The 72,089-nt window shown below is 45.4% G+C and overlaps 2 protein-coding genes across 2 annotated transcripts; one reads left to right on the top strand and one right to left on the bottom strand.

The window, feature by feature from the left end:
* Nucleotides 1-16,416: 16,416 nt before the first annotated feature.
* On the bottom strand, nucleotides 16,417-17,524 carry LOC136473737 (brassinosteroid-responsive RING protein 1-like). Its single transcript, XM_066471381.1, has one exon. The coding sequence runs from the start codon at nucleotides 17,400-17,402 to the stop codon at nucleotides 16,767-16,769; it is 636 nt and encodes a 211-aa protein (XP_066327478.1). The 5' UTR covers nucleotides 17,403-17,524; the 3' UTR covers nucleotides 16,417-16,766.
* Nucleotides 17,525-40,949: 23,425 nt separating this feature from the next.
* LOC136470026 (uncharacterized) lies at nucleotides 40,950-41,713 on the top strand. Its single transcript, XM_066468003.1, has 2 exons — nucleotides 40,950-41,042; nucleotides 41,234-41,713. Exons 1-2 carry the CDS (start codon nucleotides 40,950-40,952, stop codon nucleotides 41,711-41,713), a joined length of 573 nt encoding a protein of 190 aa, XP_066324100.1.
* Nucleotides 41,714-72,089: the final 30,376 nt, after the last annotated feature.

Raw genomic sequence — 72,089 nt, 5'->3', positions numbered from 1 at the left:
TGATAAATCCTAAACTGATGTAATACTTACATCATTTTGGTTTTCCTTTTAAAAATAATAAATGCTAGGGCTTATACGTGCTATATATGTTTTGAATATATACTCTCACTTGTTATTATATCTTTGTAAGTCAAAAATTTAATTTGCATAAATGATATCAAAATAACTATAATTAAGATATGAATAGTTTATCTTAGTTTTCTAAATCTAATGACTCAAGTATAAAATGACTTAACTCAATTTTAGATATTCACCTGAGATATCTTATACATGTTTTATGATCATTAAAATACATAAAGCATATAGTTTTCTTTCCAACGCAAATCCTTCGATAGATGTTTCTGTTTTACCATAGCTCCGATTAGTGTGCCTTTCGCGTGTGTGTGATCATAGCAATGCGTAGATTAGATTTCGAATCTTTTCATTGATTGGTGTATTGTTCTAATCTAGTATGTTTGCTATGCATGCTTGTTCGGATGCTTGTGTGGTGCTTTTCGGTCTTGTCCAGTCGGTGGGTTTTGCGTTGGTGATCTATAAGAAGTTGGAGATCAAGAAGAAGAAGAAAACGTTGAAGATTAAAGCTTACCGAAGGATCGGTGTTTAAGGCAAGTATAGTTTGGGTTTTCTTTCTGTGACCATGATCTTGAAGCTTGATTAATGAATATGCTATAAACACAAGAGATGACTTGTTAGCAACAACAGGAGGGTTAAATTCCCTCTCCATAAGGTCTCATTTGTAAGTGATCATCCGGGACTTACAGTACAACTGTGAGGGCTATATGGCTCTGGCTCTAGTTCCTTGGGAGACCTTTTCTAGCAGGCTTAGAGGATACTGCGAGTTGGGTATAGGACAGCCTCTGTCCTGTTGTGCCTTGCTATGGAAGCGGCCTTTTAATGGAAGGGGGGTTCCTATATCCGATGACCCTGCGGCCCTTCCCGGTTAGACGAACTTCTGAGTAGCTTTATATGATTTCCGGTGTTTGGACCTTGCAAACCCGTACATTTGGAAATCATGACTCACAGTGAAAGTGTACACCTCTGCGCAGAGTTTAATAAACTGATATATCAGCCGTGCTCACGGTCACGAGCGACCAAGGGATTCTTACGCCAAAGATGAGCACTTGTTAAATCATGCTTAACTGAGTTATTTTGAGCTATTTATTATTCAATTATACTTGATCATGTGGCTATGGAATGCACTACCTTGTTGCTATATTTGCTGAGTTCGACATGGACTCACCCTTGCAATTTCCCCCACACCTCAGGCTGGATGATAGTCTGTCAGAGGCTTGAGAAGTTGGGCTTGTGGTCAACCAGTCAGTTGGATCCTGTGGAGTGAAGTATGCACCCGGAGATCAGAGTTGTCTATCCGTTGATTGCTTTCTAAGGTTATCTCTTTTGCTAAGTTCGCTATATATTAAGCATTGTGAATTGATACTGCCCCTTCATTTGTAGCTATATGTGAGGTTTGATTACCAGGGCTCACATATAGTGTGCATTCGGCTTTGTCCTTAAAACTGGGTGTTACATCTACCTCACCCGTTGTTCTCCTGAGTTAACTGGTTTACACTATCTTAGTGATCTATCCCCTAAGTGTCATTATGCTTAACTCTTATCATTACATTTATCCCCTACTCTAGCTCTGTTGGTATATTAATAGATACTCCTTTGTTACCCAATAAATCTTTACTCTATTGTTTCCCTATGGTAAAATATAAATAATGATACCTGGAATACTTTGGGTAAAATGCTACAATGGTATTCTGTGCGCTTGCAGAATCTTTCATATTCTATTTGTGTTAGTAAATACCAACACACCCCCATCGACTAACATCTTGGTCATCGGCTTTCCATCGACAAACCCTTTCATGTATAAAGCCTTCAAGTGCTGATGCTGAGATGGCTTATCAAATGTAGCTCATTGGGGTTGGAGGGCCAACTGAGCTATTGCTTCTTCCAATTCTTCTTCATCACACTCCTCTCCATCAGATTCTCCTTGTTCATACTTGGAGGGAGCTCTGAATTCTGTAGGTAGGATGAAGACCATATCAATATTAGCCAATGGTTTGCCCTTGTCAGCTGTTTGTTTGACGCATCATGTCTAAGGTCTGCTATACTTCTGAGCTTCTAATTCTCTATTTCTCAGGCGCTGAACTCTTCTTTTCTGGCTCCTTGTTAGACCTCTTGAACACTATTGGCCCTCTTACCAAACATACTCTTTATCTTCATCATGACCAGCCCAATTCTGATCATATGTACGCTTGCCTAGCTGATCATGAACTCCTTTATTTTTTATGCGCCGATCTATGTTGTCAGATTGAAAACTCAAATGTTCATGGATGGACCGGCGGTTGGCTTGAGACTGCCTAAACTCTAAATATTGATTACTGCACTCTAGATAGTTATGTCATATAGACAAGTTCAAACCTTCGTTCTAGCAGTGTCGAAAGAAATGATACTTCCAATGTAGCTCTGCTTGTTCCCTTTTGTACCTTTCTTTTTTTGCATCGATGCTCATATTCTTCTTCTTTGAGCCGACGTGATAGTCCTTCTCCTTCTGGTGTTGCCACTTGTTCAACAAGATCCTAGAAGTCACACAAGGATGCATAGCACTAGCTCTAGATGTTTCACCTTACTCATATTGACTCTTTTACTGATTGTGTTGCTTCTTGGCTTCTTCATACTCATTAGCCGATATTTGAACCTTGGGGTCAACCGACCCATCTCCTCTAGCCTTAGCCGATGTCAAGACCTTCATCTTCCCTTTAGCAAACTAGAACTCTACCATATGCACCCCTGGGAAAGGATGCTTATCTATGTCCATCGTTGGTTTCTTAGTTGGCCCAAACTTGATCTTCCCTTGCTCGATGGCCTTCTGAATGTGGAAGCAGAAGATTCTGCACTCATTGGTACTATGGTTGGTAGCATTGTGGAACTTGCAGTACTTCTTCCCTTTTAATTGTTCAGCTGAAGGGATCACATGGTTTCTAGGTAATCTCAACTGCTTCTTCTCCAGTAGCAAGTCGAAGATCATGTTGGCTTTCTTAACATCGAAGTCGTAGGTGTTTTTTGACTCCTTCACCCATGGACAAGATACAAGAGCCTTGCTCTAGGTCCATTCGGTGATTGTGGCTTCTGTATCATCTCCATTAGAGTCTGCATCATAGGGATCAATCACAGCAGCAGCACCTTTCAAATACTTCTCTTTGCATTGGGCCTGATTCTGGCTCTCAAAGGTAGACACTCTCTGAACTAAATGGGCCAAGCTTTCAAACTCTTGGCCATCAAATTTCTCTCTAATTAATGGAGACATCCCTTGAAGGGCCAATTCAACCAATTGGCTATCAGACAGATTCAATGAGTAGCAATGGCTCCTTACTTCTCTAAATCTTTGGACGAACTCAGAGTCTAACTCATTATTCTTCTGCCTCATGCTCATCATGTTTGTAATCTTCTTCTCACCCATCCCACTATAGAAATATGCATGGAACTTGTTCTCCAGATCAGCCCACCTAGTGATTGAGTTTGGTTCTAGCGATAAAAACCAACTTAAGGCCGGTCTAGTTAGGGACAAGGGGAAGAATCTAACTTTATGTGCCTCCTCAACAGATGCTTCTCCAAGCTGAATGAGATAGCGGCTGATATGCTCCATGGTTGTCATGTCATCTATCCTAGTGAATTTAGAGAAATCTGGGACTCTATAGCGTGGTGGGAGTTGCGCAATATCATACTAGGCTAGGTATGTGCGCTGGTAAGAGCCAACCTATCCTTTAGGTTTCAGACCAAACTGGCTCTACATCATAATAGTTATTTGGTTGACAAACTCTTTAGCATCCATGCTGAGAACTTCTTGTCTCGGCTGCCCTTGAGTCTAAGCTTGAGATCCTTGAACTTGGACTTGTTAACTCCGAGCCAGAGACTGCTAGAGTTGCTATGCATTATAACTATAAGGATTCTGATATCTAGGATGTGGCTTGGGTTTGTACATGCTAGCATCAGAAACTAGGTGATATCCCTCTGGATAGTTGATCTGAGCGTTGTGAGTTGCATATCCTTCCAATCGACTATTGAAGTAGTTGGGATGAATGTTCTTGATAATACTCTACACTGATGGAGCAATTTTATTGGCTGATTGAGGCGTTTGATAGGAAGTACTGAATCTTCCCTAAGTCAGCCATTGTGCGACCTATTGAGTAGCTAGAGAGGTTGACTGCTGGACTAAATAAACTTAGTTTTGTCTAGTAGGCTGTTGATTTGTCTGTGTGACAGGGACACTTGGTGACTGTTGTGCTGGTGGTTGCCCCCGTGTCATCTGAGCTTGCCCCCCTATCATTGGTAGGACTTGACCTTGCCCTCCTCCTATTTCTAGGGTCTAATCTTAAGCATGTCCTCCTAGAAGCTGCTGTATTGGTGGCTGTTAGAACTACCCACCATTTGGCTACTGACTAGAACCAAGTACATTATTTCCCATAGTCGAAGGATCAAAGCCATTAGATTATGCTGGCCCAACTTGGTCAACTGGCGCTCCAAAGAAGATTTCCTTCAAAACATTGCCAATCGTGTTGGCCAACACATTATTGTGTTTTGTAAAGGCTTCATGAACAGTCTTGTGGACCAAATGAGCAGTAGTCCTTGCTTCAACATCTTCACTTTAACCATGTAGGAGGACGCTTGGCAGGGGAGTCTTCTAGACGACTAAATCATGCGTCCTGTTGTAAAACAACAGGCACTTTTCTCTGAATTCCTCTGCTGCTAGATCAATGAGTGCCTTCTGGTCATTAGGTAGGTCTTCAAGGTTGACCTTGAGGATCACTTCATTGTTCATGTTGATGATTGTGGTCCCACCAGGCGTGCCAAGAATGTGTCGATGGTAGAAAGCAGCGGGTAGCCATCAGCACACATAGCAAGCCAAGAGAAACCATGCGGAGCAGATCCTAAGCTCTCTCTGGACTTAGGAAGGGTGTCAGACCGGATGGTCGTGACCGAGGGGGTGCCAGTCAATTTTACCCTACAATTGACAAGGAGAGAAAGTTGATCAGTAATTTAAGGTGGAACATATCGGTGTTTGTCCAGACAGTTCCAAATATACGGCCAAGTGGCCAGCACGATAAGGCTATCGACTAGAGAGTCGATATCCATCATGTTCATGATGTGATGTAAACAAAATAGGCATATCGACAATTATTAAATACTTAGTTATATAGTTGTAACTTAGTCGATGATCATGAAAACATGTGAAAGATGTAAGGGTAGACATGTAAGCATATGTTTGAGAGACATACTAGCTTCTAACTAGGACAAAAACAAGTAAAAGCATATAATAGCCAGTACATCCTCAACAAAGTAGGCTATCAGCTAAACAGCCAATTCTAGTGATCGTGTCGCACGGCATACGATCGCTCATCCATCGGATACAAATAAATCTATAGACAACTAGATCTAATATATTGTACCATCAATAGGTTGAGTCGTCTGATGCAGCATTGATAGTAGGACCCTAGATTAGAGACCAGCAGTAGATAGATTTACTTATATCACAAAGGAATCATGAAAGCATGTTATGCGCATGGAGGCTCAAGCCATTGGCTAAATAGCTGATGGAGACATAGTGGGTGGTTGATGACATGCTCTTCTTAATAGATAGATCTATTAACCGACAACGTCCAATCTGACACGCTATCAATAGGTCGAGTTAGCTGATGCAGCATTGATAGCGGAGTCATACCGGATACTGATGATCGATGAATCTATCCCTTAATAGAACAAGACTTCTAACACCCACCATGTACAATCAAGATTCAAATAGATTAGTCATCAAAATAGGATCTAACATCAAGAATCGAATTCAACTATGATAGTAATTAGCAGATGGTAGATCAAATAGATAAGACCAATGAATCTCAATCTAGATCGGATAATTAGTGATATTGTATCAAACAGTAAACTATTTAACACAATATCGATAACTTTGATTAATACCAACATTTACAAGAGATCAGTCATCTGTTGCAGCCTTGTAAAGGTTGATATGAATTCATAACTAATCTATACCATGATTTGTAAGAGATCAGTCGTCTATTGTAGCCCTACAAATAACAATATAGATCGATAACTAACTTATACTGTGACTCACAAGAGATCAGTCATCCATTGTAGCCTTGCAAGTAACAATATAAGTCATGATGAATACTCACAAACAAGCCAGAGGTCAAGTCGTCTGATGTAGCCCTATTTGCCCAAAGAACTCATCGAAATCTACTTTATTCCTACTCCTAAGGGGGTGGCCTGAGCCGAAAAGTAAAGGTACTTGATTTGGTTGATCGACGAGAGATGTCTATTACAATAGTCAGGGTCCGATATTTATACCCGAGGCTTGACTATGAGTCTTGGTCGAATAAGATGAAAGGTCCTAATATGGCTAGAGGGGGGTAAATAGCCTATTTAAAAATCTATAAGATCACTAGAGCAATTTGATTAGTATGACAAATGATGAAATGCAAACTTGCCCTAGCTCTACAAGGGTTGCAAGCCACCTATCCAATAATTCTAGTTGCTATGATCACTAGACACACAAGAGGCTAAGTTACTACTGACTAAGAGCTCTCACACTTGCTACATTAAAGAGCTCCACTAGATGAACTTAAACTACAAAGCAAGCGCTCAATTCTAGCTACATAAAGAGCTTGCTACAACTTGTTTGCGAGAATGTAAATGAGTGAGTAGAGTGATTATACTACCGCGTAGAGGAGTGAACCAATCACAAGATGAATACCAATTCAATCACAGGGAGAATACCAAAGGGCAAGAGACAATCATTTTTTCTCCCGAGGTTCACGTGCTTGCTGGCACGCTAGTCCCCGTTGTGTCAACCAACACTTGGTGGTTCGGTAGCTAAGAGGTGTTGCACGAGCCTCGTCCACATAATTGGACACTGCAAGAACCTACCCACAAGTGAGGTAACTCAATGACACGAGCAATCCACTAGAGTTACCTTTCGACTCTCCACCGGGGAAGGCATAAGGCCCCTCACAATCACCAACTCGTGCCAATCCTCCTTCGCTGCTCCAAACCATCTAGGTGATGGCAACCACCAAGAGAAACAAGAAGAGCCATAGCCAACATGATCCCAACTACCACTAGATGCTCAAACACAATGCAAATGCACTTGGATCACTCCCAATCTCACTTTGGATGATCAAATCACAAGCTAGATGAGTGGAAGGCGTGGGACTATGCTCACAAGGTGTATCAACAAGTTAGAGAGCCAACAGAGAGAGCAAGAACCAGCCACCATGCTTTTATAGAGACCCAACAACTCAACTAGCCGTTATACCCCTTCACTAAGCCTGCTGTGAACTGACCGAATGCATCTGGTATGGTGACCGTACGCGTCCGATCGCTGCGTCCGGTCACCACTGAGCAACCACGTGTCCTGTTTAAATCAGTATAGCCATTGGCGCCCAATGGCTCTTTTCTGTGCACGCTGTCAGACACGATCGGACGCGCAGCTGGAAAATGATCGAACGTGCACGGATCAGTGTGAGGTCAACTCTAGAGAGCTCCCAGAGCCACCCTAGAGTGACCGGACATGTTCGGTATCATCGACCAGATGCGCCCCAGCGTCAAGTGCTCACTACCACACAATTTGCCTCCTCTGACCGGACACGACGCTCAGCGTCAGGTCACATTGCACAGAGCGTTCGATCAACCTGTGTTTGCTTCTCATGCTTGGATCAAATACTAGATGCATTCGGTATCAATACTAGACATTTCTAGGATCGTCTGAAAAACTGATGTCGAGTCCAATACCGGACGTGTCCAGTACCTGTATCGGATGGGTCCGGTCTCCCCGAGACCAGCACTTTCAACACGTTTCTTAATACCCTTACTTCTATGTGCCAACACCAAAGTGTCTCACCACTTGTGCACGTGTGTTAGCATTTTTCACAAGCATTTTCAAGGGCTAATTATTAGCACACTAGGTCCTAATGCATATGCATGGAATTTAATCACCAAGTGGCACTTGACAACTGTATTAACCATGAGAATTCCCCTCTTAATAGTATGGCTATCGATCCTAAATCACTCACACCATCTATGGTGTCTTGAGTGCAAACCAAAAATGGCTCCTATCAAAAATACCTTTGCCTTGAGCCCATTTTTGTTTTTCTCTTTCATCTTTTCCAAATGTGAAGCACTTGATCCATCTTTTTTGGCCATCACCTTCACTGTGACCATCTTCTAGATCCACTACTTGGATTGGACTACCTCATCTAATTCACATACTTGGATCAAAGGTTAGTCCTAGGTTTCATCAATTATCCAAAACCAAACTAGGGCTTTCAATCTCCCCCTTTTTGGTAATTGATGACAACCTATTTACAAAGATATGTGCTAAGAGTTTCATCAACCCAAATTGGTAGTATTAGCTCCCCTTACATATGTGCTAAGAGTTTGGATTTGAAAGCTTGCACATATGTATGGATTTGAAGTTTGGGAGAGTAATAGCTACCAAATGATGCTAAGGTGTAAAGAATGGACCTTCGAAGCGTGATACCAATCGGAGTTGCCAATATACACCATCCTTAGCACCATTAGTAACTAGACATTCACAAAAACTAGAAAACCCTGTGAGATCAACATTATATGAAAGGGTCTAGTTTTTACATGATAAGCACAAGTCTAGTTACTCTTCCTATGCATGCTAGTGCTTCATTCATCATTCAAGTTACTACTAGTATACACCACAAAAGCATGGATATAGAATTTAAAAAAAACTTGTGCCATGCAAGCAAACATATGTAATGCACATACAAATGTAACATACAAGTTTATGAGCTTGCTCCCCTACTTGTGTGCTTCAAATTTTAATTGATCCCCTTATAATGTCATTTCATTTCTTTGCCCCCTATCATCTTTGTAAATTTCTCTCCCCCTTTGTCAACAATTAACACAAAAGGTGAGCTCAAATTTTTGATAGGTTGAGGTGAAACCATGTGAAATGAGGATCATTTTCTGAATTTGGTTTAATCTAGATTACTTGCAAAAGATATTTAACTCGGTTTGATCCAAGGGCAAGCTTCTTCACACCTTCAAATAAGGGTTATCATGCATCATGTTGAGTTAAACACTTATAGCTCATTTTCTAGATCAAACACTAGGTTAACAAGCCCACAAACATGTGAAATGCTACCACTAGATCATTTCAAGCATACAAGCAATTGTGGTACCATACAAGCATCAAATTAATTTGATTTCCATGAAAGATCCTAAGATATGCGAGGAATGACTAGATGCACTAATCAAGTCCTTAGCAATGGATGAATGACATGTCAATCAACTTTACCTTGCTTTGCTCGAAGGACAGGCATGTCATATAGTTGGGGTGCATCAACACATATTTGAGAAGTTAAGTATGTTCAATTCATTCCTTAGCTTGCAAAACCTCTTCTCATCAAGTGGCTTAGTGCAGATATCAGCAAGTTAATTATCGGTGCCCACACTCTCAATGTAAATATTCCCTTTTTGTTGGTGATCCCTAATAAAATAGTGGTAGACATCTATATGCTTTGTCCTTGCATGTTGAACCGGATTGTTGGTGAGCTTGATAGCACTCTCATTGTCATATAGCAATGGCACTTTCTTGAACTAGATTCCAAAGCCATTCAAGGTGGCCTTCATCCAAAGTAATTGAGCACAACAACTATTGGCCGAAATGTATTCCGCTTTGGCAGTTGAAAGTGCTATAGTATTTTGCTTCTTTGATGACCAAAACACAAGTGATCTTCCCAATAGTTGACATGTGCCCGATGTGCTCTTTCTTTCAACTTTGCATCCTACATAATCAGAGTCCAAATATCCAATCAACTCAAATCTAGCTCCTTTGGGATACTACAATCCAACATTTTATGTATGCTTCAAGTACCTCAATATTCTCTTGGTTGCCTTCAAATGACTCTCTCTAGGTGAGGCTTTAAATCTTGCACACATGCATACACTAAACATCACATCCGGCCTTGATGTGGTCACATAGAGTAGGCTTCCAATCATAGACTGATACATCTTTTGATCCACCATGTTGCCACTAGCATCACTACCCAAGTTTCCATTTGTCTCCATTGGTGTACTAATAGCTTTAGCATCATCCATTCCAAACTTCTTGAGCATGTCTTTGATGTACTTGCCTTGACTCACAAATGTGCCATTCTTCATTTTCTTAATTTGAAGACCAAGAAAATAACTAAGCTCTCCAATCATGGACATCTCAAACTCACTTGCCATCATCTTTCCAAACTCCTCACAAAAATCTTGATTGGTTGATACAAATATGATATCATCAACATAGATTTACAACACAAACAAGTCATTGCCTAGCATCTTGGTGAAGAGAGTGGTGTCAACCTTTCCCATCTTAAATCCCTTAGAGAGTAGGAAATCCCTCAATCTCTCATACCATGCTCTTGGTGCTTGTTTCAATCCATACAAAGCCTTTCTCAACTTGTAGACATGGCTGAGTTTATTTTCATGTTTAAAACTGGGAGGTTGCTCAACATGCATAAGCTCATTGATGTATCCATTGAGAAATGCACTTTTCACATCCATTTGGTACAACTTGATGTTATGGGCACAAGCATAGGCTAACAAGATTCTAATTGCTTCCAATCTTGCAACCAGGGCATATGTTTCTCCAAAGTCAAGACCTTCAACTTGAGTGTAACCTTGAGCCACTAATCTAGCTTTGTTCCTTACAACTATCCCGTCTTGATCTTGCTTGTTGCGAAAGACCCACTTGGTTCCAATCACATTATGATCCTTAGGCCTCTCAACTAACTATCATACTTGGTTTCTTATGAAATTGTTTAGCTCTTCATACATAGCATTTACCCTATCAACATCCTTCAAAGCTTTATCTATCTTCTTAGGTTTTATGGATAATACAAATGAGAAATGTTCATAAAATGATGCTAATCTTGATCTTGTTTGCACACCTCTTGAAATATCACCAATTATAGAATCCAATGGATGATCTCTTGCAATATTTGTTGGTTGGAGCACTTGCACTTGATTGCTTGTATTTGATTGATCACTTGGTTGAGATGATGAACTAGCCACTTGTTGATCTTGCATTTTGTCTTCACTTGTACTAGCTTGATTTTGATCATGAGAACTACTAGCTTGCACATTTGAGTTAGAGAGCACTTGATTTTTGTCATCTTCAACATCAATCATCTCTCTAGACCTTATATCACCAACATCTTCAACATGATCGGACGCGTGCTGATTAGCGTCCGGTATCGCCGATCAGACGTGCCCCTGTGTCAGGTGCTCACTACCGCGTGATTTGCCTCCTCTGACCGGACGTGACACTTAGCGTTAGGTCACATTGCATAGAGCATCTGGTCAACCCTGTGTTTGCTTCTCACATCAGGGTCAAATACCGAACGCGTCCGGTATCAATACCAGATGTGTCCGGTCTCGTCTGAAAAACCAACGCCGAGTCCAATACCGGATGCGTCCGGTACCTGTACGAACGCGTCCGATCTCCCCGAGACCAACACTTTCAACACGTTTCTCAACACCCTTGCTTCTATGTGCCAACACCAAAGTGTCTCACCACTTGTGCACGTGTGTTAGCATTTTTCACAAGCATTTTCAAGGGTTAATTGTTAGCACACTAGGTCCTAATGCATATGCATGGAATTCAATCAACTAGTGGCACTTGACAACCGTATTAACCATGAGAATTCCCCTCTTAATAGTACGGCTATCGATCCTAAATCACTCATACCCTCTATGGTGTCTAAAAATGGCTCCTATCAAAATACCTTTGCCTTGAGCCTATTTTTGTTTCTCTTTCTTCTTTTCCAAATGTGAAGCACTTGATCCATCTTTTTGTGGCCATCACCTTCACCGTGACCATCTTCTAGCTCCACTACTTGGATTGGACTATCTCATCTAATTCACATACTTAGATCAAAGGTTAGTCCTAGGTTTCATCAATTATCCAAAACCAAACTAGGGCTTTCAATCTCCCCCTTTTTGGTAATTGATGACAACCTATTTACAAAGATATTCAATTGAAATCTTTTTTGATTCATGTTGCTTGCCCAAGCATATTACCATGTGTAAAGGTTATGGACAAGTTTCATCAACCCTAATTGGTAGTATTAGCTCCCCCTACATATGTGTTAAGAGTTTGGATTTGAAAGCTTGCACATATGCATGGATTTGAAGTTTGGGAGAGTAATAGCTACCAAATGATGCTAAGGTGTAAAGAATGGACCTTTAAAGCGTGATACCAATCGGAGTTGCCAATATACACCATTCTTAGCTTTATTAGTAACTAGACATTCACAAAAACTAGAAAACCCTGTGAGATCAACATTATATGAAAGGGTCTAGTTTTTACATGATAAGCACAAGTCTAGTTACTCTTCCTATGCATGCTAGTGCTTCATTCATCATTCAAGTTACTACTAGCATACACCACACAAGCATGGATATGGAATTTTAAAAAAAACTTGTGCCATGGAAGCAAACCTATGTAATGCACATACAAATGCAACATACAAGTTTATGAGCTTGCTCTCCTCGCTTGATCTGCACGCCCTGCCCCTAGATCCATCAGAGAAGGAGGCCACGTGCCTTCGAGGCCATCGGGGGAGGAGGCCACTGTTGGAGGAGGAGGGGCAATGCATCCATGTCGGAGGAGGAGGAGGCTATGTAGCTTGGGAGGGAGGGAGGGAGGGAGGCGTGGCCCTCGTTGCCTATGCCGCTCGCTCAGTCGAAGGGAGAGGACGTTGGGAGGGTTGGAGGGAGGGAGAATGTGAGGAAGGGGAAGCTGTGTGGAGTCGGCTATGTGGAGAGGAATGACTGAGAAGAAACCCTAAGTCCTTGATTATATATGAGCCCGGTATAATGGATTTTGTTTGGGCCTAAGCTGGGCTTGATTTACCGAGGCAGATGCATTACAGTGACCGCCTCGGTTAATGATTTACCGAGGCGGTTATGTTACAATGCCCGCCTCGGATAATGATTTATCGAGGTGGTTATGTTACAATGCCCGCCTGGTTAATACTTATTAACCTAGGCGGTTATTTTACAATGCCCACCTCGGTTAATGTATTAACCGAGGCGATTGCTGGCCCAGCTACCATGCCTCGAATAACCGAGGCAGGCAACCGGGCCGCCCGCCTCCGAGGCCATTTTAGAAACACCGCGCAAAAGATTTTATGTAGTAGTGCATGTTGTTCCATGCTAGTATAGACAATCTAGTAATCAGGTTCCATCACATTAGAGATAATAAATCTAACGATAATGCTTTGATGAGGACATCCGTCTAGGCTTGTCCATCCGGACGCTCCCATTCCTGGGCTTGTGCATCATTGGGCCCGACAAACAACACACCGTTCTTCCACTCCTAAACATTTTCCCCACTCGCGACTGCTACCGCTTTCATCGCGTCGTCCGCCTATAGCGGCCACGACCACTGCACCATCCGCCTGCAGCAGTGTGATGCGCCGTCCGTTGGCCTACTTTGCCTCTCCGCCGGGCCCCATCCCGTGCCATGCCCGCTCTAATCTCGCGTCGTGTCGTACCCCATCCTACGCCTCACAGGGCGTCCACCGCCGTGACCCATCCACCTCGCTCGTCGCTGCCATGGCATCCAAAAAGCCACGCCACCACCTTGGCGCCAGCAGGAGGAGGTCATCGACCGTTGCTCTCAATGTCCTCTTAAACTCGAGTTTGCTGGCTACGGTAGTCCCCCATAGGTAGGCCATGGCCGCCGGCGATGTCATGTTTCAAGTATTTTAGGCGTTTCAGACTTATATTTCAAGTGTTTCATCTGGATGTTGCAAAAATAGATCTAGGATGTTTCATATGTTGCAATGACAATATGCACATGTTTCAAGCCTATGTTCAGAGTGTTTCAGTTGTTTTAGACGTATGTTTCAAGTGTTTTCATCTGGATGTTGCATATGTTGCTATGGCTGCACACGCATGTTTCAAGTGTTTGCTTTCATGTTTTTCAAACTTGTGTTGTAAAAGTGGATCTGGATGTTGCATATGTTGCTATGGCTATATACGATGTTTCAATAGCATGTTTCAAATGTATCATCTGTTTTAGCTGTATGTTGCAAATATTCCATCTTTATGTTTCAAAAGTAGATCGGGCGTTGCACATGTTGCAATGCGCGCTGGTGGCCGGCAGACAGTGGCCTGCAGCAGCCGCCTGGTGCTGCTGCCTTGGCGCCGTCGTGGTTCACGTGCGGGTGCGGGATGTGCGTGGCATGCCTGGTGCTGCTGCTGGGGCGCCACCGTGGTTCACGTGCGAGCGTGGGGCGCGGTTCCAGATTCTGGCACTCGATGCGGGCGGGCGTCGGGTGCAGGAGCTGAGCTCCATCTGGACGGACGCTACTTTCGGAGCGAGATTTGGCGCGGGGGCGAAGGGAGTTGCGTGCATCGGGCGCGGGTGTGGGAGCTATGTCCGGACGCGCTGCTGGGGCTAGACGTCTAGGCGCCAATGCCTTCCTAAATCTAATCATGAGATATTTTGACTACTTTCCAAAAGAAAAAAATAAGGGTTTGCTCCAATACTTATTTTTTCAAAATTGCACAAATTTCAAAGCAATCTACCTAATTATTAAGTACTGTTCCTGGCTGAATTTTACTGTTCATGAATGGTTCCTCTCATAAATTCTTTCAGATTCCTTCTAAATTCCTCTAAGCGAACGGGGCCATTGTAAAAAAGTGTCTAGATCAACGGTACATGGTCACTTGAGAGTAGAACAGCAGTTTTTTTTTTTTTTTTGAAATAACTCAAGGTAGTTTGTTTAGGAACGTCCTCGTTCGTTCCAGAAACGAGGTAATGTTCGGTGTTCCACACGTTCCACGCTGCTGAGAGCCTGAGAAGCGTACTCGTCCCTTCGGATTCTGTTGTCTGTCTTGTTGCAAACTGAGAAATCCAACCGTGAAATAGACCGCGATGTTGACAGGCGCAGAGTGCTTTGGGTGGGTATGTTGTCGTTTCAGGTAGGCAAATCTCTCCTTTTCTCCTTGCCGTGAGGGTGCGGGACTCTCGCTGAGATCGTCTTCGTGTTCTGCATAACGAGGGAGAACTCACGAAGTGACAAGTGTTGGGGTGCTATACGAGGGAGAACTCACGAGTCAGGAGGAAGAGTGAAGTTACTGTTACCATGCTGCTGTTCAACATAAGTCCGTCGTCAAAGGGCGGCTCATCATCATCAGTCATCAGGCAGATATTTCTCTTTCGCAGCTGGAACGACCCAGCCAAGCAGCAGCAAAACCAATCACAAGTGCAGGTGCAGTGGACGTACTGTGCTAAACTGGTGTGATGATAGGAAGAGTACGTTCGTCTGTCCTCGAAACAAAGCCGAGAGGATATTCGTCCATTTCCATGCTGAGTGAGTGAGGCACCACGACCACGAGAGGAATTCCAAAACTCGGTAGGCCACCCGTTTTCCGGCACGTCGAAAGCGTGGTGGCCTGCTGGGCACCCAAAAAGCCCGTCGTCCCATGCACGATGTTGAAAGCCCCGTGGGATCTGGCCATCTGGGACTGGGACCTATGCTCACCGTCGTCCTCCTATGCCCATCACCAATTATGCCTTGCGAATCCGTCCAGTTTCGTCTCCCTCGGACGATGAGACGAAAGAGGTCACTCGTCTAAGAATGAATGCCAACAATGATCAGTTCACTCTTTTCATATCCGTTTACTGCTCACCAAAGAACTATCTTTACCAAACCAAACCACTATCGGCCTGTGCTCGGAACCTGCTCTGAGACCTGAGATCTAGAAACCGGAGGACTAGAAGTTTCTGCGTTATTACAACGAGCTGAGCCGAGTGAGCAGCAGCCAGCAGGAAGGATGGAGGTAGCTTCTACTGCTAGAGCTTACTAGCCTCTCGCTTTGTTTATCTTTATCGTCGTCCTACATGGCAATTGGCAACAGGCCAGGTGAATCGTATCGCCCATGCATCTTCTCCAAACGCCAAACGAATGTTCGCCGCAGCTACTTGGGAACAGGGATTAATGCACGGAAATTTTAGAATAGTGCCCGCCCGCGGCTGACGCCTGCCATGTGCCAGTCTGTCGACCGCTACGCTACGCATTGACCCGATTCGTCCGCGTATTTTACGGGTGCGCCTTGCCTCTCCTCTCAGGCAGGTCACGACGTCACGCCAGGCCAAGTGGCCAAGTGGATCAGATGTGAGACAGTGAGAGCAGATCACCGGTTAATCTTGTTCGCTTATATAAACTGTTAGTAATTGTTAAAGCAGGTGGAAACCATAGATATCGAGTTAGATTTGTCTTAGCTGGACAGGGTCGAGTGATCCATCGATGCGGAATGGCGCAACACAGATGGGAAGGAGCCAGACTGCACGGGATCTAGAGCTCTTGTTAACAGATTTTAGTTTATAATAATAATCTGCAAAAGGAGGATTCACAACTCCACAGGTTTGGAAGACGGAATCGGCCTACACATCAACCAAACTGGCTAGTTTCCTAGTGCCTATCTGTTGGGAGCCGCTGTAAAAACCGGGGCGCTCTCCTCTGCCGTTGGTTTCGCCTTTCACCAACGGAGACACGACCGAAGACGAGGCAACTGCAGTGACGGTCGAGCAGGTGTGGCGGCACCGGGCGGGGTGGGCCGCACATGAGGACAGGACGCGGTTTGCCTTGCCACGGATCGGATTCGCGTGGCCTGCCCAACTGCCAGCCACGCACACGCAGGCACGCAGCAGCTCACTGGAAGCCGCCCAGGCCGGTGAGCAGCAGCTCGTGAGGCCGCAGCAGCGTCGGGGTGGGCAACGCCAGCAGCGGCGTGGACGGCAGGGAAGACGGGTAGGACATGTCGTAGTCGCCCGCGGCGGCCCAGGGATCCGCGGCGGCGCCGGGGATGAGCGGCGCGCGGCAGAGCGGGCAGGTGCGCTGGTCGTGCGCCATCCAGCGGTCGAGGCAAGCGCGGTGGAAGGCGTGGCGGCAGTTGCTGAGCCGCCGCACCTCGTCGGCGCCGCCGATGCCGCTGAGGCACACCGCGCAGTCGCCGTCCCCGCACGCGGTCCCGCCCAGCTCGTCGAACCGCACCACGGGGAGCGCCTCGTCGATGAGCAACGCCGGGACGGGCCTGAACTCCGGCCGCCGGTGCTGCAGCGGCGCGGCCGCGTCGTCGCGCCCCTGGTGCTGGTGCTCCTGCGCCGCCGTTGTGGAGGCGGAGGGCGGCGGGGGGTAGTTGAAGTTGCAGCCGAGGTCGATCAGGTCGCCGAGCCCCACGGCGTAGAAGGCCCAGAGGAGGAAGCGGTGGAGGTGGCCGAGGAGGAGGAGCACCTGCAGCAGCACGCGCGGGAGCAGCATCTCCGAGTACCCCACGGGGAAGCCCATCGTGGCGTCAATCTTGGAGCGGCGGAGCTCAGTGGCGGGCGGGCGTGGTGGTCTGCCGAGCAAAGCGCGCGCTCGTGCGTGCGTGGAAGAGGCCAGAGGGAGGACTGACCGACTGAACCGGCAGCAGGTCGCATATATAAACGGCAGCGGCGAGCGGAGCAGGAGTGCGGGAGTAACGCGGAAACATCGGCGACGGGCGACGGCCGCGGCAAGTTGTTGGTTTCCGTGTGCCGGCGCGTCGTTTGGTCTCGGCCTCTTTCCTGGGATTGGACCAGCGGTGGTCTGGTGGACTCGGACTCGTGTTGGACCTCGGCGACCCACCCACACTGTTTCGGAGGAATTTTCGTAGGCCCACCCGCCTCGGCGTGCTTGCGTAATTGCGTTTGCCTCTACTCTCCTCTGTCTAGGAAAAAAAACACAGTGAGCATATAGCTGTAGTAGTACGGAGTACTTACCAGGCAAACTCATCAAAGTTTTTACATTCCTGTACCGTAATTCACATTGGGCAATGCAGTGTAGCCGCGTGTGTAGAGCCTATTCTTTTCTCCAAATCGGGTGAGCTCAAGGTTGTGAGCTGTGGGCTGTCCGGTCGGGAATTAAAAGGGTTGGACGGATGCTTGCAGGAAGGTTCTCTGTATTCTTTGTCGCGCTTTGTTAGAGCGGGAACAGAGGTCGAGACTCGAGCGGGGAGGTTGGTCCCGTTTTGTCACCTCTCCGCTCGCAGCTGGTGCTTCCCAAGCGGCCAAGCCTCGTCTGCTACAACTTGCATTGGGCCGGCTAGCTACTACTTGCCGATTGCCGCCAATTGTACAAGGAGAGATGCCGTCTTTCAATTATTTGACCAAGAGGCAAACTCTGGCTCTACAATTCCACGTACGACTGTTCAACGAGGAAAAAAAGTATGTGGTTTTGACTCGAGTTCTTCTCGTTCATGCACACCACAGTAGATGTAAACATGTAATGGTCATAGGCGGCATCTAATTTCTTGGACTAGCTAGTTGAGGACACAAACGACGAGTTTCCTATACGTTAGCGGCACGCTAACCACCAAAGCGATTATAACCATGCATGAGGTCCTTCGACAAAACAGCGATACGTTGATTAGCACTAGGCCCCTAATTAGCACCAATTAAACCACTTTCTTAGAGGTTGGCGAGAGTCTGGAGACGTACGTTAAGGTGCCGGCAGGAGACAGAGATGGCATCTCTCGGAGATCTGCTTGCAGCCCAGCGCTTGGACCGGCTAACCAATCGTCTGATCGGCTTGCTGTCCCAACTTAAATAAACTACTACTCCTTCGATCCATACTATTACACGGCTGGTAATTTTTGGAGAAAAGTCTTTATCCTCATAGCACGGTTCATGAGAATTTATAAATATCAATATACAAAAAATGCATCGCTTCATCCAGAAAGCTAAACAAGCTCCGTTCGGTAAGTACGAGTAATATATATAGCTTCTTGCACTCAACAAATTGGACCATCTTGTTTGATATGCATAACGAAAACGATAGTGATTATTGTTCAAATTTCATCACAAAAAAAACCTAACTCCTTTCGTATAGATCGAGAGATGCGGTACATTTTCTTGACTTGTTCCATACTAGGAAGCTCTCCTTTCACGTCATGGTACTATTACTGGTTAGAGACTAAAAGAGTCTTCGTGATAATTCTCATAAGACGATCGACATGCTAGAGAGAAAAAAAATCTAGAAAACATCACAATAATCAGAAACACCTAACCTTCACTTCGGTAGACTCTATTCATCATGAGCAATAATAGTCATTTTTTTAAGAAAAATGGACCCTAGGCCCATTTGCTTTGGATTTTGGTGTTTGATGACCAACACAATCAAATTGGACTAATAAATTTACAAGTAATTATTTTGTAGTTCAATATGGTATAATACGTGACTTGGACGAAGGCGACATGATGATCCCACGATCAACACCATAAGCAAGACCCTAGAAGCACAAGAGAAGATCCAAGATATCAAGCAAAGTCCAAGTACGAATATGGGAACCAAGCCGGACGCAAGATCGCGAAGAAACGAGCCCAGCAAATGTGACTGGTCGCGGCCCTATGAGTGACCAGACGCGTCTGATCAGTTGCTTGGCAATACAAGACGTCGACAGCTGTTACCGGACGCTGAGCGAAGCAGTGACCGGATGCACCGGTAACACTGTTCATCGTCATGGCAGTGTTTTCAGTGTGACCGGACGCAGCAGACTGGACGACAGGATGCACGAAGTGCAGCGTCCGATCAAGTCCAGAGCGGCGCCAGCGCGACCAGACACATCTGGTCGATGATGGCCGGACTCTGAGCCGAGTCCGATCAACGCACGCGCTCCAACGGTCGGGACGACCGGACGCGTCCGGTCAGGATGTGATCAGCGTTCGGTTAGTAGCAGAAAGCTGGGTTTCGTCCCCAACGGCTACTTTCTCAGTCGGGCTTATAAATAGACCCCCCAACCGACCATTTGAGTATAGTGGAGCTGAGAAAACATACCAAGGATGTTGATACACTATTTTAGTGATCTCCACTTGCATAGTGCTTAGTGATTCATAAGGTGATTAGCGTAGGTGCTTTGCGAAGTGCTTAGGTTGATTAGACCACCGTTTATGCGCTTGCTCTAGATTTAGGCCTAGTGTTTAGTGAGGTTTGCATACCTCTTACTACTCGGTACTTGCGCGCACCATTGTTGTACATCGAATGGGCTTGTAGTCTTGTGAGATCACACCAACCGCGTTTTTGGTGTGGCCGCCACCGTGTACTGGAGGGAACAAGGCCCGCGGCGTTTTGACCGGAAGCTTGATAGTGAAGATGGCGAGGAGCAGTCCAGGAGAGGCTTGCCGAAAGGCACACCAAAAACCCACTTGCGCGTGGGGAAGGCCCAGGGCTATCCACGGAGTTATCCGACCGGGAGCTTGGCCCTTGCGAGGGATTCCTTGCAAGGGGCTCCAACGAGAACTAGGAGGAAGCTTGCATGCCTCTCGATACCTCGGTAAAAATACCGGAGTCGTCGATGGGAGTTTGCAAATCTCTATCTTACTCTTTAGCATCCGTAATTTACATTGTTTGAACAACTCCTTTTACGGTAGAGATAGCAACACACTAGCAAAAACCATAGTTGTACATTTAGATAGTTTATCTTTTACATAGGTTTTACTAAGGTTAGAAAAAGAGGTCATAGTTTAGAGTTAAATTTTTAAGTTGCCAAATTCACCCCCATCTTAGGCGTCACGGTCCCCTTTCAATTTTATTTATTTTATTTCATGGAATTTTACCCACATGTGCCATTATGAAAAATACATAAAGTCATCCCTAGTTTTGTATCTAAATTACTCACCTTCTCCCATTATAAAATATAATTTGAAATGACTCCCTAAAGTTGCATGTAAGTGTGGCAGAACCGCCTAATCTAATGCCTCCCAGAAGTGCTTGTCTTCCATAAGACACTAAGCACTCAAAGGAGAACACTAAATTTTTCGGTTCCATCGGGCACACCCTAGGGGAGAACCCGAAAATCCATATTTTTCCATCAGGATCATAAATGAGAGAATAAAGCTTACAACATTCTTAACCATTTCTTACATCACTTTTGATACAACATCAGAGTATAATATTTATTATTATAACAGCAGAATGTAATCATATTATCAGAGTTATGAACAATTTAATGTAACAGCAGAATATAAACATGTGATCAGAATTACAGCGGAAATAGTTATCTATTCATGGTATGATGAAGCATTGATATGTGAACAAGGACAACCGATTATAAAACTTTCATTTATAAAAACATTTAGTAAGAGTTATAAATAAAACTACGATCACAGCGTAAAGGAAAAATCTTCTCTGAGCCCACCAGAAGGAATCCACACACAAAGGTCAGCTCTAGCATCCACCTGTCACCTGCAACAGGGGGAATAAAACTCTGAGTACTCAATTATACTCAGCAAGACTTACCCGATAGGAGAAAAGAAAAGACTCCAAGGATATACAAGGTTATCTGGCTTGTGGGTTCATTGCATCTGCAGGAGCATTACTATAAGTGTGTCCTTATATTCGATTTTTATTAACAGCCGCATTAGTTCATTAACTAACCATTCTATGTAAGCACCTGTGCTATTTTCAAGCAGGTGGGAAGCAATCAGATTTTCTTTTTCCATTCCATCTTTCATCTTCCAGTTCTTACTACGGTGCTAGGCCTTCGACAAGCCGTACCGGATCGCCCGATGATTCGTGAATCAATGCCCCCAGTTGGGTACCCCAAAAACACACGCCCCGCTTATACCCAAGGCATAAGCAGGACCAACCCATCACCCTCCTATCCTAGGTGTCCAAGTCCACGTCCAAACTGGGACTCCAAGCCTCCGCCCCCGAGTCCCGGACTCAGTGCGGTGCAAGGACCTCCTAACCCAAAAACCACCCTGATAGTCATTCCGAAAAGAGCCGGATCCACGATAAGAGAGCAACAAGTCTTCCAAGCGCCCATACCCAAGTATGTGCTCGGGATAATAAGTCTGTGACTTGCCTAGAGTCTTATGCAACGGCCGATCCTTAACCGACACAGACAGGGAAAGCAGTGTAACCAAGCCATGCCCCACGTCCATAGCGACACAACCTCTTACACCCACCAATACCCAAAACATATCCCTACCCGGTCACCATTTTCCTTTCCACCATTTTTATTTTCCAAGTGATGATAATACAGTAATATATTTCCTATCTCTCGTGAGTGACAGACAATCACTTGACTTCTACCGGAGTCCTATAGCATAGCATTCTACACGATCCTGTAATACTAGTAAGACTCATAGGATAAAGATTTATATATGCAAGTGGGTTTCATTCAACTCCTTAAAACTTAATGCACAAATATTTCCTATCGTTCGGTATTCCTAAATATCTTTACACACTGAGTAATTTAATTTGGGCGTTTATTTGAGTCCACAAAATTAAGTCACACAGGATTCGCTTATCGCATCAAGTATATTTTAAATAAAAAATCCAAGAAACTTGTTACAGAAATTTTTCTTAGGCCTAAATCGCGATGCTAAGCAAGCTCATAACACCAGGGGTGTTACAACTAACTCCCCTTAAAAACAATCTCGTGCCGAGATTCGAAGCAAGAATCAGAAAATGGTAAACACGATTACATTTTGTAGATCAGAGATCACACGAAAGATTACACGACTTCGAATACTAAACCACATAGGGATCTAGGGATACATGGTTAAGAGCAACCTGATACAACCGAGACCTAATCCAGAAGTCGAGATAGACGAGGGCAATGGAGGAACAATAAGATAATGAGTATCCAAAACATGGCGTAGGTCCAACAGATCTAGAAACAGGCGATTGAGAAGTCAAACATCGTGAACCCTAAGATCGACTAACCAACGGTAGACTTGAACTTCTTCGACGAAACAGATCCTTTCTTCTCAAATTACACCATCACCTCAGACTGACGAACCTAGCTCCACAATGGCAACTAGATCTCATAGCTCTACTCTGAATGCGAGGGGAATGGGGATGAAGAAGAAGAGCAAGGACCAAGGGCATCTTATAGTGACGAATGGAGATAGGGCGCAACACACCAGAAGTGGATGCGGCGGGGATGGGATACACAAACGGTTCATGCTGTGGGGATAAACACGGACATGGTGCGCTCCCTGCATAAGCAAGCAGATGGGAAATAAAGGAGAGGAGATAAGAGGGTGTGCTCGACGAGGGAGGCGTGCGGACGGTCATGTCCCCAAAAGAAGAAAGAAAGGAGAGGGAAGGGGGTCTGGTACGAGGACGAGGCATGGGGGTCGAGAGCCGACCGGATACTGGGAAAAGGAGAAACACACAGTGCACAAAGACGGCGAGCACAGCATGATGCCGTGGCCACGCAAAAATGGGGCGATAATGGACCCGACACCAATGGCGTTCGCAAGGCACGCAACAAATAACCCGGCATGCGTAGCGCGGTCAACTGAACATAGGGCTTGGTACATGACATCCATTCAGACTTTTACAATCACTTCCGACTACCCAATGCTAACTTTCCTTACTACTCTTCTTTTTCTTTCCTTCCTTGTCCACAATGTGTACCAACCGTTGTATGAACTGACATCACGACATACACGCTTCCTCTAAAACCACCTCCTCTTGTTTACTTAGAGAGAACACCATTTCATCAACCCACTGTGGATTTCCTATTCGAACACCTAAACATTTCCAAGGAATTTATTTGTAGCAAAAGCGGTACGATGGTGTAACTTGGTAAAGGTACTTGGTCAACAACCTCGATACCAGTGCGTGCCGAGCAGTGTCATCATGTGGCAGCTGTTCCACAAGGAGCCCTCAGTTTTGTCGTGGCACCATAAGCTATTAACCAGGTAACTATTACCAACTTACATGCCATGAAGACGGTGGGGTAATAGACCACAGAATAAGAGGAGTATCTCAAGAGAAGATTCAAACAACAAGGGTTCCCATCACAACAAGGGACAAGGAATTCAAATCCAATGACGGATTTGTTTTTAAGAGATTCAAGTGTTCTGCTGGGACATCCACAATTAGTTGATACAGTGTCCTATGTCCTATAATCATGGCTGGTCTGTTGGCATCTAAATAGTAACTTCTCTTGTAACTCGCTTAACATCGCCCTTGAAAACTTTAAGCACATCTAACAAAACTAAGGGTAGATGAACGCAATAAACATAGCGAAATAAATAAAATGTATATTCCAACGGTCTGATATAGGTACATCATATAGACAATCTAGTTTCCCATTCATGGTACATCATTCACCTACGGTCGGACGATCTCAGCAACTACGAACGAAGAACAACGGCAAGAGTATAATACCGGAGGACAGCGATGAACATCACCACTACTACGGGTACAGCATCCCAAAGCAACTAATCTACTCTAGACCATGCATCTTCATCCTTGGGCTCAATGGATTCTTCTACCGCCTAGGCTATGGATCTGCATCTTCTCGGGGCGATCGCTGAGTGAGAGGAATCAAGGGCTCTACTTCTGACACTTCTGAGGCTAGAGGTGTTGGTGACACTGCAACACCAATTCTCCTTCTTTCTGGCGGGTGGATAGGGATCCCTTCCAAGATTAGTGCATCCTGCCTTTCAATAGCCAGCGTCCTCTGCTTGGCCCTGGTGACAAGATAGGCCTCACGTAGCTGATGGACATGTTGATCTTTAGTCTCCTTCAGGACTTCCGACATGGCAGTCTCCTAGCTCTTAGTAGCTGCAGCACTGGCATGTGCTTCGGCAAGTTGCACCTAGAGCATCTGGGTGAAGATCTCGGCTTCCTCGGCTCGACGAAGATAGATCCTTAGTTCCGAGGCTTGCCGATCATACTGCTCATCTAGAGTGAGTAGGTACGTGGTCAAGTGCACCACGGTAGGACTATCTTCTTGCGCATCCCACCCTTGCAAAGTCTCCATGCGAGCCCTTCATACCCGTTGATTCTTGTCCAAAGGTGGAAAGAACCTCATGGGGGTATGGGCAATGGGCTCTTCATAGATCTGGCAAAGGTACCGTAAAGCTTTATGGGCCACAACCTGGTAGGTGTCGATGAAGCTAAACCCGGTTACGGTCACACTATAGGCTTTAGTGAGGTCGGGGAGCTCCTCACTCTTCCCGATGTAGACGGTAACCTCACACCGCTCGGTGCCATGCTCCTCATACTCACGACCCTCATATTCAGGACGATCTTTGACTCTAAGCTTTTGTAGGGTGGCATACAGGATTCTAGGAAAACCCTCAACGTTCAGGCAATAACTACTAACCCAGGCTCCTGCCATTTCTAGCGGTGGTAGTGAGGAAGGCTGAGCGAAAAGCTTGATCAAAGGAAAAGCTGGACTAGCTAAAGTGCGCCGAGTGGTGGTACCAATGGCTAAGCTAGGCTTTACTTATAAAAGGCAAAGCGTTCAGTGGTCCTGACGCGGTCCACCAGGGTTCCTGTGCGGGGTCGCTACGAATGAATCGACCAATTTTTTCGTGCGTTCGAGGCGAGTGACGTGCGATGCCATTACTGACTAGTACGACTGCAGGGCAAGGGTCCGACAAGAGCGCAGAAAAGGGTACGGGGAAAATGGGGGTCACGACAGGCGTGAACCATGGGCGAACGCGAAGCATGAAGCCACAGTGCAGACCTAACTCTAGAACAGGAATGAGTTAGTCGTGCACAATACGACACGCGTGATACCTATGGATGACGTATCTGTCAGCAATACGGCACCATAATGCACAAATAGGATATGCATGAATGCACATCCTATATGTCCTTTCACTGTTGCCAACATATAGGGCAACTATTTTTAGATTTTTAGCACATCGTTCTCTCCCTGTAGCTAGTCGATATTATCATACTATGCTCGAGTCAGTATACCTATAGAAAAATTTATTAAGCCTACCTAAGTCAGTAGAGTGCCATCTATCCTAGATACATAACCATAGTAATAGGACTACTTATATAACTTCGTAGTTGAATGCCCTAACTTTTTGCAACAATAGGTTGTCAAATTTTAGTTTAGAAAAGGTTTTTGAAGCTTTATTTCCTCATTTATGCTCTAGTACCACCTATGGCAGAACCGCCTAATCTAATGCCTTCTAGGAGTGCTTGTCTTCTATTAGACACTAAGCACTCGAAGGAGAACACTAAATTACTCGGTTCCATCGGGCACACCCCAGGGGAGAACCTGAAAATCCACATTTTTCCATCAGGATCACAAATGAGAGAATAAAGCTTACAACATTCTTAACCATTTCCTACATCACTTTTGATACAACATCAGAGTATAATATTTATTATTATAACAGCAGAATGTAATCATATTATTAGAGTTATAAACAATTTAATGTAACAGCGGAATATAAACATGTGATCAGAATTACAACAGAAATAGTTATCTATTCATGGTATGATGAAGCATTGATATGTGAACTAGGACAACCGATTATAAAACTTTCATTTATAAAAACATTTAGTAAGAGTTATAAATAAAACTACGATCACAGCGTAAAGGAAAAATCTTCTCTAAGCCCACTAGGAGGAATCCACACACAAGGGTAGCTCTAGCATCCACCTATCACTTGCAACAGGAGGAATAAAACCCTGAGTACTCAATTGTACTCAGCAAGACTTACCCGACAGGAGAAAAGAAATGACTCTAAAGATATGCAAGGTTATCTGGCTTGTGGGTTCATTGCATCTGCAGGAGCATTACTATAAGTGCTTCCTTATATTTGATTTTTATTAACAGCCGCATTAGTTCATTAACTAACCATTCTATGTAAGCACCTGTGCTACTTTCAAGTATGTGGTAAGCAATCAGATTTCCTTTTTCCATTCCATCTTTTATCTTTCAGTTTTTACTACGGTGCTAGGCCTTCGACAAGCCATACCGGATCGCTCGGCGATTCATGAATCAATGCCCCCAGCTAGGTACCTCAAAAACACACGCCTCACTTGTACCCAAGGCACAAGTAGGACCAACCCATCACCCTTCTGTCTTAGGTGTCTAGGTCCCCGTCTAAACTGGGACTCCGAGCCCTCACCCCTGAGTCCTAGACTCAGTGCGGTGCAAGGACCTCCTAACCCAAAAACCACCCTAATAGTTGGAACGGAAAGAGCCGGATCCATGACAAGAGAGCAACAAGTCTTCCAAGCGCCCATACCTAAATATGTGCTTAGGATAATAAGTCTGTGACTTGCCTAGAGTCTTATGCAGCGAACGGTCCTTAATCGACATAGACAGAGAAAGCAGTGTAACCAAGCCATGCTCGACATCCACAGCGACACAACCTCTTACACCCACTAATACCCAAAACATGTCCCTGCTTAGCCACCATTTTCCTTTTCACCATTTTTATTTTCCAAGTGATGATAATACAGTAATATATTTCCTATCTCTCACGAGTGACAGGTGAAAGCTCTAGTTTGGTTTTGGTGAATTGATGAAACCCTAAGTGCTAACCTAGTTTATCAAGTGATCATGACATAGGTAGCACACTTCAAGTAGAGAAGCTAATGAAGATTATAGCATGACAATGATGATGGCATGGCGATGATCAAGGGCTTAAACTTGAAATGAAGAAAGAGAAAAACAAAAAGCTCAAGGCAAAGGTATAAACCATAGGAGCTATTTTGTTTTGGTGATCAAGACACTTAGAGAGTGTGATCACATTTAGGTTTGATAGCCGTACTATTAAGAGGGGTGAAACTCGTATCGGAATGCGGTTATCAAAGTGCCACTAGATGCTCTAACTTATTGAATATGCATTTAGGATCTAGTGGAGTGCTAACACCCTTGATAATATTTGTGAAAATATGCTAACACATGTTCACAAGGTGGTTGTAGGGTTGAGATGGGTTTGGGTCCCTCTCTCCGGTCAGAGCGCGTTTTGCCCAGTGAAGGGGTATAACGGCTCTATTTGATGGGGGCTCTATTTATAGCCCCATGGCCGGCTCAAGGGAACTCTCTTGCACATTTTCATTGACATAGCAACCTTGTGAGCCTAGCCAAAGGACTCTCACTCATCTACATCATTGATTCATCATCATAGTGAGATTGGGAGTGATCCAAGTGCATTGCTTGAGTGATTACATCTAGAGGCACTTAGTGATCGTGTTTCGCTGCGGATTTCGCTTGTTACTCTTGGTGGTTGCCGCCACCTAGATGGCTTGGAGCAGTGAGGATCGTCGAGCGGAGGTGGTGATTGTCTCCGGCTCCGATCGTGGTGATTGTGAGGGGTTCTTGACCTTTCCCCGGTGGAGCGCCAAAAGGTACTCTAGTGGATTGCTCGTGGCTTGTGTGATCCTCATCTTGTGTTGGTTGTGCGGCACCCTATTGAGGGTTTGGCGTGTGAAGCCAATTAGCGCGTGAACCTCCAAGTGAGTGAATCGCCACAATGAGGACTAGCTTGCCGGCAAGCAAGTGAACCTCGGTAAAAAATCATTGTCTTCATCATTGATTCCGAGGTGATTGGTCATCATTGTTATTCATCTTCGTGATTGATTGGTTCATTCATCTACACGACGGTATAACCCTCTTGATCACTCTCTTTACTTTACCACAAACTAGTTGACAAGCTCTTTAGTGTAGCTAGTTGTGAGAGCTTGCATGCTTGGTTGGTGTGGCTCTTTAGTTAGCCTTTGAGAGCACACTAACATAGGGTAGTGTCATTGCTCTTGTGTGAATTGACACTATCTAAACTAGAATTGTGGTAGGTGGCTTGCATTTTGAGTAGGCTAGCGCAACACTCGCTTCGCCTCATAATTGTCTAACCATTTGGTTAAGTGTTGTTGTAGAAATTTTTATTAGGCTATTCACCCCCCCCTCTAGCCATTAGGACCTTTCAACAGGCAACCACTCGACTTCTATCGGAGTCCTGTAGCATAGCATTCTACACGATCCTACAATACTAGTAAGACTCATAGGATAAAGATTTATATATGCAAGTGGGTTTCATTCAACTCCTTAAAACTTAATGCACAAATATAATTTAAACTGTAGAAAAGTAGGGGTTATACACCGGAGCTTGCCTGGATAAGATATATATTAAAAAGTTAGTATCTACATCTTTAGATTATCCACCATCAACTGAATAGGAAGCCCATCGCATCATCTCCTGGAGATAATACAATTACACCATCTTCGGATTCCCAAGCATCCTTCAATTGATCCGTTGATCCATCATCGTACCTATATGATATGCATTGATGCAAATGCATAGATGTAAATAACCAATGACAGCCGAAACGCTTAGAAATCCAATCACACCTCACAGGCTAACGAGATAGCTCGAACGTTGGTCTACGTATCCATGTTGTCGAATAATGCGTTATCAAACCCAAGTTGTTTCTTTATTCTATTCTATCAATTTAATCTTTATTCACAATATGACATCATTATCTATTTAGCAAACTAATTATTCTAGAGCTACAAAAATTACAGTGAGTACCTAATATTGCTAGGAGCCTACTGTAAAAATTTCAAATCCAACACTATTACCAATTTATCACAATAATTCCTACAAGTTTATATTTTTATAATATTAAGTACCTTAAATTAATTATATAGGTTTCAACAATATTATCAAATTATGTGAACAAAATATACTAATAGGTAGATCATGATTTTAGGAGACTAACAAAATTAGTTTCACTATTTTTGGACACCTACAGAATTTTATATTGATTTTACAATTTTATTTCCAAACTAAATTAGCAATCGCTTTAAAAAGCTAAAAAGGCCAGCGGCTATCAAATCGGCCCACGACCAGCGAGCCGGCCTAACACGTGGCCTAGGCGAGGGAGCCCAGCACACGAAAAGCAGGCCGACCAGAGGCCCAGACGGGCACGCGGCCAGTGGCCCACCGGCATGCCTGCCGCAGCGGCCCAAGGCCGGCCCAAGCGCGCGGACGCGGACAACCCAGCAAGCCGGCCCACACTGCCAGGGTAGGGCGGCGGCGGAACTTTTGCGTTGCGGTCTATGAACGTTTCTTAAATCAATCCGCAGGACATACACACTATTCACTTGGGTCACGTATTTCGTAGTAAGGACCCTGTACAAAATTTCTGCTTGGATTCATACCCTTCACTTCATCCTCAAAAATAGAGGGCAGACGGGGAGCACCGGCCGACGGTGGGAACGGCATGACGGGGCCAGGGAAGGCACGGCGGCGGCAGGCCACCCGCCGGCGAGCCACACGGGGAGGTGCGCGGACACGACTGTGCTCGGCCTGGCCACAACGCAGACTGGGGTGAAGCACGGCACGGCGGCTTCCGGCATGGATGATGATAGAAGGAGCGACAAGGCAACATAGGCTCGACGGCTGTGGGACACAGCGGCTCGGCAAGGCAGGCCCTTTGGCACCGACGAACCTAGCGCGGACGATGGTGGGGTGCGCCTAGGAGAAGTAGCGCCGCAGAGCAGCCATACTAGTGCGAAGCGTGGAGCTCGCTCGGGTAGGAGGTGGGGCGGCACGGCCGGGACGGTGGCGTCCATGGACCGATGATGGCCATGGTGACAGGGAGCGACGACCGACGCGAGGTAGCAGGGAGCTTCGTAGGGCACGGCGTCCAGGCCGGGCAACGACGAGCGTAGCCATGGCGGGCACGCCGACGCGTGGGCACGAGGGAAGCGGCGCTGAAAACTGCAGGAATAGCATGACAGTGGAGCCCTACGGCACGGGCGCGGCTGTGACTTGGCAGGCAGAGCTGCGTGTAGCTCCGGTGAACAGGAGGCGTGGCACGGCGTGACCATGGGCGCCTCGGGGTGGCTGCGAGGCACGGTAGGAGCCATGGTGGTGGGTAAGGCGCAGCGCGTGAGAGGCAGTAGGAAGGCCGGTGCTACATGCGGGCATGAGCGCGCGACTACGATAGGGGCGCATGATGCGGGGAAGCAGAGGAGAGCGCTAGTACTCGCTGAGGAGCAGGGAAGGGGCAGCGCTGGGGCATCAGCGGGCATGGTCACTGCGATGGTGCGGGCGCATGGGAGGGCAGCACGGAAAACTACAAGTCCAGTGTGGCAGAGGGGCGCGGGCGCGGCGATTGCAGCCTCCAGAGGCGGAAGCAAGCAGAGAGAGAGGAACGGACGGAGGCAAGGAAAAAAGGCAGGCACTGCGCCTGCTGCGGCTGGAGCTGGGACGCCTCCTCACGGCTACAAAAAAAGAAGGGAGAGAAAGAGAGTGCACGTGGCACAGCGTCGCCGGCAGGACATGTCGGTTGGCACGGACAAGACCATGGCCACAGAGACAAGCAAGGCAGAGAGCAGGGAGCACGCCAAGAGGCACAGGGTGAAGCGACGGAACTAGTAGTGAGGAAGGAAAAGCAAACAAAGCAGTACATGACAGCAGCAAGGACGGCACATGCTCTACGCGGCACGGCACAGAAATAGACAGGGAAAAAGAAAGAGCAAGCAATCAACTCGACAGCGTGGCGTGACGCGAGTAAATCGAGTGATTGATTCCGCGTGGGGACGCACCACCGTCGTCAAGCGGTCAGGACAGCTGCTGTCGCGGGTACGTTACCAATTATCCTAGGGACTAAAACGAGTCTACACGTAAACGTAAACATGTCACTAGACTAAAGCTTTTCAACTGAGCGTGCTTATCAAAATAAACACGTAAGCATATATATATATATATATATATATATATATATATATATATATATATATATATATATATATATATATATATATATATATCGTTTTATTTATTAATGGATTTTATTTTATTTATAAAAGTTATTTTTCATGCTTAATCTAATAGAACAAACCGTTCGCTAGCATCGTCGTTTGGTATTCCTAAATATCTTTACGCACTGAGTAATTTAACTTGGACGTTTATTTAAGTCCACAAAACTAAGTCACACAGGATTCGCTTATCGCATCAAGTATGTTTTAAATAAAAAAATCCGAGAAACTCATTACGGAAATTTTTCTTAGGCCTAAATCACGGTGCTAAGCAAGCTCGTAACACCAGGGGTGTTACAGTAAATTACCCACAACTACCATTACGAGAAATAATTTAAATAACATCTTAAGTTTGCGTCTAAATTACCACATTTGTCATCCTGAAAGATGATTTAAAATAACTTCCTAATTTTGCTTTTTAGTTACCAATATCCGCGATCTTGAAAGATGATACAAAATAACCCCTTTAGCTTGCATCTAGATTACTCACATCTTCCATATTAAAAGTAAACTAAAATGTTCATCAAATCTAGGTCTCAATACTGATATAAGTTAATATACAAAAAATAATTTAATAACCATAAAAGTATGCTATATATGTTTTTTAAAATTAGACACACCATTGTTAAGAAAAAATAAACATAAATGATATATGTGCAACCATGTAGTCCAAGTAAAATACATACGTTAGGCTATGCATTTATTTAATAGTTTATCGATTTAGAAAATATTCCCTTAACAATTATGTACCAATGACACTAGCATTCACTTTAAATTATATTAATACTCCATAATAAATTATGTATATATGAATTTATAAATTTTGACTCAAATATACTAACATATTAATATTGATAGTTTAATCTTAATCACTCTATGTTTTTATAAAATAATAGTACTGCCCACATAATTCTTTGATGTAACAAATTCAACATCTTGGGTAACATGGTGTAGGTTGAAACAATTGTGTATGCCATTATAGTAACTAATAGTATATTGTTTAAACTTAAATATATTTTTAATAATCAAAAGAATTGTTTTCAATAACAACATTAAGCATTAGAATTTCAACTTAACACGTGGATTGAGGATCAAAAATTAAAATCATGATATCACAGAAAATGGTGCAATAAGAGATGACATAACTTAATCTTGTGTTTCAACTAAATACATGCCAATGACCCATAGGGATTCAATGATATCTTAATATTACTAACTCAAGTTCCTCAGCAGAGCCTCCAAATTAATTATCACCAGATGTGAGAAAATATAATAAAGATATATCCTAAAAGTTCTCATAATAATAAAGACATCTGGTTATTAATTTGGTCAACTCTAATCATCATAAAGATTTATAGCCATTGAATTTCTTAATTCTAAAAAGCCCCTCTTCTTCCATTATGAGAAAACATAAATAATCCCTTAAATCCACATTTAAACCACCAACCACTATCGTTATAAAAAGATAATTCAAATTAACAACTAAAATTCTTTTTAAATTATATACATATGCTATTATGAAAGATAATATAAAACAACCCCTTTATTAGTTTGGAACTAAACTACCCACATCTATTGTTACAAACCTGGATATAAACTAAAATATCCCTCAGACTTGCATCTAAATTACCAATATAAGCTATTATAAGAAAATAATCAAATAAACCATGAATGATTTAATTGGTCTATAAATCACCGAGTCTACCATTGTTAAATTGAAAGTAAACATATATGTCGCTCAGATGTACCAAGTATACATTCAAAAATTAGCAATAAAATCTTATGTCATGGTAGCTTATCTACCGTGAAAAAATGCTCCCTTAACAAACCAAAGACCAATGACCCTAAGAATTTACCGAAATGTTATGGCATCAACATCAGTAGTTTAATTATAAACATGATTTTTAATAAACAATACTATAATTCTTTGATAGATGAAATTAAACATCTTGAATACCATGTTGTATGTTTATGCCATTATAGTAACTAAGAGTGGTGTCTAGGGCTTAGAATCTACTTTTTAATAAAACATAAAAAGAAAATTTTTAATAAAAGATACAATAAGCAATAGAGTCTGAACTTAACATGTGGATAAAAAATTGCAACGGCTAATAAGATGAAATGGTGGAATCGAATATATAGATTCATGATGTTACACAAAGATGCTAAAAGAATCGATATAATTTAAGTTAAGATTTCAACTACATACATATTAGAATCATATCGAGGTGCAACACAAAGATGAAAGTACATATAGAGTAATTGGTAATATAGATTAAACAGATATTGTGTGGGAAATGAATACAGAGAGTAAAAGTAATCAATTTAGATTACTTATATATATACTGAATTTATCTAAAATTGAAAAACTCAACTCAATATGCTGAGTAACAAACTTCTGGCAGTGCATAGGAACTCCACGCCAATGCAATCCTGATTTGGTCAGATGAAAACCACCTTTATTTTGCCCTTCCCATCCCTCATGATTGAACTGCTTCTGTTTGTGGGGCGTACAAGTTTGTTGATCACATCCAACCAGCTGAGCATCCTGAACACATCGAAGCAGGACAGAATAAGTAAGGCAAAAGGATTTGCAACCTTGCAAACGTACGGAAAGAGACGTCCACGATGAGCCAGCCACCAGCACCTAGCGTATAGCGCTAGTCAATCGATCGGTCGTGCGCGACTTTCAGAGTCTCCAGCTGTTGCCAAAAGACGCCACCGCACTGACGGCCGCCGGCATCATAGTGCTCAGCTAGTACACTACTCACTGGTGGCAGAAAATTATATAGTCGGACGATAGGGCTGGCAAGCCATATGTAAGCGATTGATTTGCGTCTTCTTTCGCTACCTAAAACGTACGAGATTATCAGACAATTGACTATCAATGCTGCTAACTTGGTTTTCTTTAATTTTGATTTTGTTATTGTTACTAATCTCTTTTAGCTCGCATGCCGCACGTGCAAAAAACAGAAAACTTTTGTTCTTACCTATTGTAGTCCACGTGGCATGCCAAAGTAGTGGTCCTGGCTTGAGAATGTAATCCGTGCTCCCACCTCCTTAGGGCGTCCGCAGTGAAAAGAGTCAGCTACTAGCTATTTAGTGCCACATCAACCACGTGGGTCCCACTTGTAAGAATATTTTATTCAACTCCACCACCGTGGATCCCACCTGTACTCTTGGTCCCCTCTCCAAAAGCAGAGACGGTGGGTGCGCTGCGCTGCGCTGCTTTTTCTCTCGGGACGCACAAATAGATCAGCGACGAGTTCGTCGCTGGCTCGATTTTTTTTTTGCAGCTTCTATTTCCTCCACTTAGGATGCATGCTGACCAGTACATCTAAATAGGACTCAGCCTTATTGGGACGCTCTTTGGTGCTCCTTCTTAAAAATACATCATCAAAACATTATTAAAAATTTCAAAAAATACTGATGGATAGATAATGAAAAGATGCATTTTGAGACAACATAATTATGTGCAAGGAGAAACAAAACAATAAAAATTCAGCTTGCAAGGGGGTCAGATTTACTCTTGAGGCCTTTGTTTGGATGTAGTCGGATTTGCATCAACCCACATGTGTTGGTGTGAAATTTAATTTTAGTTTCACTCTATATGTGAATTAAAATGAATCCGACAACATCCAAATAAGGCTTGATGTGGATCCGCAACCCACACCAAGTAACAAGATGCATTTCTCTTTTTTGTTCCTCTTACACAACTTTTTTTTTTTGAATCTTAGATTTTGCATGAGCATGTATTTTTGCATCATCTATCCATCCATATTTTATTAAAATTTTCAAGCACTTTTTAATGTATTTTTTTAATAGGAGCATGGGAGCACCTAATGAAGTGGAAGCACCGGATACATTCTCATTCTTACTCGTTAGTTTGAAAATTAAAAATAAGGCACAAACCGACAAACCATGAGGCGATATCTTCAATTGGTCTCTTTTTAGAGAAAAGATTTCCTTTGCTTAAATAGAATAAAGGAATTTCATACCATGTGTATTCTAGGCGTGCCTGCCATAAACCTCACGAACTTTACTAAGATTAGGTAAACAACCATCCTCTAGCACAGATTATTACATTTAGAATTTGACTCAGCTCTAATGGTGTGTTTGGATTCAACCCTGGATGACCTTTTTGGGAGAATTAAGAGAAGTGAAAGGCTGAAAACTACTTGTCAAGTTGCATTTTTCACCTAGTCAGCATATAAGAGGTATATCATTGTTTGTCTGCTGACTATGCTTAAGGAAGTGTCGAAAAGAAAGTTCACTACGCCACAAAGCATTTTTAGGGGCGGCTTAAGACCATTTGTAGCAACGGTTTGGTCAGGCGCCCCTACCAAACCGTCTCTACAAATCATGTATTTGTAGGGACGGTTCCTAAACCGCCCTTATAAATCGATTTGTAGAGGCGCCTGGTGTTATCGGTCGCCCCTACAAATCGATTTGTAGGGAACACCAGCCGTCTCTATAAAATCGATTTGTAGGGACGGCTATAGGACCAGCCACCCCTATAATACCTGTTTGTAGGGACGGTTCAGTCCAAAACTGCCCCTACAGTACATTTTTCGCAAAAATAAAATTCAAATCCATTGCCATCGTGCCCCCAGAACTGCAGAGGCCACCGCGCCCACGGCCATCGGCGAGCAGGCAAGGGAACGCGCGTCGTGTGCTCGGTTGTCGCCCGAGCTGGCGTAGAGGCACGGGCCCACTGCTGCCAGGACCTCGCCGCCGTAGATCCAGTCGCCGTCGCCTTGGCCGCGCACGAGGGCGCGTGAGATCTAGCCGCTGCAGTCCCTGCCGCGCTCCCCCCTCCCCTCTGGGCTCGGCTGTCGAGCTAGTGCAGAGGCGCCGACTCACACGGGATGCCCAGCCGTCGTAGTTTCTTAGCGCGTGAATGGGAGGAGGAGAGAAATGAGGTGCGTGGTTCTCCAGCTTTTCTCTCCAGCTGCTGCGAGCACGATTCGCTTCCCCACGATTCTCGACGTGCGCTGCAGCGGCAGACTGTCCGCACCCTGATGGCAGACTGTCTGCGCCTGAGCTGAGCGACGCTTCCTGGACGAGAACGACGTGGACCGAATAGTCGCGGGTCTGCTCGCAGCCGGCACTGGGAACGAGAGCGGCAGGCACCGAGGAGACCGGAGCAGCCTGGGCTGAGCGGATGCTCACTGGAGCCCAACCCTGATACCTCGACGCATCCAATAGAGCACTCGTGCGCAAGGAACAGACAGGGGCGAGCAAAAGAATGAACGGGAAACTAACAGAAGGACCGGAGGAAAACAGGTGCTCGCCTGGAGGATTGATGCATGCTGCTGTCAAAGCAACTTGGCTAGGAGATGCACACGACCAGGATGCTAGCACTGGCAACTCACAGGTGCCCTCACGGAACCACAGCAAGAACCTGATGAAGAACAGTAAAGAACGAACAAGAAAGGTGGCACCAAGAAATTCAACCAAATCCTACCCAAACCTCCATGATTCATCCCCAGAATTTGCACAGGAGAAATTTGACTTGCTACAAATCTATCCCCAAGAAATCATCGCCTGGGATTAATCCAAACTCTAGGAAAAATTCAGATTGTAGACAAGAACGGGTTTTTCTCCTCAAAAACGAAAACCGGATCGATCTACGAGCTCGTGCCAAATTGATTCGAATCATTGGAGGGATTAGTTCAGCACGTGTCCTAGCTCGTCATGGATGAACTAAAAACTCCCCAAAACATCTCAATCCAAAAAGATGAAGCAAGAAAGGGGAGGGAGAAGGACGACAAACATAGAATAACAAACACAAAAATACACAGCTCAAAGAGATGAACCCCGGAGGGCAACGTGAGGTAAGGGCCTCACTTCCTAGCAAATCTCAGGTCACAAACTCAAATTACACAGACGAGTGAATAATCTATGGACCTCTCTCAGGAACACTAAAGGAAGGCTAGGGCTGGGGCGGAGCTAGGAAAAGGAAGGGGTGGGCGCGTGTGGCGGTAAGGGAGATGGCCACTGGCCGCATGCCACGCGACGGCGGATTCGCCAAACCAGGGGGTTTTCCATACCACGCACGCGAAACGAGATGAGGTGGGGCCGGTGCAGCAGGTTCGGCCAGCAACCAGCGCCAATCCTCCCCAAACGCGTTGTCGCGCGCGGGAAAATTGGGACGGCGCTAGGTCAAGCGGCTGTGGGGGACCTCCTGAAGGTTGACTGGCCAGTGCCTGAGCGCCATCTGGCAGTGGGGCCCTTTCGTCAGTCTCACTGGGTAGGTTGGGTGCAGGTGCGAAGCGGCGGGGCTGGCGAATTTCCAATTTGCGCGCGCGTGCTCGGTCTCAGAGGGAAGGCGGCAGGGGACAAGCGAGGACAGGCAGGGCCCAGCGGTTTAGCACGGGGTTCGGTGCGAAGCGGAGCCTCCCCGTTGGATCAAGATGGATGGACGAGATCAGTGGACCAAATGTATTTGTAGGAGCGGCCGATGATTGAGCCGTCTCTACAAATCGCAACACCGGGGGCGGCTGGTGAGTGAGCCGCCCCTACAAATCGACTCATTTGTAGGGGCGGCTCGTATCACCAGCCGCCCCTACTGTGCTATTTGTAGGGGCAGCTGGTCTCGTAGGTCCTAAGCACACCCACTGTAGGGGTGCCTTCATCCCCAGCCGCCCCTAAAAAAAATAAGTCGTTGCTACAAATCTTTTTTTTTGTAGTAGTAGTGGTTGGAAATATAATCGTGAGTCTGACATACAATATGTTTGGTTTCTTAACATTAATTCAGCTATACACATGTAATTATAGAGAATCTTTTCCGGCAATATCACTCTACATCAAGGCAACCGTTTTTTAACGCCTGGACCTGGCAGTTGTTACCTGATACATGATCTTCTTCATTAGACAAATTAATGCTTTCAGCAATCCCCACTAGCGCAAACTAGAGGTTCTTCAAACTTTCGAAGACATTTCTCCGAAAGGTTAGTCTCAAATTTTCTCCATCCCATACCTATGTAATAATTATATCATGCTCGGTTCTCATCACATAAAAGGGCTATCGCCCTGCCCGATTATTCATGGATATCTGGTGCACACTATATATATGCTGCAATCTTTTTCATAATGAAACCTTACTTTTGCTAGTAAACACGTTAACCAACACTTTCTTTTTCATAAAAACCATGTATAGGGTGTTTCAAAAAAATAAAAATCGTGCATATGAGTGTTAAGGCCGATTGTAGTTTGAAAGAAATCTATTTTTAACCATCAAACTATCGCCAGAGTTTGGTTTTGTCAATAGAACTAAAAAACCAGAAACCTTAGACCATCCAATTATTAAAGTCATTCACATTTGCCCATCTAAGTTGTTTTGACGGTGGTTTTGGTGAACATGAGTGACACGTGGCAGCAGGCCCATATGTCAGCGGTTAGCATTATCTCGCCCCTCTATCTGCCCAACCATGCCCGCCCCTACCGCGGCCGTGCATCAGCAAAATCCTGACCCCTCCATCACTGATTAGTTGTCCTTGTACGGCCTCCACATCACCTTTCATGTGGGATTTTGCAAGCCCGCAGGAACCCTAGGTACGGGTCAGATTGTTGTCGCAAGGAGCATTTGATCTGCCACTGTGAGGGTGTCTCTGATCTCATCTTGCTTTGCCCATGACATGGGACCGAAGAAAGATTGGCCATTGTGTCTGCATTGTCTCGACTAGCATCATAGCTCACCGAGATCCTCTCCGCCCTGCCCGATTAAGGAGGCACTCATCGAGGAGCCGCCACCGCCTTCCACTCCTTCGCATGCAACCGGCTGCTCGTTGGCACCATGTTCTTTAGCAAGGGGTGGTATCCAGCTAAATATGAATGATTTTAATAGTTGGATGGTCTGAAATTTCTTGGTTTTAAGCTCCATGGTCAAAATCAAACTCCGACGATAATTGGATGATCAAAAATAGGCTTTTGTATTGTAGTTTAGAGTTCCTTTTTTCTTTCATCATGAGAGGTCTCTACTTGACCAGCAAAAAGCTTGCCCAGTCCTGTTAATGGCGATCCAACTGAACCCTGTCAATTCGCTCTTTTTATCCACAGACGATAATCTAGCATATCCTATATAATATAATCAAACGCCATGTGATCTTGTCCATTTCTCTGAGACGCAAGCCGATCGCTACGAAAGTGACATATATAGAGCGTAACGAAAAGTAACGGAAAGCAATCGCTCTCTCGCTCGAGTTGGCTTTTCCCGTTCACGGATGGATCATCGATCGATCAGATATAATTTCAAATCGCACTCGATCAGATATAATTTCAAATCGCACTCACACCGCAGTAGCACGTGTGCTTTACGGTTTAGCATATCGATATCGTTTCGTTGTCAGTTTGGAAGCAATAATCTGATGGTCTCGGTTCGTTTGTCTTATAATCCGTATTTTTCGGTTTATCTTTTCAGTCACAACAAAATAGCCGAAACAATATTTTAACTTGTTTTTTCAGCGAAACAAACGGGGCCTACGTCATTATATATCAGCTCTCGTCACCTTTTGCCGTTACGCGGGTAATCCTTTTTCTTTACCTGCCACGCGCGCAGCCGTTCGCGCCAGTGCACACACCCTGTTTAGATCCGCTTAATTTAGACGAGCTTTTCTTAAAGTCAACTTGTTGGGTTGAGAACAACCATTCATATATTTATAGTCATTCTACTTTTATGAGATTTCAAGATTAACAAAATCACCACAAGATAAACATGTCATCTATTACTTAAAAAAACATTGTTGTTAAATATTGAAATACACCTATAAAAAATATAAGCACCTGAGTTAAATTGAGGACTTAATTAAATCTGGATGAGGAGGCAACAGAGTCTAAGTCGAGCAGGTTCTATTGCAAGGAATGAGCAGCTCCGAACCCAGCCAATTAAAATAATATTGACAGCACATGGCCGTTGCGATTCCTTCTCCTGTTCAATAAAATAATACGTCTACAGGGCACATGGCCGTTGGCCCAGGCAGGCTTGCCTGCTTCCTCCTACATATACAAGACCTTTGGATGCATACCAATTCATACACTGATCATTACACTACAGCTGAAATATGGAGAACTCATCCAGACCTAGTTTCACAAATATGATGAACTCTGCAATGGCAAGTTCAGATCAACAGAACACAAACAGCCAACAACATGGCCTGCAGCCCCCTTTTTCCATGAACTTTCCACCGTATCCGTTTGGACCCAACTTTCAAACTCCCTTCTACCCACAAAGTTTCCATCCATTTGGAGGTCCTCCAAGTTTCCAGCAGCTCCCAAGTTCAGGATACCAGCATGGCATTCCTTTCCATGGTAATTTCCATGGTGCGGATATGACCGGTGGTCCTTCATCACCGGTTGCTTCAGCATCATTGTTTGGAGTTGGTGGTGGGAATGGTTCAAGATGTGAGGGCTCAGCTTCACCGGTAAGCTCTCCAATACCTCCTGTAGAGAATACAAACAAAGATCCAATTACGATTGAAGAATGGAGTGATGCTGGTTCAGATGAGGAAAAAAAAGGTGGGCGCATGTATTGTATTGGTCTGAAAAAGACAACCAGCGACTGCTAAGTGCTTGGATCAACAACTCAAATGACCCAATTGATGGCAATTCAAAGGCGGGAGCTCGTTACTGGAAGGAAGTTGCTACTGAGTACAACAAGCATGCTCCTAAGGACAGGAAAAGAACAGCTACACAATGCAAGAACCATTACAATACAACCAATGCACTTGTCACAAGGTTCCATGGATGTTGGACAGAAATAAGCAACACATATGAAAGTGGCCGATCTGATGAGCAACTAATGGAGAAGGTTCATGCAGAATACAAAAGGGTGAAGGAAACTGACAAGCCATTCCCATTTGAGTACTGGTGGAAAGTGGTGAAGGACGAACCCAAATGGTTTCATCGAGATGTGGCTGCTGACATTAGGAATAAGAGAACCAAGGTGTCTGCCTCAGGAGCTTACACTTCTTCAAATCGAGACACTGATGAGGCAACTGAATGTCGTCGACCACAAGGGCAGAAAGCAGCGAAAGAGCAGCGGAAGGGAAAGGGTAAGGCTGGGAAGACCTGGTTATCAGATGACGGCGGCTGACCGGCTATGCCGGCGGACGAGAAGCCATGGCCCAGGCTCCCAATTAGAAATGCAGCTAAGGCCCTATTTGGAAGTCTGGTTTTGTGCCCAAAAACTAGTGTAAAATACTAGCCCACATATTTTCCAGGCTAGACCTAAAAACACTGCTTGGATGGCCTGTAGTGCAGACTGGTAGGTAGCCTTTACACCCGAAAAAAAATAATCGCCTCACCGTCGACAAAAGATGTTTGGCAGTTCACCGAGGGATATCCCACGATGATAAATTTATCGTAGAGGTGAGCGAGATCAGGAGCGAGATGGTAATACAAGCACCAAGACACAAGATTTAGACATGTTCGACCGTCAGTATGACGTAATACCTATATCCTGTGTTCTGATGTATTGCATTGAGATGTCGAGTAGGGGACCCCTGTCTTTCCTTATATACTCTGGAGGGGTAGGGTTACAAGGAAAGTATCATATTTGGTACTATACAATAGCTTACGGTGCACGCCTTGATCTTGTGGGCTGGGCCACCTCTGATGGTGCGGCCCATGTCTTGTCTTGTGGGTACCGGGGGCCATACCCCCACAGCTAGTCCCCGAGCCTGACAGTAGGTGATGTAGTCATGTAGTGCCAGGGTCAGAAAGTAGAAGACCAGCCGAGCAGTCAGCCAGTCCCCGAGCGTAGCCTCGAGATGAGAAAAACGCACATTCACCGTATGGTGAAGTGTGCCCACTTAGTCCCCGAGCCTGCTAGAAGATGAAGAATAAATCTTGTAGCAGGGTCAAAGAAAAAAGTCTAAAAGCTTTGCCGACGTCATACGACATGCGCGTATCAAGACCCCAGACGTGCTGCCCAAGATCAGCACCCTGATCCGAACAGTATGGAGCAACTTGATAGCACACCGATGAGACATACCAAGATCCAACCACCAAGGGTGATGTCCGAGCACCGAGGAGTCCCCGACGTAGCTGGCGATGTCCAAGCCTCGAGGAGTCCCTAGCGAAGTTGGCGAGGTCCGAGCACCGAGGAGTCCCCGGCGTAACTGGCGACGTCCGAGCACCGAGGAGTCCCCAACGTAGTTGGCGATGTCCGAGCGCCGATGATCCCCAACGTAGCTAGCGATGTCCGAGCACCGAGGAGACCCTGGCGTAGCTAGCGATGTCCGAACACCAAGGAGTTCCCGGTATCGCTGGCGATGTCCGAGCACCGAGGAGTCCTTGGCGTCGCTGGCGATGTCCGAGCACCGAGGAGTCCTCGGCGTAGCTAGCGATGTCAAAGCATCGAGGAGTTCCCGACACAGCTGGCGACGTCCGAGCAGTGAGGAGTCCTCGGCGTAGCTGGTGATGTCCGAGCACCGAGCAGTCCCCAGTGTAGCTGGTGATGTTCGAGCACCAAGGAGTCCTCTATGCAGCTGGCAATGTCCGAGCAGCGAGGAGTTCCCAACGTAGCTGGCGATGTTCGAGCACCGAGGAGTCCCCGGCGTAGCTGATGATGTCCGAGCACCGAAGAGTCCCCGACGTAGCTGACGATGTCCGTAAGGTGAAGTGGAGTGAAGTGTGCCCACTTAGTCCTCGAGCAGGAAGAATCCGAGGGCTGAGGAGTAACCGACGTAGCCGGCGATGAAGCACGAGCGATGAACAGTCTGATCAACTGGTCGGCGGCGAAGTGAGCATTGAGTAGAAGCGACCGGTGAAAAGTCCGATCAACTGGTCGGCGATGAAGTCGAGGAACCTAGCAGTCCGACCAGTTGATCGGTGGAGAAGTCCGAGCACCAGGTGATCCGATCACCTGGACGATGATCCTGCAATACAAATATATAGAACGGGTAGTACATGATGTAAAAATATATGAACTCCGGAGAAAAATCAGCAATGGCGATGAAATAGCATATGTAGCTCGGCGATCAGTTGGTGTGAAGATGTAATTATATTTAATATAAACCGTCCGATCAGTTAATGTATAGCTGAGTCTCCAGCCCTAGCTAGCCTATTAACCATAACGTCGAGCGTGGAGCCCGTGCACGTGTAGGAGGAACAGACGTGACCAAGAAACCGCAGCCGACCACCCATAACACAGAGCGTGGAGCCCATAGAACGTGTAGGGAGGAGCTGGAGATAGGGCCGTCTCTGGAGGTGTCCGAGCATCAACATGACTGTTCGGGGGTTCGGAAAATCGTTTGGAGAGCAAATATGGAGAAAACAGCTCAGAGAAACATTATGGCAATATACGAAGATTGGAGAATATTTAGAAAAATATTAAAGCATAACTTAGCTTTAGACAGAATGTCTGGTCGACGGCGTATGGCGTTATCTGGTCGGCGTTGACGAAATTGCTAGGCGCTCGAGCTGTCATCATGGAGGCGGTCGTGGTTGTCACGACGCCGTTCTTCGTGACAATCATCATTGCGACACGGCAGGTGGTCGGAGCGAGTAGTTCTTGGTCATCTTCTAGGTTGTTGTCGTTGATGAATACACATACGAAGCCAAGTAGCTTGCATGGTACATGCACTGTAGTAGTCGCGCTCATCGATAGGTTTGCTGGAGTAGGAGTTCCGTTCCTATGGCGTGTTGTAGCTAAAGCTTGATACACTGATGTCGTCGGGAGGTGATGCATGAGCCGCATGTTGAGCCCGTAGGGCTGCTGAAGGACACCGCCGCAGGAAGTCAAGTTGCCACAAGCGACATCGATCTTGAGATCCCATCTAGCCCACCATGGATCAAGCGCACACCCCTACCTGGCATGTCAACTGTCGACAAAAGATGCTTGGTAGTCCACCGAGGGGTATCCCACAATGGTAGATTTGTCGTAGAGGTGAGAGAGATCAGGAGTGAGATGGTAATACAAGCACCAAGACACAAGATTTAGATAGGTTCGGCCGTTAGTATGACGTAATACCTACATCCTATGTTCTGATGTATTGCATTGAGATGTCGAGTAGGGGACCCCTGTCTCTCCTTTTATACTCTGGAGGGATATGGTTACAAGGAAAGTATCCTATTTGGTACTATACAGTAGCTTACGGTGCACGTCGAGCAGCGCCGTGCATACCTTGATCTTGTGGGCTGGGCCACCTCTGATGGTGCAGCCCATATCTTGTCTTATGGGTACCGAGGGCCATACCCCCACACTCACCAGCCCATGATAAATATAGTCGGGCTCCATCCTTGCTGGTTGTCGTCCACCTCTCTGACTCTTCTTATGTCCGTCTGCCATCAAGCTCGCCCTTCCTCCACGAACTATGATTCCTTCTCTCCCTCTCCATCCTCTACATCTTGATTCCCCTCTTCAATTCACACATCCACGCAGTTACAGTCTTGATGTGCACTCCCTGCGACTTTGATCCATGGTACTGCTAGTCGGGATCTGATCTACATCGAGCCTGTACAAAGGAGACAAGGGTGTGGTGGCAGGGTCTTGGATGTTGTAGAGAATCAACACCGCAGGATCAGTACAACTTTGATTGTACATGTCTAATGGCGCGGCGAGCCTCCACGGTCAGGACGACGAGTTCACAATGACGAGGCTGGTGAGCTTCTCATTTGTCAAGAGCAATCGATCCCGCATAGACGGGATCTCTCGGTCCAGCATTGGGAGTTGTTGCAAGTTTGCATCTCAACCTCGTCTGACTGCCTTTACGTGTTCGTAGGCCATTGTGTTTTCAGATTTGTTTTTCATGATTTGTTTCCTGCGGAGTATCAAATAGCAGGCCATGATTTGGCAATCGGACAACACCAGCAAAAGTATAATCACACGATCCTTGCATTGTTCTTCATTTTTCTCTGTATCAAACCTAGTATGTCCAATGTTAATCGTAACACAAGGCCGAGTTTCAGAATTAGTTTCTACCCAAACAGCAGATCACAAGCAGAATTAGTTTCCTAGTGCACAAGGGATTACATGTGCTTAAATTTTCATTTGTAAAATTTACCAAGTTGCCAAACAGGCCCTTAGTGGATTAGTGTTATTCTAAGACCCTCTCTTCCCTCTCCTAGGCTGGATTCTATATTTTAATAGGTTGAATGTGTGGCAGACCAAATTGTGTTTTTACGGTGTGCTAAAATCAATTAGTCCGGTGTGTTGTGCACAAGATCACACATTAGGGATGTCCCACGCACAAAAGGCCCTTTCAATTTTGTAAAATTTGAGTGACATGGCTACAAATAGATGAATTGTAATGGCATTTATGTGAATAGAGGCACATTTGCAATGACATGGATCAAATTAACCCTAGAAAAATATGGTCCCCAAACCTGCCATTGATATGGTAAATGTTAGTGGCATTCTATGGCAATTGAGGCAACCATGACACTTACACAAAGGTTCAATAATAAGATCGGACATAATTGTGCTGAAAGAAAATGGAAATTCATTGCATAATGGACTACTGTAGACCGATGCAGCAGCATAAGAAACATCAGAGATAGTTTGTCCTAGAGAAAATCCTCAAAAGAAAACAACTGATATATTTGGTCTCAACATGCATTTAACAATAAAGTTTCAAGTAGTCTTCATCATAGCAATCCCTCGGGCATGCATTTAACGATAAAGTTTCAAGTAGTCTTCATCATAGCAATCCCCCTGGCAAGAAACCAAAACCATACATGTTAGTCAACTGTAGCATGAGATTGATATCTCCATTGAGTAAAATCAAGATCATATTTTTCAAAACATACACCATACCATGTAGTTGTTATCTTGGCTTTTAGCGACATCATCATCACTCTCGGAGGCCATTTCAATTTCACTGCTCTCCTCATTTCCCCACGCATAACATGGTTCAAGCTCATGAAACTTGTAACACCTCTGGTGTTATGAGCTCGCTAAGCACTGAGATTATGGCCTGAGAAATAGATATATAAATATAGCGAGTTAGTTAATTAAATGTGCTAATGAAAATCTTAACAAGAAAATAGGAAAAAGTAGTTTTAATTGTTTGACACGAAAAGCAATTTCTGTAAACAAGAATAAAACATAACTTGTATTTAGTACTTAAATAAAAATTGAAGTACAAGTTTAGTAGATGTAAATGCAACATTAACTTTTGGGAAATAGATGTTGTTAACTAGTGTTGTGGGAGCTCAATGATCAAATAGGAAATTAAGATAAGCCTTTTCGTTAAGACGGCAAACACTTGAATTTATATTTAAAATACCATTTTTGGCTAATCATATTGAGCGAATTAGTTAAATGATGCTTATATATTTTGCTCGTACGGGTTAGTATTAGGTATGGACTATGGCATGAAGTATTTGTTGGTTGAGGTTAGCAAGGTTTAGATCTATTAAAAATTGCGACAAAAGAGTTAATGGTTACTTAGTCCTAACTGAAAACCTTAACGTTTCTAAGTATGAAGGGTGGTAGACAATGCTTTTTTGACTTCTAATTTCTAACAAAAATGTTTAAACACTAGTTGCATATTTTGGTATTGTTGATTGCATCAAAGTGAGTGCTTGTGATGGTATAGGTGTTGGTTTGGTTAGTGCGTGTTTTGATCACTAGTTAAATGTCATTAAATAGCTAGAACATGTTGTTTGCCAGCTAGTTCTTGACCTTGGGCACTGGTTAGCAGTCCCAAGCTAGCACGTCTCTATCTTCCTCTCTAGTTCATCTTTGTCTGAGTTTGTTGCTACTACTAGTAGCCGTATATACCTTCTTGAGTATTGTCGAGTTGGTTTAGTCCTAACCGAGCTGGATTAGAATTTGTCACACCCAATTTTAAGGATAAAATTGAATGCACAAAACTCGTGTGTGCCCAGGGATCAGTCACACACATAAGCTAACAAATTACATAAAGTATCATCACGGCGTCTCTTACATCAGATTCATAATATAACTTAGTCTTATACATCACAGCGGAAAATAAAAGGTAACTCTCTCATATGGAACACCATCACAGGGAAGGTCAACTGGTTGACCACAAGCCTAAAAATCCTCAGGAAATTCCTCATACCCGTTGTCATCTATTACCCATCCGAGATTTTTATCCAAATAAAGAAAATAAACAAGCGTAAGTACTTCCCGTACTTAACAAGATAACATGGGGTTATGTAGCTCAAAAAGGACGACACTGGTTTACTGCAGTTAGCACTTTTAGTAAGTCTAGATTTTATTATCAAGTGTAATCAAGTTATGCTTAAGCTCCCATTTAAACCCACTTAATCAGATATCAGCACCATTTGGATCATATCATCATAAACCATCATAACTGAACAACAATGAGTAACCAATTATTCTATGAGTTTTCCTGGCCGCTCGTGACCATGAGCACGACTGTTATAACAGTTTGTATCCCTCTGCAGAGGTGGTGCACATTCACCGTGAGTCATGATTCCCATATGCCCGGGTTAATTACTCCCATGTCACTGCCAATGTGAGCGGGCAGGGTACACTATAAAGCCATTTCATAGGTTTCTCTAACAAGTTAGGGCCGCTAGGTTTCCTCAGCAGGTAGATGTAGGAACCCTCCTTTCCTATGGCACATATCCATTGCGGCTATACACATAGGAACAGAGGCAGCCCTATACCCAACGTGGCAAGCCCCTCTTGTGCCATAAAGGTAACCTCTAACAAGCTAGAAAAGGTCCTATTACTGAGCTAAAGTCAGAGCCATATGACTCTCACGGTTGCACTATCAGTCCCAGCTTTTGCCGACAGATAAGTCCTTATGGAGGGCTAAGAGCAATATGATCAAAAGTCATTTGCACCTTCGCCCTATGGATCAGTTGTTATAAATCATGTTATACTTTTAGTTCCATAGAACCATTAACCATCATATAGATCATGTTCAGTTAGAGCACTAGCAATCTACCCATATGCAATTAACCCATAGGAGTCAAGGGAACAAGTCATCAAATGACTAGAATGTCCTTATGGTTATCAAAGTTAGACACATGCACATGAGTAAATGATTAAAGTGAATAGGACATCAAGGTAGGCCCATGCTATACTTGCCTTAGTTCACAAACTCTTGCTGGTCCTGCTGGTCGTCGAAGAACTCTTGATCTCCAACGTTCTCCTCATCGTCTGAACGCGACAAACACGGCAACATACAACATTCCATAGGCATTCATGCAAAGCAAACAATCCTACAATTAAAATAGTACACCAACAATATAGAAAACAAGATAAAATGTTTATGAAAATAATCTACGTCTCGCTATGATCACGTCAACGCGAAGTTCACAAAAATCGGAGCTAAAACGTGAAAGTTATGAATTAAATAGGGGTTTCTATAGCACTTTATTTAATTAAAACTAATCATGAAATTCAAAAGTTGCAAACTTGATTAACAGTGGTACTAACACGTAGATTATGAAATTATGAAGCTAACGCAATTTGAACGGATCAATTCAGAGCTAAAACAAAGTTTTTTATGAGCAAAACAAATCTAGTGGCATTTCTGTAAATACTGAAAACGTATTTTGAACTAAAATAGTGCACTTTACGTTTTCAAAATGAGAAAGCGTACTCTGGAAACTACGCTAGGGACTACGGGTTCAATTTGGTGAAAAGAGGGGGTCTCTTTAGCAATTTTACCCGCGAAGGTGTATCGGCCATCGATGGCCGTTGGATTTGAAATGAACGGCTCAGATTAGATATGGGAGGGAGAGAGAAGGTGATGGCGGTCGGAACAGTAGCTTCCACGGCGGTGCACCATGGCCGGCGACAAGGAACACACCGACGAGCTCGGTTCAGAGGCTACAGTCCATAGTTCGAAGAACCGAAGGCACCAAGAGATGGAGGGGTGAAGGGGAACTTGCCAAGGCCGATACGGTGGCCAGAGGACGTGGATGAGGTGATGGTCGCCATGGCCAGCGGCCGAGAGCTCGCGGCGCATGCGGCTAAGGCACTAGAAGCCAAGAAACAGGAATTAAATAGCACGGGGAGAGAGAGAGGGGAGTGAGAGGGTTCTCACCGCGAAGAAAAACGGGGTGGAGGTGGCTCGGGGACGGCTCCTTCCGAGCGGCAGATCCCGGCGTTTCTTAGGCACAGCGGCGGTTGTTTTTGTGAGCTCGGCGAGCACGAAGGAGGGAGCAGGGGCAACAAAGGGAGCGGTGATGGGCTCGGGACCACCTTTTGTAGAGGCTGGGCACGGGGAGGATGCTCCCACGACGCGGAACGTGGGCGCGGTGCGGTTGCGGCTGACCGATGTGGGTGCGGGACGCGCAGGAGGAAGGGGGTGGCTCTAACAGGCGGGGCCGGGATGGCAGCGGCTGGGCGCGGGGCGGAGGCGCGGCAGCGGTTGCTGGCTGAAGCTGGGCCGGCGCGCTGCTGGGCCGCGCGAGGCTGGACTGGCGGGCTGGCGCAGAGGAAGAATGGCCAGCGGGCCGGCGGGGAAGGAAATGGGCCAACAGGCTGAAAGCAAGGAAGGGAGGAGAAAGAGAAATGAATTTCCTTTTTTCAAATGAATTTTCCAATTCCATTTTCAAATAAGAATTTTTTTGATCCTTTTGAGTTTAAATCAATACCACTCAACATATTAAATACAATGCTCTAGCATGAGTGCATCAACATGTATATATTCTTATGATGGATTTTATTTTCACAAAAATTATTATTTTCCTATATTTGAATGCACACATAATTACATAATTAAATCAAATTTACTATTTTAAAAAGAATGCAAATTTTAGGGTGTTACAATTCTACCCCCTTAAGATGAATCTCGTCATCGAGATTCGGACGACGTCGACTGAGAGATAGGGATACTCCGTCTTTAGATTCTCCTATACTTACTCGTGCAGTCCCATCGTCTTGATAAGGATCCCACTTTCCAACGAAAATTCCTTACTTTATTGGTCATAAGGAAATTCTTCCACCAATCTTCAAAACATGAATGATTCTGGTTAAGTTGCTCGAACTGGGAATATAACTCTTAATCCTTGGTGTTGTTCAAATCTTCTTAGCATAACTCTCTCTTGCTAAGGACATCGACAACGACTTTTGCTTCTCCGTGTGATAGCACTTTTTCAAGTCATATTCAATTTTCATCCCAACAAAGATATCACAAGCTCAAGACCAACTTGGTGAAGATGTCCTATAGATTCTTGTGATCCTCCTAGATGTCACTTGTACTTCCCAGAAGATAGTACTGTCATGCTCCGCAATGAATAACTCCAAATAACATGTCAGTTAGTTCAACTCACGCTTCCTTAGTTGACTTAATGAACAAGCCACTTCTTTGGGTACCACCACGCTTCCGCTGCGCAAACTAGAACGTATGATTCTTCATCTTGGCTACCCCCTTAAGAAAATTAAACTAGGGGACACAAAAAATGTTAACTTGCACCTTCTTCTAGATGATCTAACTAGTATCACGATGTCCTGACATCCCAATGAGACTCTTGTGTATGGGTAAGAACAAGAAACCTGAAATTCCTCGTGAGCAGAAAAATAGCAGTGCAGTAAAACAGTTGTAACTCATTCTATTAATCCAATGATATTGTAGCTTATACCGTTGGAAAGCTTATGAAATTTTCCACAACTTCCTTATAGAACACTTTTCCAAATTCTACAGTTAACTTGGTCAAAAATAGTGCACAACCGAAACTACTCTAGATTCCAAACAGCACAGATGCATCGCCTTGTGATTTTAGTATCTCCATAACCAAATAGCTATCGAGCTGATTCTTGCGCTCAGAGAAAGATATTGAAGTGTACTATTGTCCAAAATTGTCTCATGATTTTTGGTTGTCCAAGAATAGAGATATAAGCCAAAGAGTGCAGACTGCTCCAAAAAAGATAGGATAGAGGAAACAGAAGAAAACTAGAACCCAACTATTTATTGCACTAATCCTTATACCTTAGGCCTATAAGATAAATGAAATTGTGGGAACACCCAACAAGATCATTGCAATCATTTCAAAGATTCAAAACATTCATAAGCATAATGACAATTCAACAAGCAATAAAGGTGCATAACTCAACCATTAACTCGACTTGTGAGACTATTGTCCTTGTTATGCTAGGGGTAATAATCCTAAGACTTATCTTTAGATTACGCAAGAAGGTGGTGAGGAATAGTTCTAAAGGCATGTCAAATTAAGGAGTGGAGATGAGAACAAAGATCTTACCATAAGCATCAAGGTAGAGATGAATAGCAATGGTAGAGATATAGTAGAGAAGAAAATATCAAGGTTCATAGAGCAAGGGTTTTTGCAGCAACTTATAAACCTTAAAACGACCAATTTCTACTAGGCTTGCATCCTACAGTCAACACTGCTCTAATACCAATTTGTCACACCCAATTTTAAGGATAAAATTGAATGCACAAAACTCGTGTGTGCCCAGGGATCAGTCACACACATAAGCTAACAAATTACATAAAGTACCATCACGGTGTCTCTTACATCAAATTCATAATATAACTTAGTCTTATACATCACAGTGAAAAATGAAAGGTAACTCTCTCACGTGGAACACCATCACAGGGAAGGTCAACTGGTTGACCACAAGCCTAAGAATCCTCAGGAAATTCCTCATACCCATTGTCATCTGTTACCCATCCGAGATTTTTATCCAAATAAAGAAAATAAACAAGCGTAAGTACTTCCCGTACTTAACAAGATAACATGGGGTTATGTAGCTCAAAAAGGACGACACTGGTTTACTACAGTTAGCACTTTTAGTAAGTCCAGATTTTATTATCAAGTTTAATCAAGTTATGCTTAAGCTCCCATTTAAACCCACTTAATCAGATATCAGCACCATTTGGATCATATCATCATAAACCATCATAACTGAACAACAATGAGTAACCAATTATTCTATGAGTTTTCCTAGCCACTCGTGACCGTGAGCACGGCTGTTATAACAGTTTGTATCCCTCTGCAGAGGTGGTGCACATTCACCGTGAGTCGTAATTTCCATATGCCTAGGTTAATTACTCCCATGTCACTGCTAAGGTGAGCGGGCAGGGTACACTATGAAGCCATTTCATAGGTTTCTCTAACAAGTTTGGGCCGCTAGGTTTCCTCAGCAGGTAGATGTAGGAACCCTCCTTTCCTATGGCACATATCCATCGCGGCTATACACATAGGAACAGAGGCAGCCCTATATCCAATGTGGCAAGCCCCTCTTACGCCATAAAGGTAACCTCTAACAAGCTAGAAAAGGTCCTATTACTGAGCTTAAGTCAGAGCCATATGACTCTCACGGTTGCACTATCAGTCCCAGCTTTTGCCGACAGATAAGTCCTTATGGAGGGCCAGGAGCAACATGATCAAAAGTCATTTGCACCTTCGCCCTATGGATCAGTTGTTATAAATCATGTTATACTTTTAGTTCCATAGAACCATTAACCATCGTATAGATCATGTTCAGTTAGAGCACTAGCAATCTACCCATATGCAATTAACCTATAGGAGTCAAGGGAACAAGTCACCAAATGACTAGAATGTCCTTATGGTTATCAAAGTTAGACACATGCACATGAGTAAATGATTAAAGTGAATAGGACATCAAGGTAGGCCCATGCTATACTTGCCTTGGTTCACAAACTCTTGCTGGTCCTGCTGGTCGTCAAAGAACTCTTGATCTCCAATGTTCTCCTCATCGTCTAAACGCGACAAACACGGCAACATAGAACATTCCATAGGCATTCATGCAAAGCAAACAATCCTATAGTTAGAATAGTACACCAACAGTATAGAAAACAAGATAAAATGTTTATGAAAATAATCTACGTCTTGCTACGATCACGTCAACGCGAAGTTCATGAAAATCAGAGCTAAAACGTGAAAGTTATGAATTAAATAGGGTTTTCTATAGCACTTTATTTAATTAAAACTAATCATGAAATTCAAAAGTTGCAAACTTGATTAACAATGGTACTAACATGTAGATTATGAAATTATGAAGCTAACGCAATTTGAACAGATCAATTCAGAGCTAAAACAAAGTTTTTATGAGCAAAACAAATCTAGTGGCATTTCTATAAATACTGAAAACGTATTTTGAACTAAAACAGTGCACTTTACATTTTCAAAATGAGAAAGCGTACTCTGGAAACTACGCTTGGGACTACGGGTTCAATTTGGTGAAAACAGGGGGTCTCTTTAGCAATTTTACCCGTGAAGGGGTACCAGCCATCGATGGCCGTTGGATTTGAAATGAACGGCTCGGATTAGATATGGGAGGGAGAGAGAAGGTGATGGCGGCCGGAACAGTAGCTTCCGCGGCGGTGCACCATGGCCGGCGACGAGGAACACACCGGCGAGCTCGGTTCAGAGGCTACGGTCCACAGTTCAAAGAACCAAAGGTACCAAGAGATGGAGGGGTGAAGGGGAACTCGCCAAGGCCGATACGGCGGTCGGAGGACGCGGATGAGGCGATGGTCGCCATGGCCGGTGGCCAAGAGCTCACGGCGCACGCGGCTAAGGCACTAGAAGCCAAGAAAAGGGAAATAAATAGCACGGGGAGAGAGAGGGGAGTGAGAGGGTTCTCACCGCGGGAAAAATGGGGTGGAGGTGGCTCAGGGACGGCTGCTTCCGAGTGGCAGATCCCGGCATTTCTTAGGTGCAGCGGCGGTTGTTTTTGTGAGCTCAGCGAGCACGAAGGAGGGAGCGGGGGCAATAGAGGGAGCAGTGACGGGCTCAGGACCGCCTTTTGTAGAGGCTAGGCACGGGGAGGATGCTCCCACAACGTGGAATGTGGGCACGGTGCGGTTACGGCTGACCGACGCGGGTGCGGGACGTGCAGGAGGAAGGGGGTGGCTCTAACAGGCGGGGCCGGGATGGCAGCGGCTGGGCATGGGGCGGAGGCGCGGCAACGGTTGCTGGCCGAAGCTGGGCCGATGCGCTGCTAGGCCGTGCGAGGCTGGACTGGCGGGCTGGCGTAGAGGAAGAATGGCCAGCGGGCCGGCGGGGAAGGAAATGGGCCAATAGGCCGAAAGCAAGGAAGGGAGGAGAAAGAGAAATGAATTTCCTTTTTTCAAATGAGTTTTCCAATTCCATTTTCAAATAATAATTTTTTTGATCCTTTTGAGTTTAAATCAATACCACTCAACATATTAAATACAATGCTCTAGCATGAGTGCATCAACATGTATATATTCTTATGATGGATTTTATTTTCATGGAAATTATTATTTTCCTATATTTGAATGCACACATAATTACATAATTAAATCAAATTTACTATTTTAAAAAGAATGCAAATTTTAGGGTGTTACAATTCTACCCCCTTAAGATGAATCTCGTCGTCGAGATTCGAACGACGTCGACTGAGAGATAGGGATACTCCGTCTTTAGATTCTCCTATACTTACTCATGTAGTCCCATTGTCTTGATAAGGATCCCACTTTCCAACAAAAATTCCTTACTTTATTGGTCATAAGGAAATTCTTCCACCAATCTTTAAAACTTGAATGATTTCGATTAAGTTGCTCGAACTGGGAATATAACTCTTAATCCTTGGTGTTGTTCGAATCTTCTTAGCATAACTCTCTCTTGCTAAGGACATCGACAATGACTTTTGCTTCTCCGTGTGATAGCACTTTTTCAAGTCATATTCAATTTTCATCCCAACAAAGATATCACAAGCTCAAGACCAACTTGGTGTAGATGTCCTGTAGATTCTTGTGATCCTCCTAGATGTCACTTGTACTTCCCAGAAGATAGTACTATCATGCTCCGCAATGAATAACTCCAAATAACATGTCAGTTAGTTCAACTCACGCTTCCTTAGTTGACTTAACGAACAAGCCACTTCTTTGGGTACCACCACGCTTCCGCTGCGTAAACTGGAACGTATGATTCTTCATCTTGGCTACCCCCTTAAGAAAATTAAACTAGGGGACACAAAAAATGTTAACTTGCACCTTCTTCTAGATGATCTAACTAGTATCACGATGTCCTGACATCCCAATGAGACTCTTGTGTATGGGTAAGAACAAGAAACCTGAAATTCCTCGTGAGCAGAAAAATAGCAGTGCAGTAAAATAGTTGTAACTCATTCTATTAATCCAATGATATTGTAGCTTATACCGTTGGAAAGCTTATGAAATTTTCCACAACTTCCTTATAGAACACTTTTCCAAATTCTACAGTTAACTTGGTCAAAAACAGTGCACAACCGAAACTACTCTAGATTCCAAACAGCACAGATGCATCGCCTTGTGATTTTAGTATCTCCATAACCAAATAGCTATCGAGCTGATTCTTGCGCTCAGAGAAAGATATTGAAGTGTACTATTGTCCAAAATTGTCTCATGATTTTTGGTTGTCCAAGAATAGAGATATAAGCCAAAGAGTGCAGACTGCTCCAAAAAAGATAGGATAGAGGAAACAGAAGAAAACTAGAACCCAACTATTTATTGCACTAATCCTTATACCTTAGGCCTATAAGATAAATGAAATTGTGGGAACACCCAACAAGATCATTGCAATCATTTCAAAGATTCAAAACATTCATAGACATAATGACAATTCAACAAGCAATAAAGGTGCATAACTCAATCATTAACTCGACTTGTGAGACTATTGTCCTTGTTATGCTAGGGGTAATAATCCTAAGACTTATCTTTAGATTACGCAAGAAGGTGGTGAGGAACAGTTCTAAAGGCATGTCAAATTAAGGACTGGAGATGAGAACAAAGATCTTACCATAAGCATCAAGGTAGAGATGAATAGCAATGGTAGAGATATAGTAGAGAAGAAAATATCAAGGTTCATAGAGCAAGGGTTTTTGCAGCAACTTATAAACCTTAAAACGACCAGTTTCTACTAGGCTTGCGTCCTACAGTCAATACTGCTCTGATACCAATTTGTCGCACCCAATTTTAAGGATAAAATTGAATACACAAAACTCGTGTGTGCCCAAGGATCAGTCACACACACAAGCTGACAAATTAGATAAAGTATCATCACGGTGTCTCTTCCATCAGATTCATAATATAACTTAGTCTTATACATCACAGCAGAAAATAAAAGGTAACTCTCTCATGTGGAACACCATCATAGGGAAGGTCAACTGGTTGACCACAAGCCTAAAAATCCTCAGAAAATTCCTCATACCCGTTGTCATCTGTTACCCATCCGGGATTTTTATCCAAATAAAGAAAATAAACAAGCGTAAGTACTTCCCATACTTAACAAGATAACATGGGGTTATGTAGCTCAAAAAGGATGACACTGGTTTACTACAGTTAGCACTTTTAGTAAGTCTAGATTTTATTACCAAGTTTAATCAAGTTATGCTTAAGCTCCCATTTAAACCCACTTAATCAGATATCAGCACCATTTGGATCATATCATCATAAACCATCATAACTGAACAACAATGAGTAACCAATTATTCTAGGAGTTTTTTGGGCCACTCATGACCATGAGCATGGCTGTTATAATAGTTTATATCCCTATGTAGAGGTGGTGCACATTCACCGCGAGTCATGATTTCTATATGCCCAGGTTAATTACTCCCATGTCACTGCCAAGGTGAGCGGGCAGGGTACACTATGAAGCCATTTCATAGGTTTCTCTAACAAGTTAGGGCTGCTAGGTTTCCTCGATAGGCAGATGTAGGAACCCCCTTTCCTATGGCACATATCCATCGTGGCTATACACATAGGAATAGAGGCAGCCCTATACCCAACGTGGCAAGTGTAACAACCCAAAAATCCACACACTGAAAATACCAACTACAAATTTTTTCTTAAAAACTTCCATGTGATGATGAGTGTCATGTATAGTAACCCAACCTAAGAAATGCATTAGGTCTAACCCCAACCCAAGTTAACACATAAGCATGGCATGTCATTAGTTAATTGCATTTATTTAAATTCTAACAAATAAGTGTTGCATACATTGAATATGATTTCGATTTCCATTTGAATTATGATATGCTTAACAACTCCAATAAATTAGGTGCACCAATTTGGAATTCAAATTCTAAAACCAAATTTGAATTCAAACAAAAGAGATGAAATGAAAAACAGAAAAAGGAAAGGAGGAAGAAGGCCTCGTAGCCCAGGCTGCTCGGCTTCGCGGCCCAGCCAGCCCAACCGCGCCCACCTTGCACCGACGCGCACGCATGTAGCCCACGAGCCGGCCTAGCGCGTCGCCCATGCTCGCGCACCCGTCTGCCTCGCTCACAGCCACTGCCCGTTGGACCCCGCATGTCAGCCACACCCCCTGTCTATAGTGTCATCTTCCTCACCCATGCCTCAACCGCCCAAATGTAGAGGGCCGAGAAGGAGATTGTGAGAGGAGGATTGGAGCCCCCGCACGCTGCCGATGTCGCCGGAGCCGAGGGCAACGCCATTGTCGTCATCACGATCGCGGGTCGGCACTACACGGCACTGCTTCTAGAGCTACACGGCCGCAACTCATCACTGCACCGCTATCCTCTCTTCCACAGCACCTACGGTGAGCCCTCGATTTTTCCCCTGCTCGCCGCCTGACCTTGCTACTCCGGCCATGGCACTCCATACCGTGAGCGTGTAGGCCAAGGCCATCCCCGGCCTCTAGGCACACCAGCACAGCACACTCACATTGACCGTGACCATCCCCGAGCCCTTGGACGTTGTAGGCCTCTCCAGGTTCCCTAGACGCCGTAGCCGAGCACGCATGCCGCGCTCGTAACACCGCCGCCATGATGCAGCCACCACCAGAGCACCAGACCACCTCCGAGCACTCAACCACCGGTTCGAACACCAGACCACCTCCGAGCACTCGACCACCGATCCGAACATCAGACCACTAGTCCGAGCATCCGACCACTAGTCCGAGCACCAGACCACTGGTCCGAGCACCCGACCACCAGTCCGAGCACTAGACCACAGGTCCGAGCACCCGACCACTGGTCCGAGCATCGACCGCCATGGCTAGTACCGCTGGGAGTGCCTGGCACCTCCTTGACTCGCCCGTTTCATTCGCTGAAGCCACGAGTAACTCACGTGCACGCCGTGACCACCCCGCAAGAGCCCATAGTGACCCGCGTGCCTCGCTGTCGTCACCATGTCGCCGTGGCCGCCAGGAAGACCCTACCGGCCACCTAGAAACCAGAAGTCCTGCCCTGAGCTCTAGACGCCCTCGTCGCGTCCACATGGATCCATAGGAACCTACACTCCCCATTATGACGCCCCTCTGAGGCCATAGCCCCCACACCACCGACATGATCGGAAGGCCATCCGCCGTGGCCAAAGCCACCAGAGGCCCTAGAGGACCCCTTGACCTACCCAACATGCTCACTGGAGCATTGTGGCGCCCATGCGCACCACAGAGCCGGCCAATGCTGCTGCACCCATGCCGTTCCCGCACGCCAGTTATGTTCGAGCCGCCGATCACCGTGACTAGTGACTTAGGATGCACCATCCGTCGCCCTGACTTCACCATTGCAGTCGCCATGGCACAGCGATGCTTTTCCCCACCTCAATTGGATGCCTAAGCCATTGTGGGAGCTCGTCGATGAGCACATCGCTGACAGGTGTGCGTCGTGGAAGAAACAGAGAAGGGGCAAGGTGAGCAGCGCAGCCCTACACCCGGTGCACATGAGCCGAGCCAAGGAGAAATGACGATGGGCTCGGTCCACCATGGACCCTGCCTTAGGGCCATGGACCAGGAGCGCTGGTCCACCGTGAGCCACACGGTGTGAGCCATGCTGTGGACGAAGCCCAATAAGAGCCCATGGTCGTGACGTGGCTGCGCCATAGCACGCCACATGTTCGGCCTGGCCTGGCCCACACTGGCCCGACCCGAGCCACCAAAGCCCGTTGGAGACCTAGCATGTATTGACTGTTGACCGATCAATGTGACCGTTGACCTAGCCCCACATGTCAGCAGCACAGACACGCTGGACCCACACGTCAGATGCTGACATCATGATGACATCACGAGGGACCCACATGTCTGCGACCCAAGAGCCCCTGGACCCACCTGTCAGCTCGGAACCGAGACGATGATGTCATGCTGACGTCATGCTGACGTTAGCATGCCACATTGACCAGTGACACCATGACACGTGTCAGCCCAGGATTAATTTAGCCTTTATTCAATTTCAGAAAGGATTTAAACTTCAGGAATTCATAACTAATTCATACGATTTCGGAAAAATACGAGACCAGGACCAAAATTCATCTAAAATCAAGCTTTATGCAATGAACTCATGTTTGAGTGCATTTGACTCTTTTGAATTTTCATTGCTTCTTTATGCTACTCTATAGACGTCGCTAACGCGACTATAATGCAAACATTGCAGACTCGGAGGAGAACCTAATAGATGAGGACCGTGAGTACCGTGAGGAGAACGGAGACGACTACACTGAAGGTGCCACATCCCACCCAATCTCGTAGCACCTATTACGCATGGCTAATATAGAACTGCTATCGCTTTACTTTACTGCTACAGTTATATTATGCTAGGACTTGCATGGTAGTATGCTTGCTTGAAAGCCTTTACCTTGACGCAACCTTACCCCTGCATACCCTGCTATTAGGCTAGACACACGTTTACTGCTATATATTTCATTACTTATACTTCTACTACGCTTATACTATGTGCATGGTGGAAACTGGTGTTACCTAGACTATGGGGAGAGTGCTGCGTGTGTGACTTGGGTGTGTGGAGGGTGAGGGTTGTGTCGACCAAGTTGGAGTATACAATGAGCCTAGGGCAAGTCTTGCTATGGGATGCTACCTGGGCACCCCTGGAAATGGATACCTATGGTGGGAAAATGGTATATGAGGTGGACCTGGGTGTGAACCTGTGATGGGTGGAGCCCGGGATGTAGGTGCTATTGTGGCACGGTAAATGGAAACCCTGATGGAGACATTCTGGCTTGGTCATCCCTAAGGACTTACTAGTACTCAGATTCACTGGGAAGCCTTACGTACCACTCACCCTATATGGTGCGGGACGGCTGAACTACTTGGTAGGATATTGCCACTATTGCTAGGTTGATAGCGGACAGTGTAAGGAGGTACGGGGCATGGAGGATCCCCCCCACACCCTTCTGAGACTTAATGGAGACCTTGTGGACTCGGCTCATGACTCACAGTTTCAGCCACCCCAGACTTGACTTGGGGTGAACCAGGGCTGAATGGTAGAGTGGCATTATCCTAGGCTAGCAAGCGGCCAGAATTAGCCTAGTTGACGACGGTCAGCGAGGAAGGCGGATCTTATGGTTATGTAAAACCTCTGCAGAGTGTATGGTTGATCGATCGATACATGTGCTAACTCGTCGGCTATGGACCTTTCCTGGGTTTCGCTTAAACTAGATAGTGAGATGAGTCCTTCTCTTTCTTCCCCCATGAGAGAGTGTCGGTCATAGCCAGGGACTACGGGCCTTGAGACAGTGTCGAGAGGGAGTTGGCCTATCGACTGAGCGATGGTATGGTACGGTGTTGATGGAGTTGGTGGTATGTCGATCCTAGGATCGAAACCTGGCTCGGAAAAGGGGAATGGAGTGGAATGTTTGTGGGAATGGTGTTAAAACTTGACAAAATATTATTATTTACTTGATATGCTAATGCATAGGAAACCCCAGCCTTATAGGTTCACTTTGCTTATACCCAACTTGCATCCAATTTCCACAAAGCAATGCTCATAGGGTTGGGAGTGGCCAGTACAAATCGTACTGATAATTTTTGGCACACAGGTTCTGCTGAGGAGTTTAGCTCCGAGGAGTTTGACGGTTGAGGGGTTCGTGCCTACGCTCGAGTTTGGTGATCTTATCTTCAAGCTGTTCTGAATGAATGCTACTTTTGATTCCGCTAATGCGGCGATGTAATAAATTATATAATTCTGCACTATTTGTACTCTGATATTATCGTTGTATGGATGTGATATTCGACTGGAATTTGGGTAATATGATCTACAACAATCTTATTACACTTTGACGCTGTGGATTTCCCTTCATGGAAATTGGGGTCGTTTCAGTTGGTATCAGAGCCATACTTGACCTTAGGACGCAACCCTTAGAAATGGATGATAGAATAGGACGTGAACAGCCCTTCTTTCGGTTATATACTGACCTTGCATCTACTTTTATGCATGGCTTATCTATTTATGGACCTGCTAACACCTGTTCCTTAAAACATGTAGATGGCAACGAACATTGACTGGCCGCCTCTAGGACCGCTACCTCTAGACCACGCCAAGCTTACCTTTGACCTACGTGAGCTCGGGGGTTTTGCACAGACCCTCTGTCGAGTTCTCCTCACGTTAGGTGTCCTCGATGAGCTTATCAAGGTCACCTACACCGGAAAGCTAGCTCAAGAAGGAGGAATCGAAGGACCAGTCGTCACCTCAGCCGAGTTCCTAGCTAGCACTTCCTTACCTTCTATTCCATCTTCCATCGAGTTGACCATAGAGGACACAGTCGAGGAGGGACTGCGAGCTATCTCACATAAGGCACTTCGCCGAGTGATGAGGGACCACTACAAGCACCTGAAGACAACAGAGTTCCATCTACTTCCCCCGGCCCTCGACCTTAGCCTTACCCCTAGTGAGCAGAGTTTCGCAGCAGGCAGAGTTATCCTTGCCAAGGAGGATAGATGCCTTCGTGTCTTAGCTATTCACCTACTGGAGCAGGACAGGTACATGACCCAGTTGGGGCAGAGGAGATGTCAGGACCAGGCCCTTCGGTGGGAGTACCAGTAACGAGATTCACAGGGAGCATAGGAGCGAGCTAGTCTACTGGAGACAGTTGCCAAGCTACAGGACAAGCTTGACCATCATGAGGAGGACCATAGAGCCAAGGTCGCTAACTTATAGGACAAAGCAGCTGACCTAGGCAATAGGAACTGCTACCTTGACAGCAAGGTCTTGGAGTTGCAGAGTGAGTTGGATGACAAGAAGGCTGAGTTCAACCGCAGAGGAGACAGAGAGAGATCCAAGGGGATTGATATGCTGAAGATCCAATCTCAGAACAAGACCCTGACTTAGGAGCTAGAGGAGTTTAGGAAGAAGGCCGTTCACAACCAGGGTCACCTGATTGAGGCACTCAGGCAGATTGAGTACCTATAGGACAAGTGTGAGGGGACATGGCAGGCTTGGCAGAAGTCTGATAGGAAGCGCCTTAGTGAGATGAAGGGTATGTGGGATCAGCTACCCAAGGAGATTCGCAGCAAGACGAAGCCTAGGATAGAGGAGTTTGAGTTAGCCTTGACTCGCCTTAACCTAGATGCCTGCCCTACCCTACCTAGAGCCAAGCCTACTGAGGAGCTCGCCGAGGCTTTGAAGTACGTGTCCCAACTTCACAAGTCTGATGAGGAGATCGAGATCAAGAACAGTCGTATTCCAACTACGGTGTACGAGTTAGAGTAGATGACCCTGCGTGGTCATGAGTCATGTCAGTAGCTTCCATAAGTTGTACCCCATGATGTACCCCTTATGAGATGTATTATGAGACGCTATGCGTAGTATGATTCTCGCACATCTTCAAGTGTAGCTACTGGAGATGATGCTATGTAATAAAACCCATGTAATGAATGTTTTGGATCTTATTGCATCTTATAGATCTTATTGCTTCTTTGTAATGAGTGTTGGATAGTGTAAATGTTTTCTTTAAATCGTCAAAATCATGTAATCATGTTAAATTATAAGCACTTATGGCACAAGCACTAAACTCTCTATGATCCGTGTTGCAGATGCCGAACCGCTGTTCTAATTGCCTAATGAACCGTGGACGTGCGGCCACCCCTGAACCAGTTGAACCAAATGGGGGACGTGGTGGCAACAACCATGGCTATGGCCATGGCCATGGAAGTGGAGGGATACCCTTCCACCTGGAGAATACCCCACCGTCTGAGGAGAACATTCCACCACCACCACCACCACCGAATCTGGTAGAAGTGATGGCACAACAGACCTAGCTTCTTGCAGCCCTTGTTGAAGGAGCAAACCATCGCCAAGGAGGTCAGCAGTATGACTTCCAAAGGAAGCTAGAAGGATTTCTAAAGCTAAGGCCACCTACCTATGATGGCACCGACCCTAACCCACTTGTAGCCGATGACTGGCTCAAGGAGATGGAGAAGAAGTTTGACCTCACTACTTTCACCGACGATGAGTGTGTTGGAGCAGCCGCACACTAGCTCATAGGTGCAGCACATGTCTGGTGGGACAGTTTCAGTGATTCCCATGAGGACCCTACCCACATCTCGTGGGATGAGTTCGCTGAAGCATTCACTGAGTATCACATTCCCAAGGGTATCATGGAGGCCAAAGCCGAGGAGTTCCGCAACATCAAGATGGGAAAGGATAGGGTGACTGAGTACACTACTCATTTCACCAACCTTCTGTGCTATGCACCTTCTTATGTTGTGAACTCTGAGAAGGAGAAGCTGTACTATTACTGCAAGGGACTTAACCCACATATCAAGCTGAAGTTTGGCGGTATTGAGAGCAACACATTGCGTGCTCTGGTGGATCGATGCATCTAGATTGAGAAGGACCGTGCTGAAGCGAGAGAAGAGTACAGGGAGAGAAAGCATAAGCCTGAGGAGTCTCTCCATGGTCGTGATCGCAAGAGGTTCTGCAGAGATGCACCATCCAGGGAACGCTCTCGCCACAACAGGGAGGACAACCCTAGATCGAGTAGGGGAAGTGGAGGCTACACCACCAAATACTCCCACCCTGCTCAGGATCGTTACCTCTAGGACCGTTATGCTCAGGACCGCAACAGTTAGGACCGTTTCAACCGTCCCCGCACAGCGAATGAATGCCCAGCACAGAACCGCTCCATGCCAAGCACTGGAAACTAGAAGGCACCCGTGCCAACCCCTACAGGCGGTACGCCTTTCACCTGCTTTGCTTGTGGCCAACTAGGTCACAAAGCCACTGAGTGCCCTCAGAACTTAGCTGCTCAGAAGTCTCAGCCCAAGGGATCTGCTACTCGTGGATGTCTCAACCATCTAGATGCCGAGGAAGCACAAGCTGCCCTTGACGTGGTATACGGTATGTTTTTAGTTAATGGCAATACTACATCAGTTCTATTTGACTCTGGAGCAACTTGTTCTTACATATCATCCAAGTTTGCATGAGAACATGACCTGCCTGTAACCCCACGTGAAAAGCCTATCATCACCAGCTCACCTTTAGGAGACCTAAAATGCACCCACATCTGTAAGGGAGTGAGTCTTACCATTGAGGGTCTTATCTTTAGAGCCGACCTAACCCTGCTACCTTCCACTAACCTAGATGTCATCTTAGGTATGAATTGGTTAACCATTCACCGAGGTATCATATCATGTTCACCTAGATATGTCCAAGCGACCCACCCATCAGGCCAAGTCATTAGATGTGAACCCCAATCCGGAAAGTCCACCTCTATCCTATGTGCCCTTAAAGCAAGTTTAGAATCACAGAAAGAGGAGAAGATAGTTCATGGTGTACCAGTAGTCAGAGACTATCCCGATGTATTCCCTGAAGAATTATTAGGTATGCCACTAGACCGTGATGTAGAGTTCATCATTGATCTATTACCGGGAATAGGACCCATTGCTAAGAGACCCTATCACATGTCAGTTGATGAACTGGCCGAGCTCAAGAAACAGCTTGATGAGCTCATCTCAAAGGGATATATCAGACCCAGTGCTTCACCCTGGGGATCCCCTATTCTGTTTGTCAAGAAGAAGGATGGCTCAATGAGAATGTGCATCGACTACCGGAACTTGAATGCAGTCACCATCAAGAACAAGTACCCCCTACCAAGGATTGATGATCTGCTTGATCAGCTTCGAGGTGCCAAGTATTTCTCCAAGATTGATCTCAGATCTGGCTATCATCAGATGAAGATTTGAGAAAGTGATATCCCGAAGACCGCTTTTGTGACCAGGTATGGGCAGTTTGAGTTCACTATGGTGTCCTTTGGACTCACGAATGCTCCTGCATATTTCATGAACATGATGAATAAGGTTTTCATGGATGAACTGGATAAGTTCATGGTTGTATTCATTGATGACATCCTTGTCTATTCATCCACCGCTGAAGAACATGAACATCATCTAAGAACAGTACTTGAGAAATTGGCCCATCAACAGCTCTACGCAAAGTTTAGCAAATGTGAATTTATGCTATAGGAAGTTGCCTTCTTAGGCCACGTACTATCAGCTGAAGGTGTCGCAGTTGATCCAGCCAAAATTGAAGCTGTGAAAGAATGGGATCAACCCCGTAATATGACAGAAGTCAAAAGTTTCTTACGATTGGCTAGATATTATCGCCGATTCATCGAAAACTTCTCCAAGATAGCCCATTCAATAACCAATCTTCTAAAGAAGACCAAGGAGTTTGAATGGATGCCCGCATGTGAACAAAGCTTCTAGGAATTGAAACAGAAGCTTACCACAACCCCTGTGCTTTCATTGCCTGATATCAGCAAAGATTTCGTGGTTTATTGTGATGCATCTCGTCAAGGACTTGGTTGTGTATTGATGCAAGATGGAAGAGTAATAGCTTATGCTTCTCGACAGTTGAAAAAGCACGAGAACCGTTACCCTACCCATGATCTCGAGTTAGCAGCAGTTGTGCATGCCTTGAAGATCTGGAGACACTACTTGATAGGCAACAAGTGTGACATCTACACCGATCACAAGAGCTTGAAGTACTTTTTCACTCAAGAAGATTTGAATACGAGGCAATGCCGATGGCTTGAGTTGATCAAGGACTATGACTTGGAAATTCACTATCATCTGGGAAAAGCTAACATAGTCGTAGATGCTCTTAGTCGCAAGAGTTACTGTCACACCTTGATCACTGAATCCATACCACCTGAGCTCAAAGAAGAGATTGATGATTTCCAACTTGAGATACTACCGCATGACTTGTTGAATGAGCTCCGCATACAGTATGATCTCATAGATCGCATCCATCAAGCTCAGAAAAGTTGTGAAGAGATTGAGTATCTCCATGGTCTGATGAAATGAGGCTACAAGACCAACCACCAGGAAGATGAACAAGGAACTGTCTGATTCAAGAACAGAATCTGTGTTCCATCTAACCCAGCACTACGAGAGGAAATTCTGTCAGAAGCTCACGATTCCAAGTACTGTATTCACCCTGGAGGTTCAAAGATGTATCAAGTCCTGAAGAAACACTTCTGGTGGAAAGGCATGAAGACAGACATTGCAGGACATGTGGCACATTGTGACACCTACAATAGAGTCAAGGTTGAACATCAAAGGCCTGCAGGATTGCTAAAGCCTCTTGATGTTCCCGAGTGGAAATGGGAGAACATATCCATGGATTTCATAGTTGGATTGCCCCATTCACAGAAAGGCAATGATTCCATCTAGGTGATTGTTGATCGCTTGACCAAGATTGCTCATTTTGTACTAGTAAAGACCAAGACCAACGCTGAGAAATTAGCGGATCTATATGTTGAGCATATTCTCAGACTGCATGGAGCTCCCTCTAGTATTGTATCTGATTATGGTCCTCAATTTGTGTCCCGATTCTGGGAAGCTCTGCACAAGTCCATTGGAACCAAACTTGATTTCAGTACCGCTTACCACCCATAGACAGATGGACAGACAGAACAAGTAAATCAGATCTTAGAAGACATGCTTCACGCTAGTGTACTGAATTACAGCTCTGATTGGGAGAAATGCCTACCCTACGCAGAGTTCTCTTACAACAACAGCTACCAAGCCAGTATCAAGATGACACCATTTGAAGCTCTGTATGGCAGACCTTGTAAGACACCTTTGATGTGGTCCCAACCAGGAGAAAGATCATTCTTTGACTCCGCTAAGATTCAAGATGCAGAAGAAGGAGTTGCACAAGTGAAGGAGAATTTGAAAATTGCTCAAAGTCGATACAAGAGCTATGCCGACAAAAGGAGAAGAGAACTTGAGTTCAATGTGGGAGACTTCGTCTATCTCAAGGTATCCCCGCTACATGGAACTGTTAGATTCCATGTGAAAGGAAAGCTTGCCCCAAGATTTGTTGGCCCATACAAGATTTGTAAGAGGATTGGAAAGCTCGCCTACAAACTTGAGCTACCTGAGGAATTGAGGGGTGTACACTCCGTATTCCATGTCTCACAGCTACGCAAGTGTTTGAGAGTGCCTAATGAAGTAGTTCCAACTAATACACTTGACATTCAAGACACACTCGAGTATAAAGAACATCCTATCAGAATTCTGGGTAGAGATACCAAAGAGACCCGAAGCAAGACTATCCCTATGTGCAAGATCTAATGGAGCAATCACACAGAGAGAGAAGCAACATGGGAGAAAGAGTCGAACCTCCGGCTATGATATCCTTACCTCTTTGAAGAGTACGTTACACTTTAATCTCAGGGACAAGATTCTGTTAAGGGGGTAGGACTGTAACAACCCAAAAATCCACACACTAAAAATACCAACTACAAAATTTTTCTTAAAAACTTCCATGTGATGATGAGTGTCATGTATAGTAACCCAACCTAAGAAATGCATTAGGTCTAACCCCAACCCAAGTTAACACATAAGCATGGCATGCCATTAGTTAATTGCGTTTATTTAAATTTTAACAAATAAGTGTTGCATACATTGAATGTGATTTGGATTTCCATTTGAATTATGATATGCTTAACAACTCCAATAAATTAGGTGCACCAATTTGGAATTCAAATTCTAGAACCAAATTCGAATTCAAACAAAAGAGATGAAATGAAAAACACAAAAAGGAAAGGAGGAAGAAGGCCTCGCAGCCCAGGCTGCTCGGCTTCACAGCCCAGCCAGCCCAACCGCACCCACCTTGCACCGGCGCGCATGCATGTAGCCCATGAGCCAGCTTAGCGCGTCGCCCACGCTCGCGCACCCGTCTGCCTCGCTCACAGCCACTGCCCGCTGGACCCCACATGTCAGTCGCACCCCCTGTCTATAGTGTCATCTTCCTCAGCCATGCCTCAACCGCCTATGCGACCAACGCCCGATAGCTGTGGTAGGGGCAGGCTAGGGGGTCATGCCTGGGGCATGACCCTATCCCCTTGCGCCACGCCCACGCAACTCCGCACCACCGTCTGATGCGATGCATCCGCCTCCACCGCACGATGCCATCCGCCCTGGGAGGCATGGCGCTCGGCTATAAAGCTAGCCCACACGCCGCTCACGCCTGGCACCCTAGCTTCTCCCTCAGCCTCCACCGCTACTTGGTGGCCCAGTAGCCACACCACATTGAGAGTAGAGGGCCAAGAAGGAGATCATGAGAGGAGGATCAGAGCCCCCGCACGCTGCCGACATCACCGGAGCCGAGGGCAACGCCGTTGTCGTCATCACGATCGTGGGTCGGCACTGCACGGCACTGCTTTCAGAGCTATACAGCCGCAACTCGTCACTGCACTGCTATCCTCTCTTCCATAGCACCTACGGCGAGCCCCTGATTTTTCCCCTGCTCACCGCCTAACCTTGCTACTCCGGCCATGGTGCTCCATACCGTGAGCGCGTAGGCCAAGGCCATCCCTGGCCTCTAGGCACACTAGCACAGCACACTCATGTTGACCATGACCATCCCTGAGCCCTTGGACATTGTAGGCCTCTCCAGGTTCCCCAAACGCCGTAGCTGAGCACGCATGCCACGTTCGCAACACTGCTGCCATGATGTAGCCACCACCAGAGCACCAGACCACCTTCGAGCACTCGACCACTGGTCCGAACACCAGACCACCTCTGAGCACTCGACCACTGGTCCAAACATCAGACCACTGGTCTGAGCACCCAACCACTGGTCCGAGCACTAGACCACTGGTCTGAGCACCCGACCACCAGTCCGAGCACCAGACCATAGGTCCGAGCACCCGACCACTGGTCCGAGCACCGACCGCCATGGCCAGTACCGCCGAGAGTGCCTGGCGCCTCCTTGACTCGCCTATTCCGTTTGCTGAAGCCACGGGTAACTCACGCGCACACCGTGACCACCCCGCAAGAGCCTGTAGTGACCCGTGTGCCTCGCCGTCATCACCATGTCGCCGTGGCCACCGGGAAGACCCTACCGGCCACCTAGAAACCGAAAGTCCTGCCCTGAGCTCTTGACGCCCTCGCCGTGTCCACATGGATCCATAGGAACCTACACTCCCCATTATGACACCCCTCCGAGGCCATAGCCCCCACACCACCGACATGATTGGAAGGCCATCCGCCGTGGCCAAAGCCACCGAAGGCCCTAGAGGACACCTTGACCTACTCAACATGCCTGCTAGAGCATTATGGCACCCATGCGCACCACAGAGCTAGCCAATGCCACTGCACCCGCGCCATTCCCGCACGCCGGTTGTGTTCGAGCCATTGATCGCCATGACTAGTGACTTAGGATGCACCATCCGTCACCCTAACTTCACCATTGCAGTCACCATGGCACATGGAGGCTTTTCCCCACCTCAATTGGATGCCTAAGCCATTGCGAGAGCTCATCGGTGAGCACATCGCCGGTAGGTGCGCACCGTGGAAGAAACAGAGGAGAAGGGGCAAGGTGAGCAGCGCAGCCCTGCACCCGGTGCACATGAGCCAAGCCGAGGAGAAATGACGATGGGCTCGGTCCACCATGGACCCTGCCTTAGGGCCATGGACTAGGAGCGCTGGTCCACCGTGAGCCAACGGTGTGAGCCGTGCTGTGGACGAAGCCCAATAAGAGCCCACGGTCGTGACATGGCTGCACCACAGCACGCCACGTGTTCGGCCCGGCCCGGCCCACACTAGCCCAACCCGAGCCCACCAAAGCCCATTTGAGACCTGGCACGTATTGACCGTTGATCGATCAATGTTGACCGTTGACCTAGCCCCACATATCAGCAGCACAGACACGCTGGACCCACACGTCAGATGCTGACGTCATGATGACATCATGAGGGACCCACATGTCTGTGACCCAAGAGCCCCTGGACCCACCTGTCAGCTCAGAACTGAGACGCTGACGTCATGCTGACGTTAGCATGCCACATTGACTAGTGACATGTGTCAGCCTAGGAGTAATTCAGCCTTTATTCAATTTCAGAAAGGATTTAAACTTCAGGAATTCATAACTAATTCATACGGCCTCGGAAAAATATGAGACCAGGACCAAAATTCATCTAAAATCAAGCTCTATGCAATGAACTCATGTTTGAGTGCATTTGACTCTTTTGAATTTTCATTGCTTCTTTGTGCTACTCTATAGACGTCGCTAACGTGACTATAATGCAAACGTTGTAGACTCAAAGGAGAACCTGACAGACGAGGACCGTGAGTACCATGAGGAGAACGGAGACGACTACACTGAAGGTGCCACATCCCATCCAATCTCGTAGCACCTATTACGCATGGCTAATATAGAACTGCTATCGCTTTACTTTACTGCTACAGTTATATTATGCTAGGACTTGCATGGTAGTATGCTTGCTTGAAAGCCTTTACCTTGACGCAACCTTACCCCTGCATACCCTGCTATTAGGCTAGACACACGCTTACTGCTATATATTTCATTACTTATACTTCTACTACGCTTATACTACATGCGTGGTGGAAACTGGTGTTACCTGGACTATGGGGAGAGTGCTGCGTGTGTGACTTGGGTGTGTGGAGGGTGAGGGTTGTGTCGACCAAGTTGGAGTATACGACGAGCCTGGGGCAAGTCTTGCTATGGGATGCTACCTGGGCACCCCTGGAAATGGATACCTATAGTGGGTAAATGGTATATGAGGTGGACCTAGGTGTGAACCTGTGACGGGTGGAGCCCGGGATGTAGGTGTTGTGGTGGCATGGTAAATGGAAACCCTGATGGAGACATTCTGGCTTGGTCATCTCTATGGACTTACTAGTACTCAGATTCACCGGGAAGCCTTACGTACCACTCGCCCTATATGGTGCGGGACGGCTGGACTACTTGGTAGGATATTGCCACTACTGCTAGGTTGATAGTGGATAGTGTAAGGAGGTATGGGGCGTGGAGGATCCCCCCACACCCTTCCAAGACTTCATGGAGACCTTATGGACCTGGCTCATGACTCACAGTTTTAGCCACCCCAGACTTGACTTGGGGTGAACCAGGGTTGAATGGTAGAGTGGCATTATCCTAGGCTAGCAAGTAGCCAGAATCAGCCTAGTTGACGACGGTCAGCGAGGAAGGTGGATCTTGTGGTTATGTAAAACCTCTATAGAGTGTATGGTTGATCGATCGATACATGTGCCGACTCATCGGCTATGGACCTTTCTTGGGTTTCGCTTAAACTAGATAGTGAGATGAGTCCTTCTCTTTTTTCCCCGTGAGAGAGTGTCGGTCGTAGCCAGGGTCTACGGGCCTTGAGACAGTGCCGAGAGGGAGTTGGCCTATCGACTGCGCGATGGTATGGTACGGTGTTGATGGAGTTGGTGGTATGTCTATCCCAGGATCGAAACCTGGCTTAGAAAAGGGGAATGGAGTGGAATGTGTGTGGGAATGGTGTTAAAACTTGACTAAATATTATTATTTACTTGATATGCTAATGCATAGGAAACCCTAG

The sequence above is a fragment of the Miscanthus floridulus genome, chromosome 8 (genome assembly GCF_019320115.1).
Source record: "Miscanthus floridulus cultivar M001 chromosome 8, ASM1932011v1, whole genome shotgun sequence".
In the NCBI taxonomy this organism is placed as follows: Eukaryota; Viridiplantae; Streptophyta; class Magnoliopsida; order Poales; family Poaceae; genus Miscanthus; species Miscanthus floridulus.
This window is presented reverse-complemented; position numbering and strand designations above follow the sequence as displayed.

Bases quoted from the DNA above. Each gene is read 5' to 3' on its own strand.
- LOC136473737 (XM_066471381.1), bottom strand. From the start codon at position 17,402: ATGGGCTTCCCCGTGGGGTACTCGGAGATGCTGCTCCCGCGCGTGCTG.
- LOC136470026 (XM_066468003.1), top strand. From the start codon at position 40,950: ATGACCGGTGGTCCTTCATCACCGGTTGCTTCAGCATCATTGTTTGGA. The intron at 41,043-41,233 runs GTAAGCTCTCCA...GGCAATTCAAAG, and splicing joins GTGAGGGCTCAGCTTCACCG to GCGGGAGCTCGTTACTGGAA.